This window comes from Letharia lupina (assembly GCF_014066315.1).
Source record: "Letharia lupina isolate WasteWater1 chromosome Unknown contig_19, whole genome shotgun sequence".
Lineage (NCBI taxonomy): Eukaryota > Fungi > Ascomycota > Lecanoromycetes > Lecanorales > Parmeliaceae > Letharia > Letharia lupina.
The window spans coordinates 800,657-872,745 of record NW_023502988.1 but is presented as its reverse complement, the minus strand read 5'-3'; the positions used below and the strand labels follow the sequence as shown (position 1 = coordinate 872,745).

General features: G+C 20.6%; 5 protein-coding genes across 5 annotated transcripts; 3 read left to right on the top strand and 2 right to left on the bottom strand.

Annotated features, from left to right (window-relative positions):
* Nucleotides 1-55,734: 55,734 nt before the first annotated feature.
* Nucleotides 55,735-56,565, top strand: HO133_004022 (uncharacterized protein; the record flags this gene model as incomplete). Its single annotated transcript, XM_037294941.1, has 4 exons — nucleotides 55,735-55,974; nucleotides 56,061-56,195; nucleotides 56,253-56,499; nucleotides 56,558-56,565. 4 exons carry the CDS (start codon nucleotides 55,735-55,737, stop codon nucleotides 56,563-56,565), a joined length of 630 nt encoding a protein of 209 aa, XP_037148988.1.
* A 1,000-nt stretch (nucleotides 56,566-57,565) lies between these two features.
* Nucleotides 57,566-59,203, top strand: HO133_004021 (uncharacterized protein; the record flags this gene model as incomplete). The annotated part of the gene is made up of 3 exons (XM_037294940.1): nucleotides 57,566-57,757; nucleotides 57,811-58,422; nucleotides 58,484-59,203. 3 exons carry the CDS (start codon nucleotides 57,566-57,568, stop codon nucleotides 59,201-59,203), a joined length of 1,524 nt encoding a protein of 507 aa, XP_037148987.1.
* A 663-nt stretch (nucleotides 59,204-59,866) lies between these two features.
* On the bottom strand, nucleotides 59,867-61,269 carry HO133_004020 (uncharacterized protein; the record flags this gene model as incomplete). The annotated part of the gene is made up of 5 exons (XM_037294939.1): nucleotides 59,867-60,286; nucleotides 60,367-60,377; nucleotides 60,513-60,744; nucleotides 60,794-60,842; nucleotides 61,235-61,269. The coding sequence occupies 5 exons, from the start codon at nucleotides 61,267-61,269 to the stop codon at nucleotides 59,867-59,869; spliced, it is 747 nt and encodes a 248-aa protein (XP_037148986.1).
* A 6,992-nt stretch (nucleotides 61,270-68,261) lies between these two features.
* Nucleotides 68,262-69,059, top strand: HO133_004019 (uncharacterized protein; the record flags this gene model as incomplete). The annotated part of the gene is made up of 3 exons (XM_037294938.1): nucleotides 68,262-68,288; nucleotides 68,343-68,851; nucleotides 68,909-69,059. 3 exons carry the CDS (start codon nucleotides 68,262-68,264, stop codon nucleotides 69,057-69,059), a joined length of 687 nt encoding a protein of 228 aa, XP_037148985.1.
* A 218-nt stretch (nucleotides 69,060-69,277) lies between these two features.
* HO133_004018 (uncharacterized protein) lies at nucleotides 69,278-71,485 on the bottom strand (the record flags this gene model as incomplete). The annotated part of the gene is made up of 2 exons (XM_037294937.1): nucleotides 69,278-69,925; nucleotides 69,980-71,485. The coding sequence occupies 2 exons, from the start codon at nucleotides 71,483-71,485 to the stop codon at nucleotides 69,278-69,280; spliced, it is 2,154 nt and encodes a 717-aa protein (XP_037148984.1).
* Nucleotides 71,486-72,089: the final 604 nt, after the last annotated feature.

Here is a 72,089-nt window from a genome sequence, read left to right as displayed (position 1 = left end):
TATTTAAAATCGCGAATAATTTAACGAGCTTTATCATTATAGTAAGCTATCGTAACTATATAGATATATAATTTTATTATATCTTTATATCTATTAAGAAGATATCTTAGTAAGAACCTTAGCTTAGTATTATAAGTAATTACTTCTTCGTAGAAGAATAATTATCTTTATTATATATTACTTATTATATTTATATTTTTATATTACTTTTATAATATAGTAGTAATATTATTATTTAATATTAATTAACTATTAAATAATCTAGAAGCTTCTCTATTATTATTTATTTATTTAATAATACTTTATTTACTTAATTCTTTATAGTTATTCTACTATTTAAGTTCTTTATTAACGCTCTTTTATTTATTAATAAAGTCTTTACTATCTTATTAATCTAGTAAGTAATTCTAATTTAATAGAATATCTTCTTAATATTAACGTTATCTATATTTATATTAATTAAAAGATAATTATATTAATCTTTTAAATTAATAATTTTATTAAAATAATATATTTATATCTTAATCTACTAAAGTCTCTAATAATATTTACAATTTAATATTTTATTATTTATATTTTTAAGTCTTTAAAGCTATTAAGATCTTTATCTATAATATAAAATAATAAAATAAAAATTAAATCTAATTCTTTAGAATTTAAGTTATTAATATTATAATTATTAAATTAAATTATTAATAAATCTTTTTTTTATAAGATAATTAAAGTTTTTAATAATTTTATTATATAGCTAATAAATCTATTAAAATCTTCTTTAATTAATATTATCTTATTAAATTTATCTTTATTAAGCTCTCTCTTATTAATTATATAAGAATCTTTAAATTTTATTTAAATAAAAAATTCTATATTAATAAGCTTATCTAGTAAATATTTTTTCTCTATCTTTAAAATCTCTATAGAGATTATAATTTATAATAATATTATAATTTTTAATACTTCTTTTAATTATTAATAGTTTTAATAAAATATTAATAATATTATTTAAAGAGTTATAATCTAAGTATTATAGAATTTATAAATATTATCTAATTTTATAGACTTTATAAAATAATTAGAGTTCTAAAATTTACTCGAAAAGCTATTTATCTTATCGAGTATTTTTAATTAATAAGATCTATTAAATCTTAATTACTTTAATTTTTATCTCGATAAATTTTATAAAGAAAGCGAGATTATTATAATTAATAAAGATATCTACTTTTATAATATTATTCTTTTTATTAAATAATTATAAAATATAGTTATTATAAAAGACTTTTTTATAATTAAAGTTAATTTTAATATAATATTAAAAGATATAGTATTATTATAATATATTATTAAATTATTAAATTTTAAAAAGCTTAATCTATAAGTAGATAATAATATTAAAAAATAAGTATAAGATATTATTAAGATAATTTAAGAAATTAATTAAAATAGTATTTATTTATTTTATTATTAAGAAGTATATTTTAATAAATATATATAATAGAAAAGAGTCTTTAGATTATATATAAGTAATTATTTATTATATTAAATCTATTAATATAGAAAATATTAAAAATTAATTAAAATTTATCTATTAAGATATTATAATAGATTTATATATTTTTATAGATTTATTATCTACTATAATATTAATTTCTTTATTTATTTAAATATTTAAATTAAAGAGAGATATATAATTTAAAATATCTAGATTATTTTATTAAAGATTTTAATAAAATTAATTATTATAATAATAATATAATAATTAAAACTTTTAATAAGATTTTTAATAAAATTAATTAAATATTAATTATTAAAATTAATAGAATTATAAAAATTAACTATTTAACTTCTTTTAATTTTAATTCTATTCGCAATAATCTTCTAATTATTAAAATAGATTTTATAATAAAAAATAATACGCTTATAATAATTAATAGTATAATTATTAATTAAATTAATAATATACTCTATAAAGTAATTATTTACTTATTATACTATTACGCCTTTAAATTATTAATTCTTTAAATATATTAAATTTAATATTCTTAAATTAATTTAAATAATTAAATTTTTCTTAAGATAAAAGATTTTTAAAATAAAATAATTATTATTAAAATAATAGAGGTAAATAGTTATAATAATTATAAGATATCTATTACAATTAAATCGCTATTTATTAAACTAATTATAATAATTAAATAATTTATAATTAAATTAATTAAATTAATAAGGATTAATTTAATTTTTAAAAGTATAATAAGATATAAGAAGCTTATTAAAGCGAATTATCTAAGAAAAACTTTATTAATAATTATAAAGAATAATTATATAAAGAGATTTATATTAACTTTATCGATATCTATATAATCTATTAAAATTATAATATATTATTTATATTTAAAATAAAACTTTATAAGTATTTATAAAAGAGTTATTTATAAGAGTCTTTCGTAATTAAATAAAAGCCTTTTATTTATTAATTAGAAGTCTCTTATTATTAAGACTTTAATTTTATTAAAATTATTAACTCTAATTTTATCGAAAAGTCTAATTTAAATATAAGAGTTATTTTTTAAGAATAAAATTATATTTATATCTTTATACGCCTATAATTTAATATTATTAATAATAAAATTTATATTAATATTAATTATAGAGTTACTTTAATAAATAAATCATAATTACTAATATTACTATCTCTTATAAAAATCCGAAAAATAATTTTATCTCTTTATATTAAAGGTTTAAATTTAATTATATATAATATTAATAAGTTTATTTTAATCTTAATATATATTTCTACTAATAAAATAGATAATAATAAAATTCTTTATTATATTTAAAAAGAAATTTATCTTATTAATAATTTAAAAGCTTATATATTATTAGAAAATAATATTATAAATTTTAAAAAGATTATATTTAATATTATTTAAAATAAAGTATATAAATTAATAATTATACTATTATTATTAATATTATTAATTAATAATATAGTTTATATTAAAGATATATTATTTATATTTATAAGACTCTAATTATAATATTTTATATAGATATTATAATATCTATTAATTTTTTTAAAAAATTATTTAAGAGAAATTATATTTTTAAGCTAATAGTATAGCGAAATTTAACTCTATATATTTATCTTATAAATTTATATATTATTAAAATTTTAATTAAAAATAAAATTAATAAAATTATTTAATCTTTAAAAAGCTTTATCTAGATATACTATATAAAGTTAATTATAAAAATATCTTCTTTATAAAGTCTTCGCTAAAGTCTTTTATAAATAAGTCTATTATAAATAATTAAATTAAAAAAATAATTATTCTTATTATAATAATATTAATAAATATAATTAATAATTTTTTATAGTTTATTTATAATATTATTATATGTTAATTAGATTTTATTAAAAAGATTAAGTTATTAAACGATATTATAATCAGTATATATAAAAGAATAAGGTAGGGCTAAGCTTGAAAACCTTGAATTTGTATGTGCAGCCAATCACAAATTCGGGTTCGCTACGCTCTTTGGTTAGATCGGCTGACTCATCGCGGGTAAATAAATTAGCGTCCGCAACCATCAAAATCTCGCCCTCCCGCGCCTCCCTCATCAAAAAAATAGGTGTACATTATTAACACATAGAACTACTTTTTTGTTTTCTATTAAAATCTTGAAATTTTTGTTTTAAATTTTGAAGCGCTGTTTATGCTTTCCAATTTTTTAAGAATTTCGAAATTCGGTCCTATAATTATTAAAGCGCAAGGAATTCAAATATCACTCACCAAAGTTCGCTCGACAGTCGAACAGCCCTAATCAGATACACATTATTTGATTTTAGAATAACTTTTTTGTTTTCTATTAAAATTTTGAGATTCTTTTTTTAAATTATAGAACGAAATCCGGGCTTTTAGATAAGAGAAGAATTATTAAATTCAGTTCTATAATTACTAAAGTGCAAGGAATTCAAATATCGCTTATTAAAGTTCGCTCACTAAAGATCGCTCACCTACTTACTCGATAGCCCTAATTAAAAAAATAATTATGAATTTAATTCATAGGCCTTTACTCGTTTATAATAATAAATATAATATTTAAATTCTAATAAATTTAATTAATAAATTTTCTATTTTATAAAAACATAAAGACTTTATTAAAATATTTAAATATAATTAAATAGAAATTATACTACGCGATAACTAGTAAAATAAATTATTAAAATTAAATTATATTAAGATTTACTCTTTAGATATTAATAATATAATAATAATTAATAATATATTTAATAATTTATAATAATAAAATAGACTTAAATATATTATTAAGCTTATTTTATTTAACTATTTTATTTTTATAATTTAAAAAATATTATTAAATAATAAGTAAAAGAAAAGAGTTATAATAAATATTAGAGATCTTAATAATCTTATTATTTTAAATATATATTCTATATTATTATAATTAGATATTATAATAAGACTATTAGAATATATCTATTTATTTATACTTAATATAATATTTTTTTATTATTAATAATTTATTTACTATAATAATTACTATATATTTATTATAATTTTTTATTAAAATTAAAAGATTTTTAATATATTAATTATAGAATATATAAATTTTATAATTTATATATAATAATAGATTAATAAAATTCTATAATTTATTAAAGACTTTATTTAAATATATATTAATAATATTATATTAGACTCTAAAATCTTAAAGAAATATATTATATATTTATAAAAATTATTTTAAATCTTAATTAAGTATAATATTATTATCACGCTTATAAAAATCTTTTTAAAATACTTTAATATTAATTTATTAGATTATTAAATTAATTCTTTTAATATAATAATAGTTAAAAATAAATTAAAAATTATTAATAAAATTATTTATTCTAATATATTTAATAATTTTAAATATTATTTCGAATTAATAAATTATTTAAAGAGTTTAATTTACTATTATATATAACTTACTAATTCTCTATAAATATTAAAAATTCGCTTATTTAAAGAGATATTTATTAAAAATAATTTATATTATATTTACTTCTTTAAGCTTTATTTATTAAAAACTTTTATATAAAAAAATTAAAGTTTTAAAAATCTATAGAAAGCTTTAAATAAACTCTTATTATTTATATATTTTAATTTAAATAAAAATTTATAAATAAATCTAAATATCTCTAAAAAATAGAGTTTTAATATATAAATATTTTATATTAAAAAGAAATATATTATTATAGCTAATATTAAATAATTATCTAAAATTATTATAAAGTTAATTATATATTTATTAAGAATACTAACTTTTATTAAAAAAAATTATTAATTTATAAAATTTAAAATAATAGAATTTATATAGATTATTAAGAAGATTTAATATCTTATAAAATCGTTTAAATAATTTATTATTATTTAAATTAATTATTTAGCTATTATTAATATTATTAAATAATCTTCTATTATTTTTATAATATTTATAATAAAATTAAATATATAATTAATATATACTTCGTAATTTCTTTATTAATTTTATTTTAATATAAAATATAAGTCTAAAAAGAAATATATTATATTAAATATTTTTTTATATTTTATAAATATTAATAAATTAATATTATTTAAAATTTATTTAAAATTTAATATCTTATATATTTATATTATATAAATAATAAATTATAATAATATTTATAATTACTCTATTATTATAATAAAGATAAATAATTTTTTTTATAATAGACTTTTTATTAAATATAATATAGATTTATATTAAATAAAAATTATTAATATTATTAATATTAATATAAAGCTAATAATAAAAAATAAAAATATTAATTTTTCTTTTATTTATAATATTATAAACTCTAATTTTATTTTTTATAAGAATAAATTTATTAATCTAGAATAATTATATATATCTTAATCGCTAATTAAAGATATTCTCGAAATTATCTATAAAAATAATTATTTAGATTTTAAAAAATCTTTTAATATAATCTCTAAATTATAATATATATAAGAATTATTTAAATATCTTTATAGTTATATTAAGTATTATTTTAAATATTTAATATTATAAACTCGTTATTATAAACTTTATAATTATTTATAATCTATAAAGAATTTTATTTTATCTTTTTATATCTTAATATTTAATTTTATTCTTATTATATTATTATTTAATAAAGAATTTAATTATATAATAACTATTATAAATAAATTTATAAAGCGAATTATTTATATTTTTAATAAATTTATTTAGAGTATTAAAGAGTAAGTTATTATTCTATTAGATTATTTTAATATAAATAATTAAAAAATATTAAAGATCTTATTATCTAATAGAGATTTTAAATTTTTATTAAAGTTATAAAAAATTATATTTAATAGATTAAGAGTTAAATTATTATATTCTATTATTTATTATTTTTAAATAAATAATAGTAATAAATATATTAATTAAACGGCTAAAATCGCTTTATATTTCTATTTATATCTTCTAAAAAAGCCTTTAATATAATCTATTATTCTTTTATATATATAAGTATTACTTAATAATATATAATTAATTATTATAATTAAATTATTAAATAAGTTATTCTATAAATTCCCTCTTAATAAGACTCTTAATTTTATTATATTATTCGAATTATTATAATAAATATATATTATTATTAAAATTAAAGCTATTAATATTATAAGCTTTATTTAAATATTTTAAAAAATTTATTATAATTATAAATATTAGTCTATATACTTTAGAAAGAAAAATAAGATATTTTTATACTTATATAAAGGCTATTCTATCTTATAATCTATTAATATTATTAAAATAAATAAAATTAATTAATATTATATTAATTCTTTTAAAATTATTATTAAGATAAATAAATAAGTTTATTATCTTAATATATTTAATTATTAAAGAGTTTATTCTATATTCTCGATAGTATAATTAGAATTATAATTTATTAATACTAATTCTTTTTATAAATTATTATTAAAAAAATCTAATTTTATTTATATAAAAGATAATATTAATAATTATAAATTATATAAATTATAGTTTTTATTTAATAAGTATATTAGATATCGTAATAAGAGTTAATTAGTTAAATATTTAATATATTAAAAAGAATATAATTTTAAGTATAATTAATAATATAATATTAAGTATTTAGACGATACTTCGAAATTAATAAAAGACTATAAGACCGCTATATCGAGAGACTATAAGACCGCCATATCTCTATCGACGCATTTATAGAAGCCTTCCGTAATCGATCATACTACTATATTATTACTACTTCCGCTATTAGAGCTACTACCTCCCCTATCAACGACTAAATAAAAGTCTTTCGCAATTAACTACACTATTATATTATTACTACCTTCACTATTAATAACGTAATTATAGAAGTCTTTCGTAATTAAACCTTCAAAAATTATTAAGTAAGCGATTGCGATTATAATACTTAGAAGAAAAGAATTAATTATATAAGAGCTTACTACTATATTTACTTACTTTATATTACCCTTTACTTATATATATATTAAGATTACTATATTTTTTATTAACGATATATTATTATAATAAGCTATCGTGACTATATAGATATATAATTTTATTATATCTTTATATCTACTAAGAAGATATCTTAATAAGAACTTTAGCTTAGTATTATAAGTAGTTACTTCTCCGTAGAAGAATAATTATCTTTACTATATATCACTTATTATACTTATATTTCTATATTACTCTCACATTTATATTATATAATTTTCTCTATAAAATTATACTTAAGTTTATAAATCTATTAATCTTTTAAAATATATATATTTAATAAAAGATTTATTAGAATTTAAGTTTTATTAATAATAAGCGAGTCGATTTTTTCTTCTATAATAATTTCTTAATATATTTTATAATAAAAATTTAATATAATTTTCTTATAGATTTAAGATTTATAGAATTTAAAAGAGAAGATTTTTATTAATAGCGCTAGAGAATCTAAGAAGAGTTTTCTATATACTCTTAAAGTATTAAATAAATAATTTATCGCTAAGGTTAGATTATAATCGCTTAAAAAATAAAAAATAAATTTAAAAAATATTATTATAAAGATTATAAAGAGAGTTTTATTATTAAATATATTAGATAATTACTCTTTTAAAGATTTTAAATTAACTAAAACTACTAGCTAAACTCTTTTAAAAATTTAAATAAAATTAAATAAATTATTAACTTTATCTTTAATAAAAATTATTTATCTTTTTTAGCGATTTTTTTTTAAAATTATAAATAAAGAGAGAAGATAATTTTTAAAATAATTAATAATTTTAATAAGTTGACGATTATTATAATAAATTATTATTTAAATAAGTTGACGATTATTATAATAAATTATTATTTAAATATTATTATATATATTCTTCTTTAAAATAAAAGATATAAATTTAAAAGAAATATTATTAAATTATTTAATATTTAAAATAATAATAATTTTTTTATTATTTAAAAGTATATAATATAAATAATTTAAATAATTTATAAGTTATTTCTTAATTATATAATTTTAATACTTCTTTTAATTAATAGCTTTAAATATAATTTAATAAAAATCTATTTATCTAATAATATATAAATAAGAAAAATTAAAAGAAAAATTAATATAAATTTTAAAAGAAATAATATTTTATTTAATTATAGATTAATAATTATATAAATAAAATTAATTTAATATTTCTATAATAAATCGCTTTTTTTAAATATTATATTAATTTTATATTAAATAATAATATCTAATTATTTAAATTTATTATTTATTTAGAAATTTTCTAATATAATATTTTTTTAGATAATTCTTCTAAATAAATAAAAGACTTTTATTTTATAATTTTAATATTTTATATTATAATTAAAGCGAAGGCGAATATAATAATAATAATAATATTTTATATTATTAAAAAAAAGCTTAAATATAATAAGAATAAACTTATTAGATTTATTTAATAAAAAATAAATATTAAAATATAAAGTAAAATTATTTAAAAAGATAATTATAAATATATAGTTATTATAAAAAATATTAAATAATCTTTAGAAATTAATATAAATTAAGTTATTTTTTTATTTTTTAAAAATAATATAATATTTATAAAGCTTTATTTTAAGATTAGCTATAGTATATAATTTATAAATATTATTAAAAAAAGATTTAAAAAGATTTATTTTAATATATATTTTAGTTATCTTCTTAATATTTTAAATATTTAAATAATTTATATAAGTATATTATATATATAAAGTATTCTTATTAATTCGAAACTTTTACTTATTAGAGAGCTTTATAAACTTAATAAAAGACTTATTATAAATAAGAATTTCTTTATTAATAATAATTAAAATTAAAAAAATATTTTTTTAAATATTAAATATATAAAGATAGCTTTAAATATATTTAAAGAAAAATTATTGCTTTTTTATAAAAAGATTATTAAAAATAAAAGAAAGCGAGTATTATTACTTTTTTAATTATTTTTTAAAAATTAAATTAAAATTAAATTTAGATATATATTAAATATTATTAAAAATCTAAATATACTTAATACTCTTTATTTTATATTTAAGATTAATATTATTAAAATTAATAATTATTTAATTATCGCTAGCGAGTTTATTAATAAAATAAAATTCTTAAAATTTAAAGAAGATTTTAAAGATTAAGAAATTATAAATAATATATTAAATATATATATAATTATAAAGTTAGAGAGAGAATATTATTATTATAATAAAAAGTATAGTAATAAAAACTCTATTTAAAAGTTTAATTTTAAAAGATTTATAAATTTTATTATTTAAGATTTAGAAGTTAGTAATAAATATAATAATAATATAAATAATAAAATAATATATTATTATAAATTAGATAATTATAATAATTATCTTAATATTAAAAAATTAATTTTTTTTCTTTTTAAGCTTTTTAGATTTAAATTTCAATTTAATATTATCATTTTTTTAATTATCATTTTTATCTTAATTACTATAATTATTATAATCTCTATTTTTAAAAATTTAAAATTCTTTATAAACGCGCTTATATTTTAAATATTTAAGATATTTCTTAATAAAATAAAAATTTTTATTATAAATAATATAAAATTTATAAATTTATATCTAAAGATAAAAGTTAATAAAATTAATATTATTTTAAATATAATATTTAATTAATATAGAAGCTATAGAAATAAAGATAAAGATATTTATCTTAATATAAATAGCTATTATATTAATATTAAAGAATTTAATAAAAATAATAGAATCAAAAATAATATTAAGTTATTATATTTTAATATAAATTAATATAAATTTAAAAGATATATAATTTTAATTATAAATTTTATAATATTAAATATACTAGTTATCTAAATCTTTATAAAAATAATAAATCTTTTAATTTTTATTAATAATAAAAGAAAATTTCTTAAATAAATTATTAATTTTATATAATAGATTAATAAACTAATTAATATAAATTTATAATTTATTTTTATAAATAATAAAAATAAGAGATTTTAATTTTTAAATAATAAAGCTAAAAATATCTAATTCGCGAAATTTTTTTTTAAATTTTTTTAAATAATTATAGCGTTAATATAACTTTTAATAAAATTATATAAATTATTTTTATAGCGAGTTTTTATTATAATATAGAGTTTATAATATATTTTAATTTATATTATAATATTTATATTAAAAAATTATAAATTATTATTTAATTATAATTATTATAATAATTATTAGATAAGAGATTAATTAAATTATATTAATTTTAATATAATATTAAAGATTTAATAAAATAAAGAAATCTAATATATTTTATTTTTATTTATAATAATTAAAAATATTCTTAAATATAAAAATTTAATAAGTCTAATTTAAATTAATTAAAAGCTTAATATTAATATATTTAGATATAATATTATTTATAAAAAATTAATTTAATTTTTAAAGCTTAATAAAATAAAGTTTTAATAAAAATTTAAATTTAAAAATAGGATTTATAATATAATAGAGTTTAATAAAATAAATAAAATAAATAATATTAATAAAATTAGCTTTATTCTAAATTTAAAAAGCTCTTTATTTAAAATTAATTTTAATAATAAATTAAAAATAAATTAATTTAATATAATAATAAAATAAGTGTAAAAGATTAAAGTATACTCGCTATTAATATTATTTATATTTAAAATATTTATAATTATTTAAAATATATAAAAGAAATTTTATTAAATTTTAAAATTAATTTAATATAATTTAAAGCGTTATTTAAAAAGAAATTTTATATTATAATTTATAATATAATTAATAATATTTTAAAAAGATAGACTTTAATTTATAAGTATTAAGAGAAAATATAATATAAATATATAATAATTTAATAAAAAATTATCTTTTTTTATACTTAAGAGAGAGTTTAATTAAATTTTATCTTTTATATTATTATCGCGATTATTTTAATTATCTCTTATTATATTTATAATATAATATCTTCTATTAATTAACTCTTCTATTAAAGAAATTAATTAAAATTAAATATAAAATTATTTATAATTTCGCTTCGCTTACTTATTAAATTTAATTAAAACTTTTTTATAAAATTATTTTATTTTTATAGATATAGAGAGTAATTATACTTCGATTATTACGATAGAGAATAATTCTTCTTTATATATTAATATACTAGATATATAAAATATAAATTATTTTCTCTTTTAATATTATATTATTATTTTAAACTAGATTTTAACTTTTATTATAAAAATTATATAATAAAATATTAGAGTTTAATCGCTTATTATTAATTTTTAATATAATAAAATATAAATATAAAAATATATTATCTTTTATTTTTAGCGTATTTTATTTAATATAAAGAAATTAATAATATTTTAATAATTATAATAATTATATAATAAAAAAATATAAATATATAATACTCTATTTTAATATATAATAACTTTAATATTATATAATTAAATATAATATATTTTAATTTATTTAAAATTATCTTATATAAAAGATAATATAAGAGTTTATATAATAAATTATTAATATAATATATTAATATATTAATAATTTTAATATAATCTCTTCTTACTTATAATTCTTATTTTTCTTATTAAAAGCGTATTTAATATATATTATTTAATTAGAATAATTATCTTAAAATAGAAAATACTTATATTAGAAAGATTAATAAAAGAGATTCTTCGCGATTATAATTATTATTATTTAATAAATATTAGTATAATAAATATATTAAAAGTAGTTATAGCTATAATAAATAATAAATAAATTATAAAATAATTAAAATAGTTATTAAATAAAGTTTAAGCTTATAATTTATTAAAATATAAGATAGAATATTTAGTTATATTAATTAGAGAGTTCTATAAAAGAAAAGAGCGATTAGATATAAATATACTAAGATATATTACGTAATTATATCACATAATCGCTAAGACGCTAGAAGTCACGTGATTTAAATTTCAATAATCTTCGAGTTTAATAATAAAAGTACTTATTTATTATAACTCTCTATATTTATTTATAAAGTATTAAAATTAAATATATATAGATATATATATCTAGCTAGCTTTATTATATCTTTATATCTTTTAATTTCTCTTCTTATCTTTATTAATATATTTAATTTATATTAAAATATATATTAATTTCTAATAAGAGTTTATATTATAATTATTAATTTAAATTAATAAGAGAGAAAATAAAGAATTTGTTGAAATTCGAATCACGTGATTCTTGGCGTCTTGGCGGTTATATGACTACGTTATATAATATATCTTAACGCGCTTATATTAAGTCGCTTTTTTCTTTTATAAAACTCTTTAATTAATATAATTAAGTATTTTATCTTTATATTTTAATAAATTATAAGCTTAAATTATATTTAATAATTATCTTAATAATAGTATAACCCATCGCTATAATTATAATTATCTTTAAATATTTATATTTATTATAATAAAAATAATTATAATTATAGAAGACTTTATTAACCTTCTTAATATAAGAAATTCTTATTTTAAAATAATTATTCTAAATCTAAATAATTATAATTTATTTATAATTCGAGAGCTAAGAATTATCGCTTAGACGCTTTTATTTTTTATTTAAAATAATATAAAGCGAGTTAAGATATATTATATCTAGTCGAAACTATCGAAGTCGCTATATAATTAATTAAATTATATTATTATTAAGATCTCTAAAGTATTATTAACTTCTTTATATAAAATACGCTAAATAAAAAAATAATACGCTCTTATTTATATATTATAAATATTAAAGAATTAAATAGCGAGTATTTAGACTTCGTATTTATTTAATTATAAAATATTTATAATAAAAATTAAAAATTAATTATTTTAATTATTACTAAGAGAAGTTAAGAGAAAATAATTTTAATCTTAATATTAATTACGTAATTCTTAATTATCGCTAATAAAGATATATTAATTAAAAAAATAAAAATCTTAATTTTAAAAGCGAAAGGGGAAAGAAATCTTTATTATTATAAAGAAGTCTCGGCGTAAATACTTACTTTAGAGATAAAATATCTTAATAATAAATAAATAATCTTATAATTAGTCTTAATTTCAATCTTAAATTTTAATTAAATTAATTTTAAAGAAGATAATTAAAGTTTTTAATTATTAAGATAATTAATATAATTTTAATAATATAATATTATATCTATATATAAAAGATAGATTCTTATTATTATAATATTCTTAAATTATTTTAATATTTTTAAAATTTATTAATTATTTAACTTTTCGATAGAATACTATTCGCTATTTCGAGTATTAATAAATAATAAATCTTTATAAATAAAAATTTAAATTATACTAAATTAATTTTAAAGTTTAGCGAGACTTCTTTTATACGCTTAAATCTTTAGTATATTATAAAAAATATTTTAATAGCGAGAGTAAGTATATATTAAGCTCTCTTATTAATTTTAATTTAATATTAAAATAATTAATCTCTAAATCTTTATTAGAATTAATCTTTAATAAAAATCTCTTTAATCTTTAAATACGCTTAATTTTATTAATATTATTTATCTTAATTACTTTTTTAAGTCTTATTAATATATAAATTTTATTTTTAAGCTTAAATTTTAATAGAGCGAGTTTATCTAATTTATTCTCTAATAAAAAGAGCTTATTAAGTTTCTAAGTATTATATCTTTTAAGAAATCTAAAATTTTAATTTTTTTAAATTATCTCGATAATATTAATAAGCTTAAAAGTATTTTTAATTATTAAATTTAAAAGTAATAATTTAAGAATAAATTAAAGTTATTTAAATTATAGCGCTATATCGAAAAAAACTATATAAAGTTAATTATTAATATTATTATTATTAAAGTTTAAATTAATAATTAATTATAGATATAAGATTAAATCTATACTATATTAAAATCGCGTTATAAAAAAAACTTATATTCTAAAATTAAAAATAAGATTAATATTAAAGAAGTTTAAGAGACTTTAAATAAATTTAAATCTCGAAAATTAAATATTTTTAATTTTACGTTTAGAAAGATAAATAATATTACTTTTATAAAGTATAATAATAACTTCTAATTCTATATCGATAGATTTATAAAGATTTTAAATAAGTTTAATAATTTATTCTTAAAGCTAAAGTTTGATAAAAATTAAAAAATCTATTATTTTTACTTAAATTTAAATTCTCTATATAATTTGTATTATAAATAATATAATTAAAATTATAACGCTTTTAAGAATAATAATATTATAAAATTTAATCTAAATTATATAATTACTCGATTTATTAATATTATAATTAATTTTATTAATTTAATTAATATTAAAGTTTATATACTAGCTACGCTAATTAATAAATTCTTTATATATAATTTATAAAGCGTTATTATATTAATTATTATTAACAAAATTATTAAATATTAAATTTAATAAAAAGCTTATATTAATAATTTTTATATTTATATTTAAATTTATAAATATTATAATTATTATAAAAAGAACTAGTATAATAACGTTAAATATATTATTTTATATTTTAAATTTAAAAAATAAAATAATAATAATAATAGAGAAAATTATAATAATTATAAAGGTTATAATAATTATAATAATAAAGATAATAATAAAGATAATAATAATAATAATTTCTCTAACTCGAATAATAAAGATAAAAATAAAAATATCTAAAATAATAAGTCTATTATTAATTATTAGTTTAGTAATATTAAAATTATTATAGTATATATCTAATTAATAATAATATATAGTTTTATAATATATATTAATTCTAATTTAAAAAATATTATATATCTTATTATTAATTATTAATTCTTATAGAATTAAATCTATTATTTCTCTATTAAAAAGAGTCTAAAGATTATAACTTAAATTTCTTTAATATTTATAACTATTATATTATTATATCTATAATTTATTAATAATATTTATACTTAATATATTACTTATAACTTCTTAATCTTTTAAATCTTTATTTTATTTAAATTATATTATTTTATTAATAAAGTTAATAATTTAATTATAGCTATAAACTTTAAACGTATTAAATTTAAATATAAAAGTCTTAAGAATAAATAAACTCTATATATAAAAAATATCTAATATATTTCTAATAATAATTTTAATCTAATTTCTTAAGAATAATTCGAAAATTAAATTTTTTTTTTTAATTTATATTCGAGAATATTAAAATAGAGAAGTATAATATTATTTTTAGATATTAATATAATTATCTTTATATATTAAACGTATAGATAAAAATCTCTATATATTTAATAATTATTAATAAAAATATCTTTATTTATAATAAGTTTATTATATCTATATCTATATTTAAATCTAAATTTAAATTCTTATTTTTATTTATTAATACTCTAGATTCTTAAATTAATAAAAAAAATTTATATATATAATACGCTTATTACAATTATTCAAGATTTTAAAATTTTAAGAAATTAGCTAAAATATATATCGAAATAAATTTATTTATTTTATCTTTTAGAAATATATATAAATTATATAGTATTATTAATATAAAAATCGAATTATATAAATATTATATAAAGCTAAATCGCTAAAAAAATAATTTAATTTATAATAATTTTTAAAAGTCTTTCTCTATTTTTTATAATAATTATAAATAAATAGTAATTTTTTTAAATAATAAAACGCTTTATTTTATTATATTTTTATTTTCTAATAAAAATAATTTTATAATTTTTACGGCGTTTAAATCTTTTTTAAATTAAGTCGAATATAAAAATTATATTTATATTAGATTTTATAATAATTATAATTTCGAGTATAATAATTATAATATATATACTTTTTAATTTACTAAAGAGATTATTTAAGAAGATATTATATCTAATAATTTTTAAATAAATAATAAATTTAAATATTTTAATTAAATAATATAATATAAAGTTAACGCTATATTTAAAAAGAGTAGATTATTATAAAAATATTAATCGAAATTCGCGTAGACTTCTAATTATTTATATAATTTATAATCGATATTAAAAAAAGATATTATCTCTTATAAGATCTTTATAAACTATTTATTTAATATTTTATATTTTCAAATTATCGAATAAACTAATTTCTATTAAATATATTTATTAAATATTAATTAGATTAAATATAAGAATTATATTTATAAGAGGCGCTTAATTAATTATAAAGCTAATTAATTATATTATATATTAATATTAAATAATAAAATTTAGATCTATTTAAATATAATTTAAATTAATAATATTTTTTTTAAATTTATCTTATTTAAATTTAATCTCGCTAAAAAAAAGAAGATTAATAATTAAAATCTATTTAAGAATAGAAATAAGCGTTATATAAATACGCTATAAAAGATTATATATAAGTTATTAATTATTTTTTTAATATTAATTTTAGAGAAGAGAGCCTTAAAAAGAATAAGATAAGAAATATTTATTAAAGCGATAATTATTTTAGCTAAAGTCGTTAGAAGAGAATTCGTTACTATTATATAAATTCTCATTAAAGAAGTATCTCCGTAGGCACCTCTATTATAAATATCGCTATAGATATCGTTATAAGTATCGCTATAGATATCGCTATAGATATTATTATAGATATATTTAAAGGGAATAGAGTTAAAATTACTTAAAACTTTAAGCGAAAATACGCTTACGAGATTTATCTCGATAGTATTAATATCTTTAGTATAAGCCTTAATAAAGTCTATAATTAGATTTAGAATGAATTAATAGTCTTTTTTAAAGTAATTTAGACGATATAAAGTTCTTAAGATTTATCGCGATCTTTTATTAAATCTATTTATTCTTTTAATTAAAGCTAACGCTTTTAAATTATTTAAATTTTAAATTTATTAAAAGATAATAGCGAATAAATATCGAAAAATAAAATAAAAACTTATTATATAGAAAGAAGTTAACTTTTTTATAATTAATAATATTTAAATCTTAATAAATTTATCTTTAAATATATATATTTTAAATAATAAATAAGTTTATAAACTTAAATGAGATTTTATAAGAGAGATTATACGATATAAAGCTTAATAAATGATTTATAATTTTAAATAGCGCGAAAATATAAATTTTAATAAGACTTTCGTTTTTATAATTAAGTCTATAAATTATAAAGTAATCTTTATTTTAATAATAATTCTTAATTAAAAATTAAAATAAATAAATATTAAAATCGTTTTTCTTTATAATAATATAAAAAAAATTATCTATATAACGTAATCTATAGGCTTTAAAATTAATAATAAATATAAAATATATAAATTAAAGAAGGCGCTATACGATCTAAAGTAATCCTTAAAAATTTAATTTAATATATTCTTTATATATTTAAAGAAATTAAGCTTTAAGTTTATTATAACTAATTTCTCGATCTTTATTAATAATATTATAATTATTATAATTTATATAAATAATATTCTCTTAATTAATCTCGATAAAATAGAAATTTAGAATATTAAAAATAAGTTTAATAGTTATTTCGAAATAACTAATTTAAGATTATACATCTATTATTTAAATATAACTATTATTAGAGATTATATTAATTATATTATTTAATTTAATTAGATAAAATACGTTAAAAAATTTCTTATTAAATATAATATATAAGAATTTAAAGATATATTTATTTTTATAGATATCGAAAGATATTAGATATCTAAAGAGGACTTTTAAATCTTTAAAATCTTTTATATCGAGTACTAATTAGCGATAAGATTATTAATATATATAATATTTAATATAAGATTAGATATTATATTTATAATCTTAATAATATTCTAATATAGCTCGAACTCTAATAAAGCTTATTAAAAAGTGATTAAACGAATTTTTCGCTATTTTAGATAAATCGTTAACTATTAACTCGTTTTTAAAAGAGATCTAAAATCTTTAAGCGGCTATATTAACGTCGATTAGATCAATAATTAAGATATTTATTATTTTATTTTTAGATATATATTGAATATTAATAGTAAGATTATTAATTAATTATTAAAGTAATAATCTATTATAATACTCTCGATCTATAAAATTAAATATATTAACTAAATATAAATTATTAAAAAAATAATTTAATTATATAATCTACTAAATTAGTTTAATTTTAATAATAAATAAATATAAGCAATAATTATCTTTTATAATAATTAAGATATTATAGTACTAACTAAGAATTCCTAATTTTATATCTATATTAAATATATTAATATTTAATATTACTATATACGAGAATAAGTTATTATTAAAAACGTCGTTTTAGACTATATTTCTATCGATTAATAAATAATTAACGATTTTATTAAGATCCTCTATAAGAATAAATTTAAGAGTTTTTATTAATTTATTGGGCTAAAATATTATTTATAATTATAATCTAATAATCTTAATATAAAAAAGCCGTCTACTCTAGGAAAGCTATTTTATTAATTCTTATATTACGAATAATCGTCTTAAGTTATTTATCGAGTCGCTATATTAGGCTTGGCATTTAGCGGACTCGCTATTTTATATCGAAACAGTTATTTCTTCAGCGCTATTACCGCTATCGTTTTCGAGGGATTTATATCTATTCGTTATTAATATCTCGGGTATTACATCTCTAAATCGCTGTTATTATAATTACTATTATTAAGAACTAATTATCTAGAATAACTCTTATTGAGGTTTTATAGTCGACGATATATAACTAGAAGAATTTCTTTTAATTATTTTATTTAGCTATTCTCATATATATCCTCTAGTCTTAAAATAATCGATTTTTAATATACACTAGATAGCCTAAAAATAAAATTTTCGAAAAACCGCTTTTTAATAAAAAGTGGAATTTAAGTTATATTTAGATGAGGGCCATAGTTTAATATAGTCGTTTTTAGATTTCGATTTTTCACTTTATCTACTCTATTTTAGATATCACAAATTTTAAATCTCGCGTTTTTTAATTTCGTTCGTATAAGAGGGTAGGGATATAGAGGATATAATTTTATATTAGCTACCCGGCGCTAACTTATTTTAACTACTCGATATTAATTTTACTTTTACTATCTAACGCTAATTACTTTATCTTATTTACTCGATTTTAATATTATTAATATTAAACTTCATAATTACTAGATTTCGCTTATAAAAGAATATATGCGAAGAGAAGTATTAAAATTTGAATTATATAATTTTTAGCGTCTTAGCGATTATATAACTACGTTATATAATACGCCTTAGCGCGTTTATATTAAGTCGCTCTTTTCTTCTATAGAACTCTTTAATTAATATAATTAAGTATTCTATCTTTATATTTTAATAGAATTAATATATTATTTTTAATACTTTTATTTATATATTAATAACTTTAAAAATATGATTAAAATTCTAAAATTTAGATTAATAATTTTAGATTATAATTTTAGATTATAATATTAGAATTAATCTTAATAATATAAATATATTTATATATATTTATATTATAATTTTAATAGAAAATATAAAATAGTAATAAGAGAATTCTAGCTTTATATCTTTAATTATTAATAAAAAATATTTAAAATATTTAATTATAAAGAAGTAAAAAGCGAATTTAACTTTTAATATTATATTTAATATTTATTATTATTATTAGATTTTATATAAATAAATTAAAAGTAATATATTTATAAATAGTATTAAATTTTTTTAAAATATAAAAATAAGATTTAAATAGATTTTGCTAATTATTATCGCGCTATCTTTAAATATTATATATAATTAATTTAGAAATATAATATGTGAGAGTAATATAGAAATGTAAGCATAATGAGTGATATGTAGTAAAGATGATTATTCTTCTATTAAGAAGTAACTACTTATAATACTAAGCTAAGATTCTTACTAAGATACCTTCTTAGTAGGTATAAAGATAGATAAAATCATATATTCATACAATTACGATAGCTTATTATAATAATATATCGTTAATAAAAAGTATAGTAATCTTGATATATATATAAGTAAAGAGTACTATATAAGTTATTATAAAGTAAGTAAATATAGATAATAAGACTTTTATATAATTAGTTTCTTCCTTCTAAGTATTATAATCGTAATAGCCGTAATAGACTTTAAAGGTTTAATTACGGAAAGCTTCTATAATAATAATAAAGGTAGTAATAGTATAGTAGCGGAAGGCTTCTGCAACGTCGTTGATAGCGGAGGTGATAATAATAGCGAAAGTAGTGATATATCGATCTCGTAGTTTTTCGATATGGTAGTCTTATAGTCTTTTATCAATTTCGAAGTATCGTCTAGATATTTAATATTATATTATTAATTATATTTAAGATTATATTCTTTTTATTATATTAGATATTTAATTAATTAATTCTTATTATAATATCTAATACGCTTATTAAATAAGAATTATAGTTTATATAATTTATAATTATTAATATCGTCTTTTATATAGATAGAATTAAGCTTTTTTAATAGTAATTTATAAAAAAAATTAATATTAGCGAATTATAGTTCTAGCTATATTATCGAGAATATAAAATAAATTTTTTAATAATTAAATATATTAAGATAATAAGTTTATTTATTTATTTTAATAATAATTTTAAAAAAGTTAATATAGTATTAGCTAATTTTATTTATTTTAATAATATTAATAGATTATAAAATAAAGTAATCTTTATATAGATATAAGAGTACTTTATTTCTCTTTTTAAAATATATAAATTAATATTTATAATTATAATAAAATTTCTAAAATATTTAAATAAAGCTTATTATATTAATAATTTTAACTTTAATAATAATATATATCTATTATAATAATTTAAATAATATAATAAAATTAAGAGTTTTATTAAGAGAAAAATTATAGAAGAGTTTATTTAATAATTTAATTATAATAATTAATTATATATTATTAAGAAGTATTTATATATATAAAAGAATAATAAATTATATTAAAGGCTTCTTTAGAATATATAAATAAAAATATAAAATAATTTTAGCTATCTAATTAGTGTGTTTATTATTACTATTTATTTAGAGATAATAAGCTATAAAATATAATAGTTTAACTTCTAATATATTAAATATAGCTTTTTATAGCTTTAATAGAAATTTAAAATTTTTATTAAATAGTAAGATCTTTAATATTCTTTAATTATTTATATCGAGATAATCTAATAGAGTAATAATTTATTCTTTAATACTTTAGATAAATTTATTAAAGATATAAATAATTCGCTTTATAAATTTATTTATAATAATTATTATATAATTAAATTTTTTATTAGATAATAATATAATAAGAATAAAATTAAGTATTAAAGTATAGAAAAATAGAATAAAACTCTCTATAAATTATAGATAACTATAAGATTTATAGCGATAAATTTATAATATTAAATATTTAGAATAATATTTAATATAGCTATAAAGATATTTAAATAATTCTTATATATATTATAATTTAAAGATTATATTAAAAGATCTTTTAAAATTTAGATAATTATTTTTATAAGTAATTTTAAAAATATCTTTAATTAATAATTAAGATATATATAATTATTTTAAATTAATAAATTTATTCTTATAAAAAATAAGATTAAGATTTATAATATTATAAATAAAAAAAAGTTTAATACTTTTACTCTTAATTATTAGCTTTATATTAATATTTATAATATTAATAATTCTTATTTAATATAAATTTATATTATATCTAATAAAAAGTTTATTATAAAAAATTTCGTTTATCTTTATTATAAAAATAAAATAATTATAAATATTATTATAATTTATTATTTATATAATATAGATATATAAAATATTAAGTTTTAAATAATTTTCGAATAATATTAATTTATTAATATTTATAAGATATAAAAGTATATTTAATATAATATATTTCTTATTAAATTTATATCTTATATCGAGATAAAATTAATAAAGAAATTAAGAAATATATACTAGTTATATATTTAATTTTATTATAAATATTATAAAAATAATAAAAGATTATTTTATAATATTAAGAATAGTTAAATAATTAATTTAAATAATTATAAATTATTTAAATAACTTTATAAGATATTAAATCTTCTTAATAATTTATATAAATTCTATTATTTTAAATTTTATAAATTAATAATTCTTTTTAATAAAAATTAGTATTCTTAATAAGTATATAATTAACTTTATAATAATTTTAAATAATTACTTAATATTAATTATAATAATATATTTCTTTTTAATATAAAATATCTATATATTAAAATTTTATTTTTTAAAGATATTAAAATTTATTTATAAATCTTTATTTAAATTAAAATATATAAATAATAAAAGTTTATTTAAAGCTTTCTATAGGTTTTAAAAGCTTTAATTTTTTTATAAAATAATTTTTAATAAATAAAGCTTAAAGAAATAAGTATAATATAGATTATCTTTAATAAATATCTTTTTAAATAAATAGATTTTTAATATTTATAGAGAATTAGTAATCTATATATAATAGTAAATTAAATTTTTTAAATAATTTATTAATTTGAAATAATATTTAAGATTATTAAATATATTAAAATAAATAATCTTATTAATAGCTTTTAATTTATTCTTAATTATTATTATATTAAAAAAATTAATCTAATAATCTAATAGATTAATATTAAAATATTTTAAGAAATTTTTATAAATATAATAATAATATTATATTTAATTAAGATTTAAAATAACTTTTATAGATATATAATATATTTCTTTAAGATTTTAAAGTTTAATATAATATTATTAATATATATTTAAATAAAATCTTTAATAAATTATAGAATTTTATTAATCTATTATTATATATAAGTTATAAAATTTATATATTCTATAATTAATATATTAAAAGTCTTTTAATTTTAATAAGAAATTATAATAAGTATATAGTAATTATTATAATAAATAAAATATTAATAAAAAAAAGATATTATATCGAGTATAAATAAATAAATATATTTTAATAATTTTATTATAATATCTAATTATAATAATATAAAATATATATTTAAAATAATAAAATTATTAAAATCTCTAATATCTATTATAGCTTTTCCCTTCTACTTACTATTTAATAATATTTTTTAAATTATAAAAATAAGATAATTAAATAGAATAGATTTAATAGTATATTTAAATTTATCTTATTATTATAAATTATTAAATATATTATTAATATCTAGAGAATAAATCTTAATATAATTTAATTTTAATAATTTAATTTATTAGTTATTATATAGTATAATCTTTATTTAATTATATTTAAATACTTTAATAAAGTCTTTATTTTTTTATAAGATAAAAAATTTATTAATTAAATTTATTAAGATTTAAATATTATATTTATTATTATAAATTATAGTATCGTTTAATAGCTTAATCTCTTTAATAAAATTTAATTAAGATATAATAATATTATAAATAAATTATAAAAGATTATTAATTATATTTATTAATATTATTATAATAAGAATAATTATTTTCTTAATTTAATTACTTATAGTAAACTTATTTATAAAAAACTTCGATAAAGATTTTATAAAGAAGATATTTTTATAATTAACTTCGTATAATATATTTAGATAAAACTTCTTAAGAATTTAAATAATCTAATTAATTTTATTTTTAATTAAAATTTTGGCGATATATAAATTTATAAGATAAATATATAGAGTTAATTTTTATTATATTATTAGTTTAAAAATATAATCTCTCTTAGATAATCTTTTAAAAGAGTTAATAAATATTATAATATCGATATAAAACGCTATAATTAAAATTTTATAAATATAAATAATATATTTCTAATATAGACTATATTATTAATTAATAATATTAATAATAATAATATAATTATTAATATATACTTTATCTTAAATAATATTAAATATAATCTTCTTAAAATCTATAATATTATTCTCTAATAATATATAAACTTTTAAATTATTAATAAGATAAATCTCTTTTTAAATATAATAGAGAATTTTACTATTATCTATCTTATTAATAAAAATATATATTAAGATTAAAATATACTTATTAATATTATATATAATTAAATCTAAACCCTTAATACGAAGAAATAAAATTATTCTTCGAATTTTTATAAGAGATAATAATATTAATAGCTAGAATTTATCTATTAAGATAATTTTATAATTAATATTAATATAAATCTTCTTATTAATAATATTAAGCTATAGATATATAAAGATATAAATATAATTTTACTCTCGAAAAGTAACTTCTATATCTAAATTAAATTTTTTAATAAAATTAGAGTTAATAATTTTAATAGAATTAAAATCTTAATAATAGAAGATTTCTAATTAATAAATAAAAGACTTCTATTTAACTATAAAAAGCTCTTATAAATAATTCTCTTATAAATATTTATAAAATTTTATTTTAGATATAAATAATATATCGTAATTTTAATAAATTATATAAATATCGATAAAGTTAATATAGATCTCTTTATATAACTATTCTTTATAATTATTAATAAAGTTTTTCTTAGATAATTCGCCTTAATAAGCTTCTTATACTTTATTATACTTTTAAGAGATATTAAAATAATCCTTGTTAATATAATTAATTTAATTATAAATTATTTAATTATTATAATTAGCTTAATAAATAGTAATTTAATTATTATAATTATTTATCTCTATTATTTTAATAATAATTATCTTATTTTAGAAATCTTCTATTTTAAAAAGAGTTTAATTACTTAAATTAATTCGAGAATATTAAATTTAATATACTTAAAAAATTAGCGATTTAAAAACGTAATAATATAATAAATAAATAATTACTTTATAAAGCGTATTACTAATTTAATTAATAATTATATTATTAATTATTATAAATATATTATTTTTTATTATAAGATCTATTCTAATAGCTAAAAGACTATCGCGAATAAAATTAAAATTAAAAGAAATTAAACGATTAATTTTTATAATTTTATTAATTTTAATAATTAATATTTAATTAATTTTATTAAAAATCTTATTAAAAGATTTAATTATTATATTATTACTATAGTAATTAACTTTATTAAAATCTTTAATAAAATAATTTAGATATTATAAAAATATATATTTTTCTTTAATTTAAATATTTAAATAAATAAAGAAATTAATATTATAGTAGATAATAGATTTATAAAAATATATAAGTCTATTATAATATCTTAATAGATAAATATTAATTAATTTTCGATATTATTTATATTAATAAATTTTATATAATAAATAACTATTTATATATAATCTAAAGACTCTCTTCTATTATATATATTTATTAAAATATACTTTTTAATAATAAGATAAGTAAATATTATTCTAATCGATTTCTTACATTATCTTAATAGTATCTTATATTATTTCTTAATATTATTATCTATTTATAAGCTAAACTTTTTAAAATCTAATAATTCGATAACATATTATAATAATACTATATCTCTTAATATTATATTAAAATTAGCTTTAATTATAAAAAAGTTTTTTATAATAATTATATTTTATAGCTATTTTATAAAAAGAATAATATTATAAAAGTAAATATCTTTATTAATTATAATAATCTTATTTTTCTTATAAGATTTATTAAGATAAAGATTAAAGTAATTAAAATCTAATAAATCTTATTATTTAAAAGTATTTAATAAGATAAATAACTTTTTAGATAAATTTTATAGCTTTAGCTATTTTATAAGATTTATAAAACTAAATAATATTTATAGATTTTATAATATTTAGATTATAGCTTTTTAGATAATATTATTAATATTTTATTAAAGCTATTAATAATTAAGAGAAGAGTTAGAAATTATAATATTATTATAAATTATAATCTTTATAAAGATCTTAAATATAGAAGAAGAATATTTATTAGATAAATTTATTAATATAAAGCTTTTTATTTAAATAAGATTTAAAAATTCTTATATAGCTAGCGAGAGAGAGCTTAATAAAAATAAATTTAATAAGATAATATTAATTAAAGAAGATTTTAATAGCTCTATTAGTTATATAATAAAATTATTAAAATCTTTAATTATCTTATAAAAGAAAGACTTATTAATAACTTAATTTAATAATTATAATATTAATAATACAAATTTTAAAAAATTAGATTTAATTTTAATTTTATTATTTTATAATATAGATAAGAGTTTTAATAGCTTTAGAAGTTTAAAAGTATAAGTAATAAAATATCGAATTATAAATATTATTAAAAACTTTAATAGATTAAGATATAAATATATTATTTTAATAAAATTATTAATTCGAAAGATTAGTATAATTATCTTTTAATTAATATAAATATAAACAATATTAATATTAAGAAGATATTCTATTAGATTAAAATTATTTATTAGATTAATAAGATAGTAGAGACTTTTTAATTAATAAATAAAAGAGTATTAGCGAAAGACTTAGATAGTAGAATAATTATAAAGAATTAAGTAATAAAGTATTATTAAATAAAAAGTATATTTAAGAATAGTAAATTATAATATTTAGATTATTTAGAATATAAATATTTAGCGAAGACTTTTAAAATTAAGAGCGATATTATAAAATAAATAATAATATTTTATAATATTATAATATATTTAAATATATATATTATTTTATACTATAAGAATATAATTATAAAATATATTATTTTTAATAATTATATTATTTTTAGTAATAAAAATAAAAATAAATATATATATAGAATTTATTTTATTTATTATTTTTACACTAATTTAGAAAAAAGAAAATTTTAAAAAAATAATAATTTAAATTAATTTTTAAGATATAAAAAAGATTTTATTCAATAAAGAAAGCTTATATTAAATTTTAAATTTTATTCTTATTAATTTATATATATTTATTAAATCTAGATTAACTATAAAGATAATAAAAATATATTTAAAATATTTTATTCTTTTAATTAATTTATTATTCTACTCTAAATTAAATATTAAAAAAAAAATTATATTAATTTTAAATAATAATCATTAAAGATATAGTTTACAAAAGATCGCTAGTATTAGAATATCTAGATTATAAATATATTATAAAAAATTTAAATTTTTTTTTATAATTTTTATAATTTATTCTTAATAATTTATTCTTAATATTATTATAATATATTTATAAAATAATTTATAAAAAATCTAATATTATTTTATTTAAACGCGTTAAGTTATAATAATATTAAAAATTTAGCTTTATAAATTAATAAGATATTTAATTCTTCTTTTTTTAATAGTTTTTATATTTCTATTATTTATTTATATATATAAATTTAATAATAATTATAAAAATTATTATATAAGATAAATAATTATTAATAAATTATAATAAAGTATTTAAATATCCAATTAAATTTAATATTAAAGATTTTATTATTATTTAAAACTTCAATTTAATTTAAATTAATAATATCTTTTTATATAAATTCTTTAAAAAATATATTAGATTATTTATTAGAGTAATTATAATATAAAATTCTAAAAAATTAAAATTTAACTTTATTTTTAAAATTCTTTATTAAAAACTATTAAAGATAATATAAATTTTTAAATTTTTAAATATTAATATAAGAAAGTATTATATTTTATATATAAATTATAAAAAGTATAATAATAAAATTAAAGAGGGCTTAGAGAGAGATAATTAGATTCTTTAATTAAATTATAATTATAATATTTAATTTATATAAGCTAATAAATCTACTTTTAAATTAATATATAAATTAAATATTTTATTTTTAAATATTTTAAATAATTATTAATTTAGATAATATTTTATTTTAAATAAAATTATTTAAAAATAAAAATAATAAAAAGATAAAAGTTATTAGATATTATTATTAGATATATTATAAATTAAATAGTATAAATAAATAAACTCTTTATTAAATTTCTATATTTTTATTTTATATTTTTATTTTATTTATTATAAATTAATTAATCTAATAAAAAAGTAGATTTAAAATATTAAACTTATAAAGATAGAGTTAATTTTAAATAATTTTTTATTAAATATATAAAAAGCGTAATATAATTTTTTAAGATATTTCTTTTTTTAAAAAGCTAGCTATAATAATATTAATATCTTTATATAATTAATAAATTAGACTTATTATCTCTCTAGATATATATATATATATAAATATTTTTAGAATATAATTATTATTCTTATAAAGTTATAATATTAAATTATTAATTTTTTATTTTATCTATAAAGTTTATTTATTAATCTCTATTCTACTATTAATTTTATCTCTAATAATTATCTAAAGAATAATAATAAAGAGCTTATTTAAAATAGTTAGAGTATAAAAATTATTAATCTATATAATTTATTTTAAAAAAAGTTTTTTAAAATAAAATATTAATATTTTAATAAAAATATCTTTAATTTAATTATCTTTAGATATAAAGATATTATTTAGAAATCTATAAAGAATATAATATATTATTTAATAAAGTTAAAAATAAATAAATTATTTAATTAAAAGATAATAAATTATAAAATATTATAACTATATAACGATTTTAATATAAATTAAAATAAAAGATATTAGAGAAATAAATTATCTCTTTTTTATATTTTTTTATATTATAATAGTAGTAACTAAATATAATTATTTTATAATCTAATTATATAAATAAATATAATAAATAATTATAAGATATTTTTAATATATAATAAGTTATTTCTAAATTATTTCTAAAATATCTCTTTTATTCTTACTCTTTTATACTCTTTTTATATTTATTAATAATACTCTTTTATATAATAATATTTTTATATTTTATTAATAACTACGAGTAAAGGCCTATGAATTAAATTCATAATCATTTTTTTAATTAGGGCTATCGAGTAAGTAGGTGAGCGATCTTTGGTGAGCGAACTTTGGTGAGCGATATTTGAATTCCTTGCGCTTTAATAATTATAAGACTAAATTTCAAAATTCTTAAAAATTCGGAAAGCACAAATAGCGCTTCAAAATTTAAAAAAGAAATCACAAAATTTTAATAGAAAACAAAAAAGTAGTTCTATGTGTCAATAATGTATACCTATTTTTTTGATAAGGGAGGCGTAGGAGGGCGAGATTTTGATGGTTGCGGACGCTAATTTATTTACCCGCGATGAGTCAGCCGGTCTAGCCAAAAAGCGTAGAGGACCCGAATTGATAATTGGCTGCACATACAAATTCAAGGTTTTCAAGCTCAGCCCTATCTTATTCTATTATATATACTAATATAGCGTTCTTATACTTTTAATTTTTATATTATTTATTATTATATTTAAATTAATATTTCTCTTAAATTAATAATAATTAGAGATATTAATTATTATAATTTATATTTATAATAATAAATATTAATATATTAATAGATTTATATATAAATATTTTTTATTTTAAATTATATAATAGCGATAGATTAATTATAATAAAGATATAAAAAATATAAATAATTTTATAATTTTATAAATTAGATAACTTATATATCTAATTTATAAATATATTAGAAATATTTATATAATATTATAATAACTTATAAATCTAATTTATAGATATATTAAAAATATTTATATAATATAATAATCTTAATAGCTAATCTCGCATTATAAATAGATTAACTTTTTTTCTCTTTTCTACTATTAGAAAGTATCTAAGTATATTCTTTTATATTATTAGCGAGAATTAAGCTAATAAATAAAGTAAAGATATAAAACTATCTATTTTCTAGATTAGCTTTCTCTTTAGTATATCGTCTATTTAATAATATTATATTTTTATTATATATCTTAGAGAGCCTATCTATATATAAGGCGGAAAATAGACGATCTATATAAGGAAGGTTAGTCGAGTATATCTATTCGAAATCTATTCTAAATCTATTAAGCTGCTTAAATTACTTTCGAAATTTATTAATATTATATTTTATATAATAATATCTCTAATTAAATAGTATATTAATACGATATTAAATATAATATATTATTAAAATATAATTTTAGAAGATATATTATTAAATATTATTATACTATTATTATATATATTTTTATTAATATATAATATAGAATAGAGAATATATAATTAATTAATTAAGATTAAGCGAGTAGTAATTTATAATAATAGATTTTATTTTTAAATTTAAGATAATTAATTAAAAGAAAAGATAGAGATTATAACTAGCTTTATATATCTTTTTTAATTTAAATTATAAAATAATAATAAGATTTAAAAGATTAAATATAAAATAAATTATAAAGATAAAGATAAAAGTAGATATTATATATACTCTTTCTATCTATCTTATCTTATATTATAATTAATTATTAAAAATATATTAATATTATATTACTCTCTTATCTAATTATTATAATATATTAATATATTATTAAACTAATATTCTAATTAAAATTAATATTAAAAAATTATAAGAGCGAGTTTTTTATCTAAAGCTATAGTATTTATTTTATAAAGATAGAGTAAATAAAAATATAGATAATACTTTTAAATTATTATTCTAAGAGTTATCTCTAATATAGAGAAATATTTAATTATATAAATATATTATTTATAAAAGAGACGTTTTTTATAGAGTAATCTATCTTATTATATTAGATATCTATTTAGAATAGATTAACTATAAAAAATAGAGTATATATTAGAATTAAAATATATAATAATATATACTCCTCTAATATTTATATTATATTTTTTTATATAAAAAAAAGAAATCTAATATCTATAGAAATATATAAAGAATATTAAAGCTTAAAAATAAGATTTAAATAAATATAATAGATAAAATTAATAGATAAAATTAATAGATAAAATTAATAGATATTAGATATAATTCTATAATAACGATAATAAAATAAAATATATTATTATTATAAAGAATATTCTTATTATTTAAATATATTATATTAATTAGCGCGATATTAAATAAATACTCTTTATAATCTTATAATAGCTAGAATATATTTAATAATCTTACTCTAAAAATATTTAATAATTATATATTTTATTATATTAATTAATTTATAATAAATATAATTTTATAATATAATATTAGATAATAGAAGAAAATTATTTAATTTATAAAAATACTTTTTAAAAATAGCTCTTTCTCTAAATTAATATTTTAATTCTATATATATTATAAGCTTACTTTATTAAATAAATATTATAAAATTAAACTTATTTAAAAGATATTTAAATATATATTCTAAGAAATATCTATTTTATAAAATAAATATTATATATTATAAATTTTATAATATTATATCTTTATTAAAAATCTAATACTCTCTTAATCTAATAGAATAATAATATATAATAAAATATAATATTTTTATAATATTATAATAAAAAAGTAGATAGAGTTATATAGAAGATAGAGGAAATAAAGATTATATATTTTTTAGATTAAAATAGAGCTTATAATATAAATAAGTATATTTATTTTAAAGACGAAGTTTCTAGAAATAGATAATTAATATTTTTATTCGATTTAATTAGATTAATAGATTTATATTTAAAATAGCGTTTCTTTAATTTAATATATATAAAATTTTTAATATTAATATAATATTTTTTAGACTTCGCTATAACGAAGATTTATATTTAAAAAAAATTAACTATATTTAGAATTATATAAAACTTATAAATTTATAATTTAATTTATATAAAGCTTAACTCTTATAGCGAAATTAATTTATATATTTTAAGATATATTAGAAATAAATATATAGTAAAAAAGTAGAGAATGGAATAAAAGAATTTATTTTTAAAGTAAAAATAAAGTGCTAGCTTTATATTAGACTTTATAATATTAATATATTTATTTATAAAGTCGAAGATTTAATTAAATATATTAAAAGAATATTTAAAGATAAAAAATTTAATAAGTAATATATATTTAAAGATATTTTTAAGAGCGTAATTTTTATTATTTTTAATATAATCTCGAATTTTAATTTATAAATTATTAATATAGATATTATAATAAATATAGAGTTAAGAATTATATCTATATATTCTAAATAAAATAAATTTTTTAATTACTTTTATTTTAATTAATTCTATTATTACTCTTTTTTTATTTTTAACTTTATTTTATAATTTTTTTTTTATATAGTCTTAATAATAAAAGTATAAAAAGTTATTTTAAATTTTATTAGATATATAAATTAATAATAAATCTTAAATTTATTAAAAGTTATATATATATTAGCGAAAATATTATTAGCTCTATCTAATATTTTTTTAAAAATATTATTAAAAATATTTATTTTTTTAGATTTAAAGATAGATATTAAAAATTAGATAGTAAAGTTATCTTTTAATAGAGCGATCTTTATCTTAAATTTATTAAGCTTATTATTTTTTTCTTTATTTAATAATATATTATAACTTTAAATATTTAAAATTAATCTTTATTAATAATATAATTAAATTAAATAATTTATAATAAAATTTTAAAATATATATTTAAAATTATTTTTATTATTTTTATTTTTAGAATCTATTTTTTATTAGTAAGATAGCGAAAATATATAATAATTCTTTTATAAGATTAAACGTTTATTCTTCTAATCTAAAGCTTAAATTCTCTATTTCTTTATATTAATTTTTTTTTTTTTTTTTAATATCTCTTATTAAAAATTAATTTAAAAAAAATTAAAATTTAACTAAGATTAAGATTAAATAATTTTTTTTTATTATATTTTCTATTAATATATTTAAAGTTATAAATATATTAAGATAAAAATAATAAAAAATCTTATATATTAGATTTTAAATATATAAATAAATAATATAAGCTTTATCTAAAGAATAAAGATAATAAATTAAAAAATTAGAGAGATAAAGAAATTCGAATATTTTCTATTTACTTTTATCTTAATAAATTCAAATATAAATATATAATTAACTTTTTTCTTATATTTAATAATATTAATATCTTTTTATCTATTATAATTATATTATTAATATTATTATTATATAATATTTAGATTATTCTTTTATTCTTATTGAAATGTGTCACCTGACTAAGTTGGAAGGTTTGCCGAGGCAAGGAAGGTTTGCCGAGGCTTGGCGACACATGTATTCATGATGCTCTCTGCAGTTAGATCTAATCAACCAAGTGTTCCACCTACTACTTTCAACAATTCTAGCGCTATCTAATACTCTTATATAAATTATTAATTATATCTTATTAACTCTCTAATATTTTATTATCTCTTTATTAAGAATATTATTTTTTATTATTTAATATATATTTAAAAAGAGTAAGATTTAATATATTTAAAGAGTAAAGAAATATTTATATTAATAGTTTATATATAACTATTATATATAGACTTTAAAAATCTATCTTTTAAATAGAATTATAAGAATCTAATTATTTTTATTATTTATTATTTTAAATTTATTATTAGAAGAGATATTAGATATATAGAATATAATTATAAGAGATTAATAATAAATATAATAATTATAGAAATAGTTAGATATTATAAATTTCTATAATTATAAAATAAAATATAAATATTTTTAAATTCTAGAGATTAAAGTATAAAGTTTTATTTTTTTTATTTTTTTTAATATTATAATAATATTAGATATAGATTAATAGTATTATAATAATATTTATTTATAATATATATCTAATATTCTAATGTATAGTCTAATTATCTATAGACTTTTTTTAATATTCTCTAAAATATCTTTAAAATCTTTTATTTTACTTTATCTTCTCTAATTATCTTTATTATTTTAAATCTTCTTAATATTATATATAGCTTTTTTAATAATTTTAATAATACTATTTATTTAAGCTTCGCTTTTATAATTATAATTCTTTATTTTAAAAATTTATTACTATTATATATATAAATATAAGTTTTTAAAAGATATAAATTTAATATATAATATTAAGTAAGAATTTATAATTCTAATTATATTATTTTACTCTAAAATTTAAATTTAATATTATTAAATAATAATAATTAAATAATTCTAAATAAAAGAATAAGAGTAAATAATAGAAATATAATAATAATATATTTAATAAATTTAATAAGTTTATAAAGTCTAATAAGTCTATAGAGTCTATAAAGTTTATAAAAATTATACTATAAAATAAAATATCTATATTACTTAAAACTATTATTAATAATAATTTTAATATAAATTCTCTAATATTAATATATATACTTTTATTAATTTTTAAAAATATTAATTTTATTATTAATAATTTATTTGAATATATAAAGAATATAAAAGTAAAAGATTTTATTTATAAAGCTCTAATTAATAATCTTAATTTTTTATTTTTAAAGATCTATATTAATATACTATCTAATCTTCTCTTATCTTCTAAATTTTTTTAATAAATTTTTTTTAAATAACTTCGATAAGTTAGTTTAAAATAAATTTATTATATCTTTTAATAAAAATAAATTATTATCTTTATATTATTTTTTAATAATAAATTTATTGAAAAAAGTATTATATAAATAAGCTAATTAAAAAATAAAGATATTTTTAATAATATTAAATTTATAATATAAGATATTTAATATTATTTAATAAAACTATTAAAATTTATTAGAGATATTTAATCTTTTTAAAAATTTATAAAAATTTAAAAATCTTTTTTACTTTATTATAATTTTTAAAAAATATATTAATATATAATTATTATTAATATAATTATAATATTAGAAAATAAATATAATATGAAAATAATTTTTAATATAAAATAAGTAGAAGAAAGTTTAGATTATAAAAAATATAATATATTTTTTTAATCTTATTAAACTATTTAAGATTATACTTTTATTAATTAAATTTTATATTAAGATTTATATAAAAATAGTATATTTTATGACTTAATTTTTTAAACTCTATTATTTTTTAATATAAACTTCTTCTATTAAATTTTATTTAAAAGAATATATATTTTATTTTAATTAAACTTTAATCTTTTTCTCTAATATTATCTACTATTATTATAAAAGAAAAATTATTTTTATTAAAATAATTATAAATAGTATATAGCTCGTATTATTATAATTAATAGAGATAAAATAATTATTAGAGAAATAATTAATTAAATTATAATTCTTATAAATCTACTCTATATTACCAGCGCTTTTAAATTAAAAAAATTAGATTTTTTAATATTAACGTATTTAATAATTAAAGATTTTTTTTTAAATAAAAAACCTTTTATTTAAATTAAGAATAAGTTTATATTAGAGAAGTTAATATATATTTTAATTATCGCTATAAGAGATTAGATATTAAATTAAATAGAAATATATTAATATATTAATTAAGATTTATAATATATTAAATCTTCGAGTTTAATAATAAAAGTATTTATTTATTATAGCTCTTTATATTTATTTATAGAGTATTAAAGTTAAGTATATATAAGCGTATATATTTAATTAGCTTTATTATATCTTTATACTTTTTAATTTCTCTTTTTATCTTTATTAATATATTTAATTTATATTAAAATATATATTAATTTTTAATAAGAATTTATATTATAATCGCTAGTTTAAATTACTAAAAAAAAAAAGAGTTAATATATTATTCTTAATACTTAATTTATATATTAATAATTTTAAAAATATAATTAGAATTCTAAAGTTTAAATTAATAGCTTTAAATTATAATATTAAAATTAATTTTAATAATATAAATATATTTATATATATCTATATTATAGTTTTTATAGAAGATATAAAATAATAATAAAAGAATTCTAACTTTATATCTTCGATTATTAATAGAGAATATTTAAAATATTTAATTATAAAGAAGTAAAAAGCGGATTTAATTTTTAATATTATATTTAATATTTATTATTATTATCGAGTTTTATATAAATAAATTAAAGATAACGTATTTATAGATAATATTAAATTCTTTTAAAATATAGAAATAAAATCTAAATAAATTTCGTTAATTATTATTATACTATCTCTAAATATTATATATAATTAATTTAAAAATATAATATATTTAAAATATATTAAGATTATCAAATAAGTATAATATATATTATTTATTATTATATTTATTAACGCTAATATTAATATCTATTATATTAAATTTTAATTTTTTTTTATCTAATTAAAGTTAATTATAATTATCTAAATATTATCTCGCTAGTTATTAGTATATATAAAAGAATAAGATAGAACTAAACTAGAAAACCTTAAATTTATATATATAGCCAATTATAAATTCGTTAGGTCTACGCTTTTTAATTAGATACCGCGAGTAAACAAATTAGCGTTCGCAATTATTAAAAATCTATAAAAATCTATATATAGAAGTCTTATACTCTAAAATAATTAACTCTCTAAGAATATTATTACTTTATAATTTCATAAATTATAAAACTTAATTTACGCTTTCTAACGCTATAAAAATTATAAAGTTTAATCTACTATTAATAAATTAAACTAATATTTAAATATCGTAATTATATTAAATATATCTAAGATCGAATAATAATTCTTTCATCTATTTATATAATTGTTATTTCTTTATTACTCTATTAATTCTATCAATTTTATTAATATAAATATATTTACTCTCTCTACCCCTCGCTCTTATATTATTAAATCTATAAGATATATATATCCCTTTTACCCGCCTCTTATAGCCCTTATTAATATCTCTAAACTATCTTTTAACGAATTTATTATTATAGATAATTAAGATCGTAAGCGAGTTTAATAACTATTTACTACTATTTATAAACGCGTTAAAAAACTCTTAAAAAGAGCTTAAATAAATATATCTTTTTTTATATACTCCTCTTAAACTAGCGATAATATCTTTTAATCTAGCGATATTATCTTTTAAAACGCGTTTTTCTTTTTTACTTATTCTTTATTATTCTATTTTAAAGTCTCTTAACGCGAATTAAATCTTAAATATTATTAAGAAGAAGCTTTTAAATAAGAGAAAGACGCTATTAAAAATTGTCTATTACGAGATCTATTAATAAACTTCTTTAATAACGATTTTAATAGCTTACATCCTTTTAACTTATCTTTTAATCTTTATTTAAATTCTATTTAGTTTTTAATAAGACTTACTAGCTATATCGCGCGTTATCTATATATTATAAAGTTTATATAATATAATTTAAGTCTTATAAATTAGATTTATAATAATTATAATATAATATTATAAAAAGATAAGATAATTAAATAATATTATAATAGCGAAAAGATTAAAGTCGATATATTTAAAATAGATATCGATTAAGAAGTAAATAATATAGAATAAAATTATAAGAGCGTTGAAATAAGTATAAATAATTTAATTAATCTTAATAAGTATATTATTAATTAAATCCTCTATTTTTTAACGTTAGAAATCTTAAATTTTATTAATAATTATAAAGAATTTCGTTATTATAATATTTAATATAATAATATAACCTCTATAACCTTATAATAAATTATTATTAATTATTTAATTACTCTTTATATATATAAAATTTAGAGAGTAATTACTATTTATATATCTACTCTAATATCTTTAAAAGGCGAAAAATTAATCTTTAGCTAAATCTATATTATAAATAATACTTAAAATTAATTTATAATACGATATAACTTTTTTCTAATTATATTTTCTATACTAACTTTATTAAATATAGTTATTATAATTATATTAATTAGATACTCTATTATAAAATAGCTATAATTCTTAAAAGTATTAATCTCTATATTAATATTCTTAAATTAATATTTAAAAAATTAAAGATTAATTTAAATATAAGAGGCTATAAGCTATTTTATAAGAATCTATAATATTATAATTTATATATTTATAATTATTCTACTTTAGATAAAATCGTTATTATCTAAAAAAGTAATATTAATAATTTATTAGATATATCTAAAATTAGAGATATATTAATAAAAATTCGAAGTAATAAAAGATTTAATATTTTATATTAATATTTAATCTATATATCTCTACGCTATTCTTTTATCTTTCTATTTAATAAATAATTATAATATAATAATATATTCTATATAGATAATATATTAAGTAAAAACTTTCTTATCTAGCAAAGTAGAAATAACGAAATTATTTTATAAATTAGAGGAATTATTAGTTAAGATAGCTTTATATAAATAACGCTTATCTTATATTATAAATTTATATTATCTATTTCTTCTATTCTATTTATTATTAACTTTTTATAAATATATAATATAGAGTTATTCTAGTAAATTTAATCGCCTTTTTTATTACGATAAATTATTATAATATTTTATTTATAATATCTATATAACTATTAAAAGTAATAAACTTTATTAATTAAAGATAAATTAGAAAATTATTCGAGTTAATATTTATTAAGTAGTCGTCGATATTTATATTAATAAAGCTATTATAGATAATTAAGCTAATAAATAATATATTATTCTCTCTTTCTTCTATTAAGAAAATCTATAATTTATAAAATAACTCTATTAGAATACTATTACTCTATTTATTAAGTTTAATTAATTAAATCTCTTTATAACTTTTATCTATAATTCAAAATAAATTAAGATTATTAAAAATCTTTTATTTAATAAATATATTATTAATTAACTTAATCTAATTGCTAGAATATTTAAATTAAAACTAAAAATTCTTATAAATAATATTCTAAAGGGGAAGGTATTAGATATACTTCTATTCTTCTTACTTCTTATTATAGTATAATAGTCTTCTCCTATTTTATTTAATAGGGTAGTTTTTTAGGCGGTATATTAGTTAGGCGGTTAGTGTAAGTTATAGATTCTAGAGGTGCTTCTAATATAGTTTAGCTTACTATACGCCGTAATTTTTATCGGTTAGTCTTACGGTATTTTTTTTTTTTTATCTCTATAAGGGCGAAGTATAATCGGTTGAAATATTGATTAGTTTTAATTCTAATTGACTTTATAAGTAATAGATCGAGTTTTCATCTATGTGTATATTATAGAATTTTAAAAACGAGGTCTATTATATACTTATATCTTTATTATATTATACTCTAAAGATCGATTCTTTAGCGTCGCTAAAATAAATATCGCTATTAATACTAAGATTTCTAATTAGAATCTATTTTTTAATCTCTATATAATTATTATTAGATATATACTTTATAAGAACTATAGTTAATATATTACTAATAAAATAAATATTATTCTATCTTATTAGAATTTAGATAAAAATATATATAATAAATAATTTCCGAAGGACTTTAGCGATTATATCGTTTTTAAATTAGATTTTAAATACTCTATATATCGTTAATATAGGTTTATTAAGATATTAGATAATAAATTTAAATAGAATTATTAGATAATATCTTATAGTCTTTATTTATTAATTAAGTATAACGCTTATATTAATATAGAGATTTATATTAATATAAAAATCTATAAATATATTTTTAAGTATATTTATAAGAATAGCGATTAAGCTAATTTTTAAATAGAGTATAAAAGCGATATAAATTAAAATAATATAGGCTTAAATTAGATAAATAAGATTTAAGAATATTAAGATATATAGTAAATAGGCTCTACGAAAGTCTATTAAAGGATTTTTAACTTTAAATTATATAATTATAATTCTTCTATTAAACAATTATTTATTTATCTTTTAAATTAATATAATATAATATTTAATAATAATAATAATTTAAATTAGATAATTAATATAATATATAAACGCTAGATTAAGCTAATAGTCTTTTTTTAGCTAAATTAATAGTATTAATAATAAAAATAAATAGAAGATCTTTTCTATATTAATTTATCGAAGTAATATATCTAGAAAAAGAATAAATAAGATATATTTAAATAAAGTCTATATTAGAGGCGTAGAAGTATTATTATAAGAATATACTATATTAATTTAAACGCTAAAAAGCTCTTCTATCTATAATACCTCCTTTTAAATATATTAAATCCTATATTCTTCGAAGACTTATATATAATAAATAATAATATTCTTTTTTTTATTATAATATCTATATAGTAAAAGGCTTACTTTATAATAATATTAAATAAAATTAAATATTAAATAAAGTAGCGGTTTAATAAAGAGGATACGCCTTATAAGATCTCTTTATAATAATTCTACTATAATATAAGTCTAATAACTCTCTAAATTTATAAAATAATTATAAATTAAGATATATAGATAATTTTTTCTTTATTAAATAAAAATACTTTAAGCGTAATATAAATAGCTTATTACGCTAATAATAATATTAAAATATTATAACTTTTTTTAATATAATATTTCTTTTTTTATATATTAAAACTTTTCGCGTTAGATATATTTTTTCTTAGCAATTTCTTTAATAAGTTAAAGTATTTTAAATTATAGAATAAAAAGATTATCGCGTTAACGATAGTTTTAAAATATCGCGATATTTTCTAATATAATATTCTTTTTTTAGCTATTAAAACTTTTCGCGCTAGATATATTTTTTCTTTTTTTATCTATAAATAATTTAATTCTTCTTTTATACTTTATATATATTTCTTAATTAATACTTATTATTCTTTATTTAGATTATTTAATAACTTTATTTATATCCTTTAGATTTAATATTATATTCTCTCTCTATTAAATAATATATAATATAAATAAATTATTATTAAAGATTTCTATTTTTATTTAATTTAAATTCGCTTAAAGAAAAGTAATACTAGCTCTATAAAGAATATTAGTCTTATTATTAATTTTAGTCTATCTATAATCTAATAAGATTATAAATAATATTATATTAATAAATAAAATTAATTTCTACGCGAAGAATATAATTATCGAATTAATATTTAAGAGTAAATATAGATAAGTTTTAATAACGATTAAATCGCTATAATCGACGCTATTTAAAACGCGATTTCTTATTTTAATAATTAACTCTTCTTTCTTAATAGCTATAAAGATATTAATAAGATTATATTTTAAGATATTATATTATAAAGAGTATAATATAACTCTAAAGTAGTTATTACTATAGCTTTATCTAATATTACCTTTATTCTTCTTTAAGATAATATTATTATTTATTCTCGCTTTAAGATTTCTCTTAATATTATTATTTAATCTAATTATAATATATTAATAGAGTTTAATTTAACTTAGTTATTAAAGACGATCGAGTTTATTTTCTAAAATAAGATCTTTATATAAAACCGCTATAATATTAAAACTATTAATTATATACTCTAAGATATTTAAAAAAACCTCGCTTCTTTTAATAATATAGTTATATACTTTTATAGTAATTTTTATTAAATTCTTTTAATTATTAAGAGTATTAAGTTAAATTATATCGCTTAGACTACGTTAAAAATATTTTATTTTTAAAATTATATTTAAATCCTTAGACTAATAGAAAATATAAGATTTCAAAATCTAAATTTAATTAATTAAGATTAAATTAATATAAAGGAATTTATTTAAAGGCTATTAGATATAGATAATAATATCTTAATAAGCTTTAAAAAATAAGAAGCTATTAATTAGTCTATCGAATAATTATTAAATAACTTTATTATTTAGCTAATTAATACTATTTATAATAATCTTAACTTATATTAAATAGCTAATTTCTATATATTTAAAACGATTCTTTATATTCTTAATAAGAATATTATCTAGTTTAATAATTAAGTTTTTAATAAATTTTTTAAAATTAAGATTGTTTATAATAGTAGAGATTAAGTCGTTAATAAGGAAGATAGCTTTCTTTTATTTACTAAAATAATAAATATCTTTAAACTAATCTCGCTTTTACTTTATTATTTAAAGTTAAAATAGAATTATATAATAATACTATTAAGGAATTTAAAGTAATATATAAATTTATATAATAGAATATATTTATAAATTAAGTATATTAGAGCTAAGATACTTAATTATTATATCCTTAAAAATAAATATAATAATAAATAATATTATATATTATATATCCCTCTAACTCTATCTAATTTAAACGATCTATATACTCCCTTTTAATATATTTAATTTCTAATTTAATTAATCTTTAATATAATAATTAATAAGTTCTAAAATTAATTATTATAATAAATCGATCTATATTTATATCTCGAGATCTTTATTTATAGTTAATTATATATAACTCTAAGTCGAGTTATTAGTAAGATCAATCTATTAATTATAATTTTAGGCGATCTATTAAGAAGATAATTTACTCGGTTGATAAGATATATTAAGAATAAGATTATTAAGTAGATACTTTTTTTTTAGATAAGAATATAATTAATTAGCGATTTATAATAATAGAAGTAAGTTATTTATTATATAGAAAGTAAATAGAATTCGATTTAACTTAGAGTTAAGGCTTTTATTTTCTTTATTAATTTTATAATAATAGAAGTAGATCAAAAACGCACAGTAAGCGATTAGAGTTCGATTTGACTTAGGACTAGGGCTAAAATTCCATTTGACTTAGAAAAATCCAACTCCATTTAACTTAGAAAAATGAAAAATCCAACTCCATGAATTTAATTTATGGGCCTTTACTTGTTAAATATAAAAATATAATAAACTTTTAATTATTATATTTCTATTTTTATAAATCTAATTATAATTTAAATTAATTAATTTTATATATTTAAAAGTTATAAAAGTAATAATATTTTTAATATTAAATCTTAATAGCGTTAATTTAATTATTATATATTACGCTATTATAATTAAAAATAATTTTATAATTTTAATATCTAATATAAATTAAATAACTTAATAGAATAGAATATTATTATTATTATAATTAAGAAAAATATTTTAAAGACTCTATTAATATATTATTTTTATTTATTTTAAAAACTTCAAATATGATAATTATCTTGTCTTTTCTAAATAAATAATATTAATTAATTTTTTAAATAATAAATTTAAAATAGAAAGTATATTTAAGAATAGTAAGTTATAGTATTTAAATTATTTAGAATATAAATATTTAATAAAGATTTTTAAAATTAAAAGTAATATTATAAAATAAATAATAATATTTTATAATATTATAATATATCTAAATATATATATTACTTTATATTATAAAAATATAATTATAAAATATATTATTTTTAATAATTATATTATTTTTAATAATTATATTATTTTTAATAATTATATTATTTTTAATAATAAGAATAAATATAAATATATATATAGAATTCTTTTTATTTATTATCTTTACGTTAATTTAATAAAAAAGATTCTTTAAAAAAATAATAATTTAAATTAATTTTTAAGATATAGAAAAAATTTTATTTAGTAAAAAGAGTTTATATTAAACTCTACGCTTTATTTTTATTAATTTATATATATTTATTAAGTCTAGATTAATTATAGAGATAATAAAAATATATTTAAAATATTTTACTCTTTTAATTAATTTACTATTTTATTCTAAATTAGATATTAAAAAGAATAATTTATATTAATTTTAAATAATTATTATTAAAGATATAGTTTATAAAAAGTCGCTAGCGTTAAAATATTTTAATTATAAATATATTATAAAAAAATTGAAATAGTCTTTATAGTCTAATTAGTTTATTTTTAATAATTTATTTTTAATATTATTATAATATATCTATAAGATAGATTATAAAGAGTTTAATATTATTTTATTTAAACGCGTTAAATTATAATAATATTAAAAATTTAATTTTATAAATTAATAAGATATTTAACTCTTTTCTTTTTAATAGCTTTTATATTTTTATTATTTATATATACATATAAACTTAATAGTAGTTATAAGAATTATTATATAGAATAAATAATTATTAATAAATTATAATAGAGTATTTAAATATTAAATTATATCTAATATTAAAGATTTTATTATTATTTAAAATTTTAATTTAGCTTAAATTAATAATATCTTTTTATATAAACTCTTTAAAAAATATATTAAATTATTTATTAAAGTAATTATAATATAAAACTTTAGAGAATTAAAGTTTAATTTTTTTTTTATTTTTTTTTATTAAAAATTATTAAAGATAATATAAATTTTTAGATTTTTAGATATTAATATAAAAAAATATTATATTTTATATATAAGTTATAAAGAGTATAATAATAAAATTAAAGAGAGCTTAGAGAGAGATAATTAGATTCTTTTATTAAATTATAATTATAATATTTAATTTATATAAATTAATAAATTTATTTTTAAATTAATATATAAGTTAAATATTTTATTTTTAAATATTTTAATTAATTATTAATATAGATAATATTTTATTTTAAATAAAGTATTTTAGAAATAGAAATAATAAGAAAATAAGAGTTATTAAGTATTATTATTAGATATATTATAAATTAAATAATATAAATAAATAAGTCCTTTATTAAATTTCTATATTTTTATTTTATATTTTTATTTTATTTATTATAAACTAGTTAATCTAGAGAAGAAATAAATTTAAAATATTAAATTTATAAAGATAGAGTTAATTTTAAATAGTTTTTTATTAGATATATAAAAAGCGTAATATAATTTTTTAAGATTTTTTTTTTAAAAAACTAGTTATTATAATATTAATATCTTTATATAATTAATAAATTAGACTTATTATCTCTCTAGATATATATATATATATAAATACTTTTAGAATATAGCTATTATTTTTATAGAGTTATAATATTAAATTATTAACTCTTTATTTTATTTATAAAATTTATTTATTAATCTTTATCTTATTATTAATTTTATTTTTAATAATTATCTAAAGAATAGTAATAAAGAGTTTATTTAAGATAGTTAAAGCGTAGAAATTATAAGTCTATATAATTTATTTTAAAAAGAGCTTTTCTAAAATAGAATATTAATATTTTAATAAAAATATTCTTAATCTAATTATTTTTAGATATAAAAATATTATTTAGAAATTTATAAAGAATATAGTATATTATTAGATAAAATTAAAAATAAATAAATTATTTAATTAGAAGATAATAGATTATAGAATATTATAGCTATATAATAATTTATTATAGATTAAAATAAAAGATATTAGAGAAATAAGTTATTTTTTTTTAAATTTCTTTATATTATAATAATAATAATTAGATATAATTAATTTATAATCTAATTATATAGATAAATATAATAAATAGTTATAAGATATTTCTAATATATAGTAAGTTATTTCTAAATTATCTCTAAGATATCTCTTTTATCTTCGCTTTTTTATACTCTCTCTATATTTATTAATAGCGCTCTTTTATATAATAGTATTTTTATATTTTATTAATAATTATATAGTATTCTTATACTTTTGACTTTTATATTATTTATTATTATATCTAAATTAATATTTCTTTTAAATTAATAGTAATTAGAGATAATTAATTATTATAATTTATATTTATAGCGATAAGTATTAATATATTAATAGATTTATATATAAATATTCTCTATTTTAGATTATATAATAGCGATAAATTAATTATAATAGAAATATAAAGAATATAAATAATTTTTATAATTTTATAGATTAGATAACTTATAAGTCTAATTTATAAATATATTAAAAATATTTTTATAATATTAGATAACTTATAAATCTAATTTATAGATATATTAAAAATATTTATACGATATAATAATTTAAATAGCTAATCTCGTATTATAAATAGATTAGCTTTTTTTCTCTTTTCTATTTAATTAAAAGTAGATATATTCTTTTATATTATTAACGAGAATTAAACTAATAAGATAAAGATATTAAAACTATTTATTTCTAAGATTAGCTTTCTTTTTAATATATCGCCTATTTAATAGTATTATATTTCTATTATATATCCCCTTTTATCTCTTTATTCTTAGCGTATTTTTTAAAGAGTCTTTTAATATATAGTAAATTAATATTATAAATTGAAGAGGTATATTAATTATATCGCGTTTTTTTAAAATAAAATTCTATCTAACGAAGATAATATAGTATAATTAAAGTATGTAATTTATCTACGCTTTTATTATATATACTTTAATATTACTAACTACTTAATCTAGTAAATATAAGAAATATATAAATATTATTAGATATATATTACTTTTTAACTCTAGTATATCGCTCTATAAGTATTCTACTAATAAAAGATTACTAATTAATTTACGATAGTTAAAGATTAGATAAATATTATAAAATATATAAATAAATAAGATTAGAGAAATATGAAGAGGGTAATTACTTATATTACTAATTAATTATACTTTTACTTATATAATATATTTTATAAATAATAGTAATTCTATATAAGATATATATATGAATTAGTATCGACTAGATTCGATTTATTATATGAAATAAAAGTAATACTTAGTTTAAATAATTCGATATCTACGGAGATAGAACTAAAAGATCTTTAATAAATTCCTAATAGATCTTCAATAGATCTTTCATAGATCTTTAATAGATTTTTGAATATTATTCGATAAGTTACTAACTATTATTTAAATATAGAGTTATTTAAATTCTACTATCAAATAAAATAAGTAGTTGTATTAAGCGAATTATTAAGGTTAATAGTAGATTTTTAGAAATAGCATATTTAACTCTCTATCTATAGAGATATATATTTTCTAAAATAGTCTATTAACTAGTCGAGGAAATATCTGTTATAACTGAATAGTGGGGACGATAGGTTTCAAAAACGAGTTATCTACGCTATATGAACTGTATATAGATATATCGTCTTTCGTACTACCGGCCCCTATAAGGTATTTCTTTTTATCCCTTTATTCTTAACGCGTCTTTATTTAAAACTTAAAAAGCTTTTTAATATATAATAAGTTAATATTATAAATAAAAGAGATATATTAATTATAATATAATTAAATTATAGATAAAATTCTATCGAATATAGATAATATAATATAGTTAAGATATATAGTTTATCTACGCTTCTATTATATATACTTTAATATTATTAATTACTTAATCTAGTAGATATAAGAAGTATATAAATATTATTAAATATATATTACTTCTTAATTCTAATATATTACTTTATAGGTATTCTATTAATAAAAGATTATTAATTAATTTATAATAGTTAAAGATTAGATAAATATTATAAAGCGTATAAATAAATAAGATTAGAGGGATATAAAGAGGGTAACTATTTATATTACTAATTAATTATACTTTTACTTATATAATATATTTTATAAATAATAGTAATTATATAAATAATTCGATATCTACGAAGATAGAATTAAAAGATCTCTAATAGATTCTTAACACATCATCAATAGATTTTTAATAGATTTTTAAACGCTATTCGATAAGTCGATAACTATTATTCGAATATAGGGTTATATAAATTATATAATTAAATAAAATAAGAAGTTCTATAAGATAAGTTATTTATCTTAATAGAAGATTTTTAAGAATAGTATATTTAACTCTCTAACTAAGGGGATATATATTAATTAAAATAGTCTATTAACTAGTCGAGAAAATATCTATTTTAACTAAATAGTGGGGACGATAGATTTTAAAAACGAGCTATCTACGCTATATAAACTATATATAGATATATCGTCTTTCGTACTATCGACCTCTATAAGATATAATAATAATTATAAAGTTATAATCTTTAAAAAAAGAATAAAGTATTATTATAAAATTTAAATATATATATTTTATAATTAAAGAAGAACTTTAATTATAAATAATTTAAATCTTTTAAAATATTAAAGAAAATAAATATATAGATTTATAAGCTAGATCTCTTTATTAGATATAAAAAAAAATTATATTTTATATATTATTATTAAAGCTATAATATTCGCGTAATAATAATTTAAAATTATAAATAATTTTAATTAATAAAGAAGAAGAATAGAAGATTAATAAGATATTAAATAAAAAAGTTTATAAGAGTAAGATTAAATATCTTATAAATTATAAAGACTTCTTATTTTATAAAGCTTTATAAAAATTAATAAAATATTTTAAAAATATTAAAATTTAATTAAAAAATTTAAATAAATAAAGAAGTTATATAAATTAATATTTAAGATAAAATTATTAAAAGAAATTAAAAAATAAGATAAATTAAGAAAGTAATAATAATAAAGAGTTTAAATAAATAAATAAAATTATAATTAAAAGATTTAATAAATATAATTAAAAAATTTATAAACTTATTCTAAAGCGTTAAAGCGTTATATATTATAAAAAAAATTATTAAGATTATATATATAATTATTACTATCTAATATTAATCTATCTATTCTTTTATATTAAAAAATAATTTTTTATTTAAAAAATTTATTAAATAATAAAAAAATTTAATAGTAGAGATAGTAAAAGAAATAATTAAAGAGAGAGCGAAGATAATAATATTATATTAAAATTTAATAATATAATAAATAGTTATTTATACTAACTATATACTCTAATATATATTAATTAAAATATTTTATATTAAATTATATTTATAAAATAGAATAAATATCTTCGCTAAAGTAAACTATAATAAAAATACTAATTTAAAAAGAAAAGAGTAATAAGTTAATTATATAAAGATAATCTTCAAAAAAATATTATTTATATTTACACTAATATAAGCTAGCGAGCGAAGCGATATAAATTATATAAAAATTATATATAAGTATATATATATAATATAAGTAAAAGAAGTCTTAATATATATTAGCGTAATCTCTTAATTATTTAATAACTTTTTTATTTATAAAAAATAATAATAATAATAATAATAAAAGCTATTAAAACTTTTTCATTAAGTATATCTTTAGAATAGATATAAATATCTATTAATAATAGCGAGGATAATAAAAATTATAATAGTTATAAGTATTTAATAATCTATAGAATTATAAGAATAAAGATTAGATATTATTATTAATATATTAATATACTTTTTATATTATCTAGAAAGTATTATAAAGTAATTTTTAAGATATTTATTATATATAAAATTAATTTAAATAGTTTTAATCTTACTTAATTATTATCTTAATTAATATATATATTATACTATTATAATAATATATAACTCGCTATCGCGATATTATAATAAGAATAAATAAAAATAAAAATAATAGATATAGAGAATAATTAAGTATTTATTTATATTTATATTAATATTATTAATAAAAAGAATAAAAATTAAATTAAAAATAAGATTTTTATATTTATTAATATAATTTTTAATAATTATAATAATAGAATTTTTATAATTATTAAAGTAATAATAATAATAATAGTATATAATACTAGTAATAATAGTATATTATAATAGAGTAATAATATACTCGTATTTTATTAATTAAGATAATAATATATATAGCGATACTATTATAATTTAATATATAGATATATTAATATATTTAAAAAGACTTTAAAATAAATAATTTAAATACGCTATTATAATATATATTAATTTAAATTATATTTAAATTAGTAATAAATAGTATATATAATATAAATAAATCTATAAGTATTTAATTATAAAATTTAATAATAATAAAATTTAGAGATTGAATTTTTTAAAAGAGAATATAATTATAAGAGTAAAAGCACTTAAAGCGAATTAATAGACTCGCTTATATTATTTATTAGAATATAAGCTATATAATTAAAATAAATATTTAATATACTTAATAAAGTCTTAAATATTTATAAATTCTCTTTCTTCTTCTTTTTTCTTTAGTTATTAGTTTATCTAATAATTAATCTATCTATTCTATTAATTATATATCTAGATCTCGTAATTATATAGCTACTACGTAGTTTTATTAAAAGAGATCTTACTATCTTATAATATATTATTTAATTTTAAAATAACTTTCATTTTTTCTACTAAAATTTATTAAAATTTATTTTAAATTATAAAACGTAGTTTACGCTTTTAAATAAAAAAAGAATAATAAAATTTAATCTTATAATTATTTAAAGATAAGGAATTCAAATATCGCTTATTAAAAACTTATTTACTCTATTAAGAATATTCTTTAATATAAGCTTAGATAGTCGAGTAGTAATAATTCTAATAATATTTAAAACTATTTCGCTTCGTTCTCGATTCGAATTAATTAATCTCTCTCGCTAAAAAATTATAAAAGTATAAAATTATAATAATCGTAAAATTATAATAATCGTAAAATTATAATAATCGTAAAATTATAGAATTAATAAAAATTCTATAAATAGTAAAATTATAAAAATAAAAATATATATAAAATAATAATAATAGATATTAAAATATACTTCTTATTAATTCAATCTATATTAACTTTAATTTAATTAACTCTCTAGAAACTTATTATTAATATAACTTCTCTTTTCTCTATTAAATTTTTTCTATTATTATTTTAATTATAGAACTTATTTTACGCTTTTTAATAATTTATAAGATATAAAATTCGATCTTATATTTCTAAGTAAATATTAAATTAAAGTATTTTCACTCTTCGAGAGTTAAACTTAATCTCGAAATTAGATTTATAAATTACTTTTTATAAATTTAATTTATAGATCTTTGCTTATTAAATATTATAATATTATAATAAAGCTTTTTTAATTTTTTAAGTATCTAATTAATAAGCTAATTAGTATATATAAAAGAATAAGATAGAGCTAAGCTATAAAATCTTGAATTTGTATGTGCAGTCAATTATAAATTCGGGTTCGCTACGCTTTTTGGTTAGACCGGCTGAGTCATCGCGGGTAAATAAATTAGCGTCCGCAACTATCAAAATCTCTTATTCTACTTTTAACCCTTTAATAACTTTACTATTTTCTATTGAAATTTTTAGATTTTTCTTTCAAATTATAGCCCGCAACTTGCGCTTTTTAATGCTTTAAGAATTCTGAAATTCGGTCTTATAATTACCAAAAAGTAAGGCACTCAAATATCGCTCACCAAAGATCGCTTATCAAATTTACTCGATAGCCCTAATTAAAAAAATGATTATGAATTTAATTTATAGGCCTTTACTCGTTAAATTATAAATAATATATTAATAAATATTCTATAATTTAATTTTATAATCTATTATAAGTAATAGATAAAGTACTTAGTTAATTAGATTTAACTATAAAGAGTATTATAAATATATATATCGCTAAGTCTTAGTAAATCTTTCTTATCTCGATAAATTCTTTAATTTAATTAGATAATATATTTTAATAGATATTTATTAGATTAATTATAAAGCTCTATAAAGAAAGAGTTTAATTATAATACGAGCGTTAAGAGTTACGTAATTTAAATTTAAATATTAGACTTTATATCTTATAGAAATAAAAAAAGGCATAGCTTTTTCTTCTTCTTTCTCGCTAAGTAAGAGTGAAATGAATAAATTGACACATCGGGCAAGATGGAGTTTCAAGTGCAGACGCATATATATCGACCGCGGCGCGAACAGTCAAAGGATACGTATCGACTGACACAAAGATCCTGGATTCTACAGGCCTCAATTTCAACACTCGCAATCCACCACTGAATCATTCCTTCTTCGCTGATGGTGGGAAGTACGCATCCAACTCCTTGCCGTCCTCTGTGACCCACGACGACCAGGATTCGGCAGGGTTCCTTCGTATGGTTGTACCACTGATGCAGAGTTCCTCTTTGCAGTAGGTAGTCACCAGCCTTTATGATCGTCTCATCTCCGCGGTCGAGCTTCATCGTGATCTCTCGAGATAGTCTGTTTTATGTCGAACAAAGTGCATATACTTAGGATCTACTCACCTCTGCCGAACTGTAAGCCCCATTTGTCGTCGGCCATTCGGTCTGAGGCTATGGAGATAAAGCGAGGGCAAAGTGTTTCAGAGTTAGCTGTGGTGGTTGCGCCTTTCCGCTTTCGCGTTTCTTGGAAAGTTACAGCGTATTTGAAGGCTGGCTAGAGCCTAAAGGCCGAGGGTATCTCTGAGCAGGCACAATCGACAAAAGGTGGGGAATGTATGCCGTGCCGGTTTCCTCTAGCTAAGAACTAAATCGGAGACGAGCGCACACTCAATCTTCGACAAGCCGCTCTTTGCAGCTCTAATGAACAAGTTCTGCATCGCTTCATGAGAAGACAAAAATTTCAACGTTACCATTGTTCAAAGCCCATCGTGATAGAACGCTAAACTTACCGATGATGTCTTGAATAGCTGGATCTCGCTGCTTGCCATCCTCCCAGCCCACTGTTCGCGCTTGCTGACAGCAAAATTCCCTCTTCACCACCCCAAAGCTACTTGGTCAAGTCAAGACTCTTACAACAGACCCTCAAGCGCAATCCACATCGAGCCACTCCCGTCGCACCAAGCTCAAGATAAACGCGCAGGTAGCAAAGCTCTTTCCCATTAGAATGGTATACACGCGTTTCTGGATTCTACTAAAGACAGAAACATTAAGGCGAAGGTTGATAAAGCCGTAGACCAAGATTAGTGAGAACTTGTCTTCACCTGAACGTCCTTGTCAAATCTCCAAACCCCATCATTGCTGGAATTGCACGATGCTTGAAGACTCTTCTCGTCAACAAGCTGGACAATCAACGCCCTTACCCATAACGGAAGGTGGCTCCATGTCATTGTTAAATCCCCTTGTCGACGTTTAGGGGAGTTGCCGGAAGCTCTCGATGTTCGGCGACAAGAAACCTGATGGGCCCGAAGAAACGTGGTTCTTCCCAAGGAAATCGGATCCTTTTTGGTGGAAACATGCAGCACAGATAGGCATTCCTTGCTTTCAGCGCGATTGACTCCTCAATCTCGGCCTCTGTTCTCGCGCATCATGAGTTCGTCCTCAGTTGTATTTCCGAAGACGGTGCCGGGCGATCAATGCATTTGGTTTCGAGGTAAAGAGCCTTCGTACATGACACGAAGCCTAGGTTGTCGCATTTTTGGGCACCCTAGACAGATTCAGACTACGCACTTGGGGATTTGTATTTCTTCCCTCGCTGCTGTCATGTACTCTGGGCAGGGTTTTTTGATATCACCAACCGGTAATGTGGATCCACTGAAGGGGCGACTGGCGCCAGCCAGGGTTTCTTTTGGTGACGTAATACGTCTACCGACCCCGATGCAGCGGGAATTGGTGGGAGCAATCCGGTGATGAGGTTGTCGGTGTCGATGGCGGGCCTTAAGAGACTTAGCTTCCTAAATCAATGTCTACTCGATGTACGGTATACCTACGCCCGACGCAAGCTGAAGTAGGCCGTTGCTCGGGTATGTCGGTCGAGGTCCATCAAAATCCGGTCATACGGTCTGATCAGGGTGTTGACAGCAGTTAAGTCTCTCCGTGAAAGACTGGACTGGACTCTTGCTCCATCTTTTCCAACACCCAAGCTTTGTTTCGCCTCGTGAGTCTTCTTGATTCTTGATCGATGTGAAGGGTACCGGTATGCTGGCTGTTGTACCAAGAAAGCCGTCATTAAAAAACACATGTTCTTCAAAGCGTCTGGAGAATCGTCTAGAAAGCCTTGCAGACAACTGAAGGGGTTGTCATATGTCTTTTAATCCTTATAAGCGAATAGAAAGTGTCCACATTCACAGTCAGGGCTAACTCATTCACGCTGACCAGCTGGGAAAACATGTCTTTTAATCCTTGTAAGCGAATAGAAAGTGTCCACATTCACAGTCAGGGCTAACTTATTCGCGTTGACCAGCTGGGGAAACAGTGCTGTTCTCATGGAGCCAGGCGGAATTGTGGGCTCGAGCGGAAGACCGCTCCGTCTAAATATGTATTTGTGTGTGCTGGGGTCATGAGCTTGCGTTAGGTTACTCCAATGCGGGTTTCCCGGAGTAAGACACAACTACACAAGCATCCTGCTCGTCTGAGGCTCTGGCGTAAGCCTCTCAATACTCTCAATACTCGGCAGGCATTTCGGGAAAACCGCTAGGAGGATCGGTACGATGCATACCAATGTAAGATTAGAATTATCAATGAAAGAAAAGTGCAGTCTTGCACTGACTAGGACAAGAGTGTATTTTCCGGCGCAAAGGAAAGGCAGAAAAGGCAGACTCGGAAGAGATTGAATCTCTATGAGCTCTGATTGATGTTACTTCCTACTTATTAGCCAGACAGCATTATGCTCTCCCAGCAATGGCCAAAAGTGCTTTCGGAAGGATCTAGATTCCGAGAGGTACTATTGACCGAACATTTCCACTTGGGGATTTTGGGTGGATGTGCATGCCAAGCTTTTCCCACAACCCCCACCTTGTTGCCAAGAAGCCAAGTAGCCAAGAAGCCAAGAATAATAGTGCAGTAGTTCAGCCTCTTTTCTCGCTCTTTCGACCCTTAGGTTCTCCGACCCTTGCCTTTATCAAGACCCTGTCTCCCAAGTCACAACCCTTTAAAGTATTCCTCTTACCATTTTCGATCCCACGCGCATATTCAAACAAACTGCTTTTCCCCATCCAAGGGAATTCCTTCCTTCTTCGATCCTGACTTTGAAGTTTATTGCTCTTGGCACCCACCCCCCCCCCTCAATCCATCCCCTTCCTCATCCACCAAATCAGCAATATTTCCACAAGAAAAAAAAACCAAAAAAAAAAAAAAAAAAAAAACCAAAAGTCAAAAATCTGTCACACCCTCCCTCTCTGCCAAATTCGGGCTGAAACACAACATTCCAATAGAGAAGAAACCCATGACTCGGGACTCCCACTAAAAAGTATCCACACTATCTTCCCGCTTAGTCATACAGAGATTAAGGCAAGCGTCTCCCTTCTTTCCTTTCCCCTTTCCGTCCTCGTCTCCATCCAACAACCAAACTTGACCCTTTCTCGATGAGGAGCTTTTGACGACAGCACGCTCTCTCTAACCCAACGCAGTAACCCTAATCCAAACATATCAACTTCCATACCGAATCGGGTCGAACTCAATCATTTACCCACTACTCTCTTCATTTCTACCTTCATTCTCTCAACTCGACTTCAGCAATGGCCGACATTGCTGATCCCAATGCCTCCCCCGGCGGTCACGACGACGCGACCGGCAACGGGAATGGCGCCGACCCTCGAGGCATCAAGCGTCCTCGCGTTAGTACCGCCGCCGACGACGACGATGATGACGACGACAAGCCTGGACGTGAGAGGAGGAAGATTGACATCAAATTCATTCAGGATAAGTCTCGTCGGCACATTACTTTTTCGAAGCGCAAAGCCGGTATCATGAAGAAGGTATGCTTGGCAACATCAAACAGCCATCGCGCCGTCTCTTAGAACAAGACGCTACCAACTCAGTGCTAACTCATCGCTCTCCCCAGGCCTACGAGCTCTCGGTCCTCACCGGCACCCAAGTCCTGCTCCTCGTCGTCTCCGAGACTGGACTAGTATACACCTTTACAACCCCCAAGCTACAACCTCTCGTCACAAAGCCCGAGGGCAAGAACCTGATCCAGGTATGTTGCCTGATCTGTCCATCATGACACACACTCGTCCTAACGCTCGATCTCTAGGCGTGCCTCAATGCGCCCGAGCCCGCTCCGGGGAACGAGAATGGCGTTGACGCCGAATCAACCGTCGACTCTCCTGAAGACGTCAGTCACGCGCAAATCCCAGCTCCACAGGCAAGCATGCCTCGAGGCGGCGGGATGCCACCGAGTTACGGAATGACACCTGAACAACAACACCAAATGGCATACCAGCAATACATGCAGAACCAGCAACAAGGCGTCGGAGGACACTATCCCATGCCTCCACAGGGTATGATGCAGCAGAACTCCTCATCCTAGAGAGCGAATGCTGAGATGCGTTCTGCTAGAGCGATAGACGATTGCGATGAATGGAATTAGGGAGGAACATGGAATATCGACACTCGGCCTGTACTAATCCAAAAGACATGCCTGAAAAGCAGGCGCAAGTACACGATGGGGCAGGAGGAGTTTAGGCGCAAACATGTTAGGTGTTTGGTTGCTTTGTTTTCTCATGCATGCATGCTTCGGCCCTCGACATGGGCGAGACACTTACACGTCACACACTAGGGCCACTGCAAATAGATGGGGCGAGGATGATTCACTTTGTACCTGCGAAAGCAACTATGGTCTATCTTCTAGCTTGAGCATTCTGATCAGCAATCAACCTACTAGTACCACTCCTCTTCTACCAGGTCACCTCGTACCCGCAGAACTTTGGTCATCAGGCTTTCTCAACCATTGCGATAACGAGCACAGGCTGCGCCGGGGTTTCGGGGTTTCGATAGCTGAGTTTGCTTGCAGACATGGTGGAGAGAGAATGAGTCCCAACTGAGAGCACAAGAGAAAATCCTTTGCACATGTAGCCATAAGCACAGAGAGATCTTCATCATCAAAACCCAGACAGCTTTGATGTGTATTACATGACTTTGGTAGATTGTCTGTGGTGCACGGTGTTTTCTCGAGCACAGACGCGGACATTACGAGTAGCGGCGATCTTCCGTACCAAAGAGCTCGGCTGTCTGTCGGAGCTCGCGTCAAAACGATTCCTCTCGCAACTTTGCGCTTCAAGACCACCATGCAGGTCTGCTCGTCGGATCCTTCTCGATTGAAGACAAGGACACTTCTTGCGCTCATCATTCCGATGCGGTAGTATGGGTCAGCTTGGCGGCCTTTCGCCGCAAGGCAGCGTTGTAGTAAGTCTTAAGGATAGCTTGTTGGGGCAGGCGTGGTACAGCTACTAATCACAGGAATCTCTCAGATCGGTATCTTCGTTGGACTCATCTCCACTTCTGTCCAGTCATTGGGCCTCACACTGCAACGAAAGTCGCACATATTAGAGGATGAGAAAGACCCCAATGACCCCCGTCGGCCGCCGCACAGACGACGGAGATGGCAGGTTCGTGGAGGCAGCATACCTCTCAGCGTGGGGCTTCTGGCTGACTCTTCTTTTCAAGCTTGGTATGCTCATGTTCATAGTTTCGAACATTGCCGGAAGCACAATTCAGATCACCACCCTACCTCTTCCGGTTTTATCAACATTGCAAGCTGTATGATTGACGAAATCTCTCCAGTCCTAGGATGACTGCTTATGGCTTCATAGTCTGGCTTGGTGTTCAACTCTATCTGCGCTACTCTCATTCTGGGAGAGCCTTTCACACGATGGTCTTTCGGAGGCACAGTCTTGGTCTGCGGTGGAGCTGTGCTGATTGCAATATTCGGAGCCATCGGAGAACCTGCGCATAATCTCGACCAACTTCTTGCACTTCTGGAAAGGCGGCAGTTCATTCTGTGGATGATCGGCCAAGCTATGCTAGTGGTAGCCATCATTGCTGGGGCGAAAGCTCTCAAATACATGAATCCCTGGACCAGCCACAGTCCACGGATGCGCCTCTTCAAGGGCATGGCTTATGGCGCCGTCAGCGGAATCCTGTCTGCACACTCTCTACTGGTCGCCAAATCAGCAGTCGAATTGCTTGTCCGTACGATTGTGGACAGACATAATGAGTTCAACCGATGGCAGTCCTGGATGATTCTGCTCGGCTTACTTGCTCTCGCCCTTACTCAACTTTACTACTTGCATCGCGGCCTGAAACTTTGCTCCACTAGCATATTATACCCCTTTGTTTTCTGCGTGTACAATATCATTGCCATCTTAGACGGCCTCATCTACTTTGATCAATCATCACGACTTTCTTTCCTTCACGCCCTTCTGGTAGGCCATCGCTACTAGGCCCTCTCTCCTTTGGATTATGAGACCGTTAACACGGCCGCAGATTGCCCTAGGCACCGTCATTCTCCTTATCGGCGTTCTCGCTCTCTCCTGGCGCCTCAACAATGACCCGGCAACTAGACTCTCCGTCTCTCAAAACACGCTCATTCCGGGCATGGGCTTCGTCGATGACGACAGCGACTCCGAAGCGGAGGGGAACACTCCAGAATCCCAGATGGACGAAGAGGCAAACCTAGCTAATGGCAATGATTCGCCCTTCAATAATCACCGCAACTCTCACCGCATCTCCTCTTCTAATGATCCTCGCACGCCTACCATGAAGAATAACGACTTGTTGAGCATCACGCGTCTGCGCAGAAAGGGTATGACAGAGTCTGAAGAGATATGGGAAGAGCTGGAAGACGATGCTCTTGCCGAAGTGTCACCTTTCTCACGCCTCAGGAGCAGTGCACGATCCACCCCTTCTTCAAAACTACCATCTCGAGGAAATCCCATGGACGAAAGTCCAGATGAATCAACGGCGCTCTTAGCAAGGTCTGGCACGGGCAGGAGCTACAGGGACAGGAAGAGGAGATATTCAACGCCGATTTTGGAGACCCAGGAGAGGGAGAGAAGGAGAAGGTCAGCGTCGTCGCAAGAGGCATTGGGCGGCTGGTGGAAGTTGAAAAACTGGTGGAGAGGAAAGGAAAGGAAGGGTAAAGGGAAGGGTACCGGCAATGGCAATGGCAATGGCAATGGGAACGGGAGCGGCGATACTGCCTGACAGGGTAAGAGACGGCAAGAGCGTTAAGGCACAATGAAGAATGTCTTTGAACTACTATTTGCGTACATACAAGAGACATTCGGTGGCGTCTGAGCCGTGCATTATCGACAGGACTCCAACGGTTAGACGAAAGCGATGCTTCCCCCTGGCCGCATATCTATGTAATGATAGTATGATTACCCAAACAACAAGACAAATAGACAGCGTTAACTCCAAAGAAAAACTCCCGGTGCTCTGGCCGTCGCTGGCCCAAGCGACCTGTGTAGACGTGAGAAGTTTCAGGGGGTTCTTTGCGGTCGGGTGGATGGTTGAACTGGTAAAAGTGTCTATGCATGTCGAATGGATATAATCTACTAGTCCTTGCCTCAAGTGAAGCTTTATGCTCAGGCTTTCTAATTACAGTTTTCTAGTTACAATTTTCCAATTACACGGGTCCGATGACATGGATTGATCGCGCCTCCAGCCATAAAGCACAAGCATGCTGCTACTGCTGAAGACGGGGACCCATCTGTCCACTCCACAATCTAAGCAACCAGTTGGACGTATCTCTATCCGTCTGAAGCTCCAAGAGATTCTAGGGTGTCTGCTGCCCTAGTGGACAGTCTTTCGAGACAGAGCATTCTGAATTCTGATGTTCTCACTGGTCAACGTCGATCGAAGCTATTACATTTTGTTAGCACCACCAGCTGCATCATCTGATTGCGTGGTCACCAACCTGTCTGGATGCACGATTCCCGCCAGGAGAGTCCTCTGAGTACCGTCGATGCTGCCCGCCGCCGCCGCTAGCCTCATTCCAATGGAAGAGAAGACCAGCTTCATCGATCCTGCAGGGAAAGAGCTGCTACATGGCGCCAGCCAGTCTATAATCTCATCGATTGCCGGGTCTAAATCTGGCTGCCTGCCATGCTCGAAGCCATATTCTCCTTCGTACTTTTTAGGGATGTTGGCAGCGTCAATGTACGTTGCCAATATTGGCAACACTTCATCTTCCGTCGGCATCATGAGTTTGGAAGCTGTGAGAGGATCGATCCAGTCTTTGGCCCATATCCAGAGCCTTGGGAGGTATGACGGAGCACCAGTGACCTGGTTATTGTCGGTTAGATGCTTTCGTGTTGGTGCTTTGTTGCAGAGACCCGGTTGTGGAGCGGATCCATTCAACTCACGATTACACGATCTAAGAGTTCGGGTTAGGCATCCGCGAGTAGCTTGCTAAAAAGCTGGAGCCAACTTCTGATCCTCCAGATCTGCATCAGGGACACCGCCGAGATATCGGCAATGACTGTGGCTTGAAAGATTGGTACCTCTGGACTCGGTCTCTTGCGGATTCGAGAGCAAAGAGGCCACACAAATCTGACCATGCCTTCAAACACGGCGACTGCGCGGAGGGTCACCGCAGAAGGCAATCCTGTCGGTGTTGGTTGTGCAATCGATGAGAAATCGCAGGACTTCTTGAAACTTCCCAGATTGGAAGTAAGGTATTTCATATCGAAAAGGCAAATGGTCAAGCCCCGCTTGTCTCGACAACCCGTCCAGGCCATGAACTGCAGCGGTGTTAGAGAATGATAATCACGTTCGGGGGACATGACACACAAGCTTGCGAGTTTCTTCGTAGTCAACGACATCGACATTCTCATAGAACCTGACGAAGCTGCTGTCATTGCGCGCTTGGCATGGCGCCCAGAAGAAGTCGAGTGCTTTTTGAACATGAAATTGGCGAGCACGTAAGAAGCGTCTGCAAGGGGGTCGCGCGGAAGTGAGGTGAGGCCCAATAATGACCGCAGGAACCTTCACAATTACGTACGTATGGCGAAGGCATGCTTGGGAAGTGGGACGCAATCATGACGAGTTATGAAGGAGCACAACCAGAGCATGGTATTGAATGCTGTCAGAGAATCCTTATTGTAGTACAACCAAGAGCGTAGAACGAAGGAGAAGTTGACCCATCAGATTCGACGATGGTGGTGCCATATTGAAAAATGGAGAGACGCCAAAGCAAAGAGCACTTAAACGTGGAATAGAGACTGAACTCACAGGAGGGTGACATCGTCATTGATACCGTCACACATATCATCGGAAGTGATGTACTTGGGTCTAATTAGAAGGGTATTCGCCTCGCATTCGGGGTTGAAGTGGTAGGAGGCAGATGCTTCTATCTTGGATAAGTCCGAGAACTCGGACACAGTTGATTTCGGGTTCACCCCCCGGGAGCAGACATTGATATCTAACTGTTGAAGCAGCAAAGATGCCAAAGTAAATGAAGGATGGGAACTAGAGCATCAGCAGCATAGAATGTAGGCTTTAGTTAGCGACCGGTAGACATGATCAAGTGTCAGTGAAAGGGTCTGGGTGTGAGGAAGCAATGTTACGCTTTGACCGAAGTGACATGCTCATGAATCTTTTGTTGAAGTTAAGGTATGTGCTCACAGACCTCTACTGATTCATGTTCAAGTGAGCGTTGTACACGTTTCACTACCTTGAGTTGAGACTGCTCAGGAGGGTCAGCATGTCGTGGAAAAGGAAATGAATCGCCTCCTGTAGTCACTTTCTGAGGTCTGCACGCAAAGTCTAGAGACTTCTGCGCCCAAGATCTCGGATAACGCCCCGGCTGAAGGGTTGCCTGAACAATGCCCCAGATCTGCTTCGGAATGGCACCCGACCCGAGCCCGATCTGGCCCCAATGGCCCCCAATAGAGCCACCTAAAGTTCAATCAATGCGCTCCCAGGAAACAGTTGTAGAGTCCTCCACTACACGGCCGCCTTCCGAAAACGGCTAGAGCTGCTACTAGCGGCTGCGCCCAGATCCTGTTGGTTTTGACGGCTTATGGCCATTAGCCACGGCTTATGGCCATTAGCCACAATGTGGCTGGGGGCTACAGCCATATAGCCATGGGCAAACATAGCCATGGGTAACATAGCCATGGGTAACATAGCCATTGGCAACAGCCATATAGCCATAGGCAACAGCCATATAGCCATAGGCAACAGCCATATAGCCATAGCTATGGTGTGCCAGGGTAATCAGTTTACTTGGCGTATATGTGGAATTAACACGCCTAGAAGGCTAAGATGTAATCTCCGAAGCAATTCGATTTATTATAGACCATAAGTCGAAATCGAATAACTTGAAAGGACGAATTTTTAATGATTTAATAAGCGACTTTTTGTATTTATATTAGATCTATACTCACTTATATAAAGTTCTTTTCTTATATTCTATTTATTTATATATATAATTTATTTATATAGTATTTATATATAGCTCTAACTCTAATTATATTAGATATAGCTTATTATATTATTAATAGATTATAAGCTTAATTAGCTATTAATCGAGATCTTAATCTTTTATTATATCTATCTACTATCGCTATAGTCTCTCTAAATATTAAAGAATATAGTTATTTTAAAGATTTTATCGAAGAATACTCGGGGGTAAAGCTATAGTAGATTAAGAAATAAGATTATTTATTCGCTAGATAGATAGCGTTATTAATTAAGGGCCTTTTTTATTTAAAAGAAAAGAAAAAGAAGAAAAAAGAGAGGGAGAAGAATCTTTTATTCGATTTAGATAATTTACTAATAATTAACTTATTAAAGAAACTAAATAAGAGATTTATTAGTAAATTATATGTTAAAATAAAAGTTTTAAAGAATTTAAACTATCATCTATAAGTCTAGAATCATTAATAGTTTCTTAAGAAATAAGATATTTTTGAAATAGTATTAGAGGAATTATTAATATTTATACGATTTAATAGAAAGTTAATTAAATAATAGATTATTTTAATTAAATAAATTATTATATTAATTAGAGGTAACGTTAATTGAAATTAGAAGAGTTATATCGCTTATCTTATTACTTTTAAATCTATATAGAATAAGCTTTATCAAATTTATAGAATAAGTAATAAAGAACGCCTTTTTATTATACTATAGAAGTTTCTTAAATATATTAAATTAATAAATTAGACAATTAATTAAATAGTAATAGATTTACGAAATCTATAGAACGAAGTTATAAATTTAAATCTAGTCTATATATTATATAATCTCACTATAGCGATAATAATTATAAATATTTACTAGAGAAATAAATTCGATATAGCTAAATATAATTTAAAAATTAATAATAATTTTATTATCGAAATAATTATAAAATATTTATAAATTATAAAGTAAGATAGATAGATTAAGAATAAAAGCTTATTTATATATAATAAATAAAAGAGCTAGCTAGATTAAAAATCTCTTAGAGATATAAGTAAGATAGAATATTATAATTATAAGAAAATTAAGTATTATAAGAGAGAGTATTTAAATAAAAAGAATAAAAAGGATAAGAATTATAAGACGAAGGATTTAGATAAATAAAATTATAAATTAAAGAATTAATTAAAGAGTTTAAAAATATTTAAAGATAATAAGTAAAAATACTTAAATTATATTATTATAGTAGCGAATAAATTAGATAATAATAATAATATTAATAATATAAGCGATATATATAATTAAAAGAAAGATTTATAGATAATTAGAGAAAAGCTAGAGTCTATAGATAATATACTATTAATAAAGAATTTCTTTATAATAATAGACTTTTTAGAAGATAGTAGCTGGCTAATAAATTTCGAAGCGACTTATTATATAATATTAAATAAGAAACTATTTATTAATTTATAGCCTTATTAAAAGAAAATGAAATTCGATAATTAAAGTAAGTTAATGGTGAGAGATAGAGGAATTATTCGAATTTATATAGGCAATTATATATAGATTATAGAGGATATTCTATATATTCTAGAAATAAATAATAATCTACTATCTATTATAGTATTAAATCGAAAGAATTTTAAAATATAATTCGAAAGTTTATATATTAGAATTATTAATATATCTATAGATAAGATAATAGTAAGAGGCTATATAAGAAATAATCTATATTAATTAATTAAATTAATATCTAATAGAGTATTCGCTTTTAAAGAATCTAAATCTCTTATTAAAAGTATATCTATATCTACAAAATAAGAATAAATTAATTATTTTTAATTAATATATTAACGATTAAGTTATATCGAAGCGTATTATTTAAAGAATCTATATCTTTATATAAGAGATATAGAGAAAATAAAATTATTAAAAGGATTTTAATATAATATATATAACTCTACGAAAATAGTTTAATAGATTAATAAGGATTTTAAATTAAAGAAAATAGTATTAGAAGCTTAAATATATATTAACTTCTAAGAATTATATTTTATAGCTAGTATTATTAAGAGTAGTAAGTAATTTATATTTTTTATCGATAAAGTTACTAATTAATTAAATCTCAAGTCTATTATATTAAAAAAATAGATTTATATCTTTATTCTTAGAAATATAATTATAATTAATAAAATAATTAAAATAAGAGAAGTAATATTAATTAGAATCGATAATATAGAGAAGTATAAATCAATTAAGGATATACTTAAAAAACGAGATATTATTATAAAATTCACAACTATTTATATTCTATATTAGAATAATATTATAGAACGATTTAATAGAATATTAATTAAATTTATAAGACTTATACTTAGCTAGTTAGATTTATTTATAAGCTTCTAATTAGAGATCGTAATCTATATAAACTATTTAAAAAATAGATTATTATATAATAGTAGAGGGAGTAAATTACTCTATAAATTATAATTTAATAAGAAATTAGATCTAAGTTATAAAAAAGTCTTTAATTATCTATGCTTAATTTATTTACTAAAAGAGAAATAAGAAAATAAGCTATATATTATAATCTATTAGAGTATATATATTAATTATTATTTATTCACTTAGTATCGAATTTATAACTCTCAAAATAATTAATTCGAATAGTCTACGAATATTTATTTTTATGAGAATTGTAAAAAAGTTTAATTAATAACTTTAACTTCGTTCTTAATAGCCTATAACTTCATATAAGTAGATATCGCTCTTACTCGCTAGAATAATAACGATCTTAATAACGCTTTTATTTAAAGTAGTATTAAGATTATATCTAGCGATAACGATAATAAGAAAAATTATAAGAGGTCTATATCGAATATTATATCGTTATTATAAATCGAAGAAATTAAAGATATATAAAATTCTTAAGTAGAGAGAGAAGTTTCTATTAATTTTCTAGAGAATATAAATAATAATAAAGATTCGAGATTAAGTGGTTTAAATATATATTAAATTAAATCGAAATCTCTATTAAGCCTTCGCGAAGTTAAAGAGACTCTTAATATTTTAAATAATAAGGAAATAATAAATTAAAAGACGATATTTAAGATTAATATTTAATAATTTATTATATCTATATCTACTCCTAACTCTCTTAATTATATTAAGCGACGTCTTATATATTAGATTGTTATCTCTATACGATAGTCTCGCATTAAGAAATTAGACTATAATCTCTATAAGTTCTATAATAATTTTAGTATAAAGAATAAGACTAAGCTTATAAATATTATAATCGAATCTCTTATCTATTAAAAAGCTATTTATAAATTAAATGTCTATAAATAGAAGTAAGTTATTATTAAGAAAATTATCGCCTTAATTATTAAAGAAATTTAAAAGCTCGCTATTCTATCGACTAGTAGACGCCTAGTTATATATAAATAGATTTTCAAGATTAAATATAATAGCGATAAAATTATTAATAAATTTAAAACTAGACTCGTTGCTAGAGAATTCATATAAATAGAAAATATCGACTTTTATAAGACCTTTACTTCTATTCTATAATTTAACTTTTTACGCTTATTTCTATTATATATAGTAATAATAAATCTTCTAATAAAATAAATAAATATTAATAATACTTATCTTAATAGCGACCTTTATAAGAAAATCTATATAATTTTATTATTAGGCTATTTATTAGTAATTAATATTAAAAGTAAGATATTACTTTTTTAAAAAGAATTATATAGTCTTAAGTAATTAGTTTATATCTAAAATAAGAAATTTAAGTATATTATTAAGAAAATAAGATTTATAGCCATTATAGCTAATAGCTATATCTTTATTTAAGTATTATTAAAGAGAATAGCTATTATAGTACTCTATATAAATAATATTCTTATTAAAATTAAGCTATAAAGCACTATAAATTATATTAAGTATTAAATCTATAAAGAATTTAAGGCTATCAAAATAGGCTTAATTAATTATATTCTCGATATTTAAGTCTATTATAATTAGAAATCTTATATTTTAACTATTAAATAAGTATAATACGTCGAAAAAATATTTAAAGAATATTTAATAGATTAGATAACTTTTATTTATATCTCTATTAATAGATATAAGTTAATTTAATTAAGTTAATTAAAGAAAGAATATATAAATTAATTATAATATTAGAAGCGAATAGAAAGCTTTATATTTCTTATAACTAATATATGAATTAACTTAGTCTTTATTATAGAAAAGCTTAATTAATTTAATTATAATCTTATTATCTACTATATAAATATAATAAATTAAGTATTTAAGTATATATAAAATATTATATTTCTAGAATTATACTATTAAGAAATAGAAATATTAAAAGAATTCGTAGATTTAGTATACGATAATAATTAGAAAGATCGTAAGTCTATCTATAAATTCGCTTTACTATATAAATAAGTAGTATATATATAATATAGTTAAAAATAGCGAGAAATAGCTATATTTATAATAGAAGCTAAGTATATAGCTTTAATAGAAGAAGATAAAATTATCGTATAGACTATACGATAACTATAAGAAATTCGTTTTCAAGTATTAGATAAAGGCTTTATAATATTATTCGATAATAATAAGAGAATTATTAGTCTTATAAAGAACTTTAAGTATTATTAAAAAACTAAATATATCGATATTTAGTATTATTATATTCGCTAATTAATTAAAAATAAGATAATTATAATAGACTATATACTTATAGTCTAAATAATAATAGATATTCTTATTAAATCGCTTAATAAGAAGCTATTTAAATAGTATAGAGAGCTATTAGAAATATATAGCTATTTAACTAATTAGAAGGCCGCTATCGAGGAAATTCGATATTATATAAAACTTAAATCTACTTTTTTAAAATAACCTTATTATATATAAGAGCTATTACGTATTCTAGAAGAATAAACTAAAGAGCTATATTAAAAGTTTACGTTATTTCTCTACTTTCTCTACTTTCTTTATAGAGATTTTTTCAAAGAGTAATATTAATTATTTACTTTATTATCTCTATTTTTTTAGTAATTAAATAAAGAGAGAGTATTAATTTTAACGGCTTATAGTTATTAATTATAATTTATAGCTATTAATTATAATATAGCTAAGGGCTATAGCTATATAGCTATAGGCAAATATAGCTATAGATAATATAGCTATTAATAATAGTTATATAGTTATAGGTAACAGTTATATAGCTATAGCTATGGTGTGTTAGGGTAATTAGTTCACTTAACGCATATGTGAAACTAACACGCCTGGAAGACTGAGATATAACCCTCGAAGTAATTCGATTTACTATAGGCCACAAGCCGAAATCGAATGACTCGAAGGGACGAATCTCCAGTAATTTGGCAAGCGACTTTTTGTATTTATATTAGGCCCATGCCCACTTGCATGAAGTTCTTTCCTTATGTTCTACCTATCTATGTATGCGATCTATTTACATAGCATTCATATATAGCCCTAGCCCTAATTGTATTGGGCATAGCCTATCATATTGCCAACAGATCCCACACTAAGGTACTTTAATGTCCCGGTCTAGGTAGGTACTGTAGTGCCTTGCCTCCTGCGACAAGAACAAGCAAATATGCTGCACTCCATCCTTTCTATTCATTGTCCTTGACCAGACCGTCTTCACGCTCATTGGGTACAAAGATATCCAAGCTACACAGTATCGGGTCCCAAGCTGCCACTGAGTACTTCCCAAGGCAACCGCCCGCCCAGTGTGCTGACTTTGCTTCTCCCTATCCTACCTTGAACATCTTTCCCCCTTTGTCTACAAATCTAAGGTGACAAGATGTCTCACGCCATGTCGGACGATCAGGTATGTTTAATTCCCAATTCCAGCCTGCATCCTGGAGGTTAAGCACAGATTCAGGTGGCCGGTGAACTCAAGAAGATGACTGCCTTCATTCGCCAAGAAGCCCTCGAGAAAGCCAAAGAAATCGAGATCAAGGCCGACGAAGAGTTTGCAATTGAGAAATCAAAGCTCGTCCGCCAAGAAACATCGTCAATTGACTCACAGTACGCCAAAAAACACAAGCAGGCATCCATGTCGCAGCAAATCACCCGCTCAACCCTTGCCAATAAGACGCGCATAAAGGTGCTCTCTGCGAGACAAGAGTTGCTCGATGAGCTGTTCGAGAAGGCGAGAGACAAGCTGGCAAGTTACAGCGAAGATAAGGGAAAATACGAGGGCATGTGCAGGGGGCTGATCCTGGAGGGATTATACGCCTTGAATGAAGACAAGGTGACAGTGAGAGCAAGGAAGGTCGACTACGATATTGTGAAGAAGGCGATCAACGGCGCGAAGAAGGAGTATAAGGAGAACCTGGAGAAGGATGTCAACGTTGAGCTGGATGAGAAGAATCCGCAGCCGGAAGGATCGTATGGCTTCCTTTCCTTCGCATATGCTACTACCAGAAGGGTACTAAAAAAGAATAGGCCGGGAGGTGTCTCGATCGTGGGCGGAGGTGGTAAGATCGATATCAACAACACTCTCGATGAACGCCTAAAGCTACTGGAGACCGATGCATTACCCATGGTCCGGACAATTCTGTTCGGTAAGAATGAGAACCGTAGGTTTTACGATTGATTATTGGGCTACGATACTTGTAAACCTGCATTGGCTTATAGATCATGCCATGAGAGTGATTGGCTCTGCTGGGAGGGTTTCTGTCATTGTAAAACATTAATTGCACTCTGGTCGGATATATGGTATCGCGTATATGATTTCCAGACACAAGAGACGCAAAGAAACAAAGTGGCAGGACGTTTACAGTACTCGTTCCCCGTGCCTTTCGCGCACTTTCACTACGAGGCTGCCACAGTCCTAAATTGACCTTGTCTTTGCAAGCTGTCCGGCAGGGCAAATGACGTATTTTGCGTCCCCTTTTCGACAAACGTCTCCATCATTTGCCTTTTCGCAGCATCCTCGACTGTGGAGTCTCCAAATAAAGACTTCTTTGGAGGAGGTTTCGTTCGGACACCGTACGACAGCCGATATTGAAAGGCTTCAAGCACCTCTTTGGCTTCTGTCCTTGCCATGTGCGAGGCGCCTGTATCGACGATTTCTGCGAACATAGACTTGATCTTGAAGGACAGCACATCGATATCACGGTTGAAGCTCCTCTCTTTCTCTGTGGCGCAAGGCGCGGACGGAGGATCACCGCAGTCAATGGCAATACTAAGGATTCCAATTGCAGCTGCGAGTTCGCCATAATCCGTTGCGTTACTGGTCATGAACTGTGGACCCTCGAGGTGACGAGCGATACCTTTGAGATTGATTGTAACATCTGCTTGCTGGCTCAAATGCCGAATGTCTCGGAAAAAGCATGCGAGCGCGAGACGTCGCCGTAGTAGGACCAATCGATGGGAAGAGGCGGGTACATGTTGGAGCATTCGTAAGCGCAAAGTTGTGTCCGTAATCGACGTGAAGGCTGTGGTGTTTACCACCTGAAGCTGTTGGAATTGTTGTCAGCTTTAGTACTGCTCTTATATGTCTTGATCACCTACTTCATGATGAAGACCCTGCTCAGGGATTGACTCAATCAGGCTTGCAAGTGCGTCTTCAATTGCACTGGTAATGTGACAGCTGTTGGCTATGGAATGGTCCAGTGCAAGACGGCATAAAGTACAGATTAGATGTCTCCTCGACTCAGCACCTAATTCGCTTGCTAGTTTTTGGAAGAGATCTAGAATCGACAACAAGCTTGGCCGCCTGACAGCTTCAATGCTCTGCGACAACGCTGCGTGGGGAATGACCGGTTCTTCGATGTCCAGCGCTGCAGAAGTGGCTCCAATCTTTCGAAATAGCATATCGATGCGTTTCGGCGAGAGTACCGAGGCCATGTGTCTTGACGCATCTGTGAGTGTAGCGGTGTAAGAACACCTCAGGTCGTCCCTTGACTCGAGACATATCGCGTCCATAATCCAAAGTACGATCTCCTCTGGCAGGTTGTCCTTCATCGCAAGTTCGCCGACGTACCCACTCAGAAAAGCCTGCTGCCTCGAGGACGTCTTCCCGAAAATGCGTCCAAGACGGTCATCCTCAATGACAGGAAAATCCGATTGCTCGAATAGAGGTTCCTCCCCCTGCTCATCGAAAAAGGACCAGGATTTGTCCTGATGTAATGCTTCTGTCCTCTGGATTGCGGCCTTGAGCCTACATATTTCGTCTTCATCCCCATGCTCCTTCATGACTACATCGATATACGCTGCATCGAATGGCCCCTTTGTAGACCCAGCCCTCGGATTCCCACTGACAGATACCTTTTGCTGCTCGAATGATCTGAGCATCGCATTTGCTTGGGCAATGTCTTCGACAGACGCCTCTTCTTGTTTCCTGTGTCTTGCTAACGACTCGAGATCGAATCTATACTTTTTGGATTGTACAGGAACAGGCGAACGTAACGGCGCAGCTTTTTTGTCAGTTTTGTTTCTGCGCCTGGTACTCGTGCGACGTCCATCCTCGGCATTCCTGTTTAGAGGCAAGGCAGGTGATTGCGGTTCTGGGCCTAACGCTTCTCCCCGAGGTTTTCGGCCCTCGAGTAGTAGCAGATCATTTAGATCCTCGAGTGAAGAATCCGAATCAGACTCGTCGTCTGAATTTCGGATTACTACCTCCCCATTTTTCACTTCACGTTGGCTGCTCATTAATATTGTACCTTGCGAACTACGGGCGTCGGCATTTCGCGACGTTGAGTTTTTGAAAACGGGCTTAGGGGGTATGTATGAGATCCCAGCATTATCCATGGGCTCCTCATCATGCTGGGGACCTGACGGCTGTCTGCTTGAGCTCCTCGAGGTGACCATCGATAATGTCCCGTGTAGGCCCCGTCCCAAGTGGTCCCTTTCTCGATCAAGACCCTGCTCCGTTTGACTTTCTTTCGGAGTGATCGAACGCGATCGTTTCATGGCTCGTGGGTCTTCCAAATTGTCTTCGGGCAGTGGACGTTTATTCCGACGAAGCGGTTCTGTGAAAGGTTTGAAGTAATTAAGAATACTGGTGTTCTTGTACATGGTCGCAGCCGGTCTTTGGCGCCTTGCTGGGGCTCAATCATCAATTGATCACTATGTGAGTACTGCTTTGGTGCCTCGGTGCTTGATATTTCAGTGAGGCTTTAGCGCGTCGCGCCCCATACTCTACTTGTACACACGAAGATCACGCGCTGCCAAGCCGCTTCGCAGAATCGCCGATTCCCGAGGACAGATAATTCTTACTCCAATTGCTTCAGCATTTGCACCGAATCTTTCCGGCTGAGACTGATTGTAACGGAGCCGAGGAGGCAGGTCTAGCCTGGATTGGATCATTCCAACAGAAGGTAATGTAGAGTAAAGTGTTGCTTACCCGTATCAGCCTTACGAGTAATTACAGCCCCTAAGCTTGTACGCTCGACTTGTAGGTGGCCTGAATCAAAGACCAATCTTCCTGGCCAGCTGAGAGTTCCGCGATAGAGGAGAATTTAGTAGATACATCAGCTACGCCGCTCAACACATACTCTGTAGCTGCCATCAACTTGACTCCCCAAAATTGGGGAGGTCCTCTCACATATCTCGGACACCTTCCACCCGGAGCCGGGCACAAAAGTCAAAACTTACAAATCGCCCGAGGATCCTCGAGCGT